A 72,089-nucleotide genomic window follows, 5' to 3' on the forward strand; every position below is an offset into this window, starting at 1 on the left:
ATTCTATGAATATTTTATTTAATAGGTATAAATTTATTTCACTTTGTGTGCATGTGTCAACTTGGGAAATTGTATTTTCTAATAAACTTGTTGATTGCATCTACACTTTTAAATCAATGTCAAAAATTGTCCATGATATTGTCTTATTAAACATGTCATTTGAATTTGAGTAACTTACTAATCATTGCTTATGATGTAGTTTTTACTTGCTTCTTTCATCTTGTTCAGTCTTGCTAGCATTTGCCAATTTTTTGGCTTTATCAAATAACCAAATTTTTATTTTTTTATTTTATTTATAATGTTTATTCTCTATCTTATTGATTTTGTTCTTATTTTTATCATGTTCTTTCAATTTTCTTTGGATGTAGCTTGCTATTCCTTTTGTAAACTTTGACAGATGAAAACTTAGCTCACTGAATTTCAGCCTTTCTTCTTTTTTAATGTATGCTGTTAGGGCTCTCCATTCTTTTCTAAGTACTATTTTAGCTACATCCCACAAGATTTCATATGTTTTCACTTAATGTCATTCACTTTGAAATGTCTGAGAAGGAAAACCCCTGTTTGATGAAACTCTTTTCCGTCTCACAGGTTTTGTCTTGTACGCATCCCAAGATTATAGAAGATTTATTCTGGCTTTTTGAAGCCTTTGGATTAGTTATTTCCTTTCCTCTCCATCTCATCTTGGTACAACTCAGTGAGTCTTACGAGGGAAATTAGTTGCCTTTAGAGATTCCCAACTTTCCCACCTGCCATGTTGGTCTCAGTTGATAAGGGCTCATTGGTTTCTCCTTCACCTTAAGAATCATCTGTATGGACCACACCCAGTCCCCAGTACACACCCAGCTGCAGTAAATGCCTCCAGGGAAGGAAACAGCTGTTTGCAAGTCTCAGCTCACCTCTGAATTATAATGTGTCTTCTCCAATGCCATCTTGCCTTGTTGATCCAGTACCTGGATTTTTTCAGTTTTCCTCCCACAACTTTGGAAGAGAGTGCTCTTTTTCACGATCTTTTGCCATTTTCACATTCAAGACTTCAAAAACATCAGAATTTCTCAGGGATTTTTCCTAAACTATCTTTCTTTTATTCTATACTTTCTGATTACAATTCCAGTAATTTATCTGACTTAACTGCCATCTGCCTATTATATATAATATAAATATGTTATTTTTTGTAATTATATAATATAAATTATATAACTACAAACTATATAAATTGTGTATATTATATATTATATAATATCATATATAATTATCTAATATATAATATATATTGTATTATATATTATATATTATATTATATAATTATATCTATTATAATTATATAATACATTATACATTATATATTTAATATATTATATATCATATATCATTATATATTATATATTATATATAAATAAATATTGTATATGTTATATTATATTATATATAAATAAATATTATATATTATATAATATTATATATATTTATTATATAATATATATTTAATATATATTATATTTAATTAATATATATAATATATTTAATATATATTATATATAATTAATATATATTATATAATAAATATATATTCTATATATTAATATATCATATATAATAAATATATATTATATACTTAATATATAATATATAATAAATATATATTATATATAATAAATATATAATATATAACAAATATATATTATATATAATATATAACAAACATATTATATATAATATATATTATATATAATAAAAATATATTATATAATAAATATATATTATATATAATAAAAATATATTATATAATAAATATATATTATATATAATAAACATATATACTATATATAATAAATATATACTATATATAATATATAGTATACAGTATATATAATATATAATATATATTATATTATATATGTATATATGTATTATATTATATACATATATACAATATATAATATATATTATATATACTGTATACTATATATTATATATAATATAATATAATCTATAATATAATATATAGAATATATAGAATATATGTGATATTATATAATATATTATATAATATATTATGTTATATATTATATCATTATATAAATTATGTAATTATATAATGTGTATATTATATCATTACATAAATTATGTAATTATATTATAATTACATAATTTATATAATGATATAATATTATATCATTATATAAATTATGTTATTATATAATATGTATATTATATAATTATATGTAAATAATATAATTATATAATATGTATATTATATAATTATATGTAAATAATATAATTATATAATATGTATATTATATGTATATATAGATATATGTATATAATATATTAATTATATAATATATTATACAATATTAATTATTATATAATATATAATATATTATATATCATATAATATATTATATAATTATATAAATTATATAATTATATAATATGTATATTATATAATATGTATATATGTATATACATATATCATATATACATATATACATGTATATATAATATATGTAATATATTATATAATATGTAATATGTACAATATTACATATTATATTATGTAATATGTATATTATATAATGTATTACATATAATATGTAATACATTATATAATTATATAAATTATATAATTATATCATATGTATATCATATATACATATGTATAATATGTATATCATATATACATATGTATAATATGTATATCATATATACATATGTATAATATGTATATCATATATACATATGTATAATATGTATATCATATATACATATGTATAATATGTATATCATATATACATATGTATATATGTATATCATATATACATATGTATAATATGTATGTATAATATATTAGATTTATATTATATAAATATATTATATTTTCATTTCATGGATGTGTTCTTGTCCTCTTTTTGTATTAAGTATATGCTGGCTACATAAAATAATTTGAAAAATAGTATTTATTTTACTATCCTCTGATAAAGTTTACATATATAAATATATATAAATATATTTGGTGCTGATATGTAAATATGTTATATGTAATAATATATAACAAATAGAATATATACATATAAAAATGGGGCATAAAATCTATGGTATATAAAATACATATCAGACACATGTACATAACATACATGTATATATTCAATTTGTTAAATAAATAAATATATGTTTGTTTCACTTCTCTCATTTATTCCTGGACAATATTTATATATAGAGAGAGAGATTTTATTTGAATCTAAAACTTTAATTTTCAAAGTTTTACTCATTTTTTTCTCAAACCTTTTCCTGTGTCATTTCCTACACCAGTGAACAGCACTAACATCCCCAGAGTTGCCCAAACTAAATCCTGAACATCGTTAACTTCTCCATCTTTCCCTGTAATGCCTGAAACATCTATTTCTCAACCGTTTCTAAACTCCATTCTGTTAATTTCATGCCCTCTCCATCACTCTAGTCACTCAGCATTTCCTTCTTAAACTTCGGGAATAGCCTTCTACGTGATTTCACTCTGTCTGCATAAATCTAGCCAAGAATAACATTTCAGATAAAATATGATCATGTTCCATCCATGTTTTAATCCTTCCATAGATCTCTATCTACTTTAGATTAAATGACAGCATTTTAATATGTTGTAGATTTATGATACCCATTTTTCTGCATTACTATGTGGCCCTGTTTTCTCCTTCTGCCATTCTGTTTTGTTTCTGTTTTCCCTCATGCACTGTTGCTTCTCCTCCTGTGCATGTTATATTTTCATTTCTTGAAATGCTTTCTGTCACCCCTCCCTCACTAATTCCCCTCGTTATGACTAACCCATACCTATCCTTTAAATCTCAGCTTGGATATCTGTATACAAAACTATGTGAAAATTTGGTTGCTCCAGGGACAGAAAAAAAGAACTGACTCCATCAGTATATATCTGATAAGAAGAGCTGGCTCCATCAGTAGATATCTGAGAGGATCATGGACTTCTATGATTAGTACTAAATAGTCCAGGATTCCAGCAATGGCACCCGATATCATGACCCTATTCTATTTAGCAGGCCAACCAAAACAAGAGAACAATCATGAACTTCTTCCACTTCAGAATTCCATGAGAAACACCCTAAGTTTAGCTGTGTTCTCACAAAGCTACTCAGACTTGACACCCAAGGATACTCCTGCTCACATATCCACTTTCCTTTCAGTTTCAGAGAAAAACTGTCAGGAATTCGAGACCAGCCTGATAAACATGGAGAAACCCCTGTCTCTACTAAAAATACAAAAAAAAAAAAAAATTATCCGGGCATGGTGGCACCATTGCACTCCAGCCTGGGCGACAGCGCAAGACTCTATCTCGATTAAAAAACAACAACAAAAAAAGAACAACAGAAGAATGCTCTCATTCTTTTTTTTCCTTTTTTTCAGAAGGAGCCTAGCTCTGTCATCCAGGCTGGAGTGCAGTGACGTGATCTCAGCTTATTACAATCTCTCCGCCTCCTGAGTTCAAGCAATTATCCTGCCTCAGCCTCCCCAGTAGTAGGGATTGCAGGCACTAGCCACCACACTTGGCTAATTTGGCTAATATCTGTATTTTTATTAGAGACGGGGTTTCATCATGTTGGCCAGGCTAGTACTGAACTCCTGACCTCAGGTGATTCGCCCACCTCAGCCTCCCAAAGTGCTGGGATTACAGGCGTGAGCCACTGTGCCTGGCCAAAGTGCTCTTATTCATAATCACAGTTGCAGTACTTAAAAACTGTTAGAAGAATTAAAAATTTCATTACATTAGATTCTGACTAAATTATTAAAAATTAAAATAAATACAGAGAGAGCTATTTTTCCATCCTACCTTCTGCATAGTACAATGGACTAAAAGAGATTTGTGAAATGAGAAGACCAAATTGCAAGACACCAAATACCCTTTATTATTGGCCGTTAAAACTTGGGAAAATCACCTCAAATAAACCTGCATTTCTTCATCTGTGAAATGAAATAAGATACAAAAGCCAGAATGAAAATACATGCAGAATATTTCATAAACTCAGTGTAGTATTGTAATTATGCTTGGTCAATCCATAATGTTCATTCTAGAGCAAAAAAATTCACTTTAGTATCACTTAATATTTATACTTTATTAATATTTTATGCATTTGAGGTGAAACAGTTATTACAAAAATGAATTCATTCAAGCATTATATACTATAGGGTAACATTGAAATCTTGGGCTCATTTCCTTTTCTTTGCAGTGCTATACATTCAGATGCAAGCCAATATTTATAAAGGTACCTACATTTTAAAACTGTATTTTAGTTATATTCAACATTTTGTTTTAAAATATCTTGCATGTTACTAATATTCATTCTAGTCATGTATGCACATGCTATGATTTAATATGTCCCCTCCAAAATTCAAGTGTTATCAACGTGACAGTATTAAGAGGTGGGGCTGCTAAGAGGTGATTAGGCCATGAAGGTTATTTTCTTATGAATGGAATTAAGGTTCTTCTAAAAGAGGCTTCATGCCGCATTCAGCTTGCCTTTTCACCTTCCACCATGTGAGGACACAGCATCCCTCCGCTCTGGAGGGTGCAGCAACAAGGTGCCATCTTAGAAGCAGAAATCGGTCCTGGGAGACAACTGAACCTGCCAGAGCCTTGATCTCGGACTTCTCAGTCTCTAGAACTGTGAGAAATAAATTTCTGTGTTTTTTTTTAATTATCAATTATGCAGTTTCAATTATTGTGTTATAGCAGCAAAACTGCACTGAGACTGCATATGTCTGATGTTTCTATTCCAGGTTAATACATAATTTGTTCTTCAACATAGCTCTCATTCTCTCTGTGGAAATTCCAGTTCACTCACTTATCTATATTTTTCTTTTTCTCATCAGTATGCGTGATAGTCTCAGGAGGGTGTTTCTACCATTTTTATTAAGCTGGTGTTCTTGACAGCCCATAGCATCTGTCATTTTCCCAGGAATATGGCAAATCTCATTGAAGGTGCCATCAACATTAGTGCTCAACTTAAGTGCCACTATTGTTGTAAACAGGAATATTAGTGCCTATGCTTCTGATGCCCAGTATGAGGGTTCTTGGGTCTGGCTAAGGGTGTTGTTACCTAGTTGTTCCAGAAACTGATGGGATGCTCTTTCAATTTTCTAGATATTTTAACTTTTACTTACTCTTTTATTACAACCCTTCTTTGACTTTAAGTGCAGGTCCCCCAAAGGACTCAGAGACAGAAAAAATTAAGACACAGACAAGGTAGTGTCTCAGAATTATATATACTCTCTAAAACTCAATGTACTGTCCCTGAAATAAACTTGTATTCTGGAGCGCTCTCTTCCTTAGTCCCAGCAGGCTTTTCAAGCTTCCTCAAGATAGAACCTAGGTTAGCATAACCAATCATACTTGCAAACATTCCTCACCATGCCTGAATATAGGGGAATACCAGGTTAGATATCATTTTGGATCTATGGCTTTTGAAAATACTATGCTTTTCTCTTTTGTATTTGCCAAATGAGTAGTTGTTGCTTGAAGTCACAGCCCTGGTTGCTGTCCTTTATCATTTCACATATAAGATATAACTCATAGCCCCTTTGTCAACATTGCAATAGGATGATGGCGTAGTTCCACAAATCCAGAAACTCTCAAGCAGGAGCCTACGGTTTACCACACAGTAGTGTTGGTCCACAGTTGGTTATACAAGTAGATCATTAAGAACTTCATCTTATTTAATGAAGCCTGATATAGATGATACTGTCTGTATAATTATTATAGTAGAGCTTATTAAGGAACAGAACATGTAAGGATATTTTTAATGGCCCCTGAAAGACAACTGGAGACCTTCATTTTAAAGATCATATTTAGCCAACAAAAATATTTGGCTTCGGGAGGTGCTAAACATTTTTAAACCATTTGAAGCACCAAAAGAAAGGTCCTATTCTGGTCAAGAGGAAAGACAAGGCTTAAAGTATGAAAAATAACAGGGACTCAAAGTTGGATACTTCTAAAGCTTCAAGTTGAATCTACAATAGAAAAGTGTCCTTAAGTAATACTGTCACCTTCAATGAACCACAGTTTTGTCATTTGTAAAATAAAAATTATTTGAAGGATTGTTCTAAATAAAGCAGGTGATAAAAATAAAATATCTAGCATAATATCTGTACCATGGAAGATAACCAAAAACTACTAGTTGTTGTTAAAACGATTGGCTTTGTTATTCTTTAGCCATTACACACTAGCTGTTAAAATATCCATAAAATTGCCATACCTTTCATATTATATAATATTGAAAAGATATTGAAAAAAATGGTACTACTAATCACTTAGTTGAGAGGAGTTTCACATCTGTCATCGATGGAATATGCTTGAATGTCAATTTTACATTAATATAGTTTTTAATTAAAATTGTATGGAAAAAATGCATCAACACATTCTCCCTAGGTAACATCTATAATTAGTTATTTTATTTCCGAAGAAAGTAAATTTTAATTATAATAAATTCTATGGAATATATATTTCAAAAAAAGCCAAAGGTGCCAAATTAAGCACTGTAAGATGTTTCCAAGTTTTCCTTTTAAATATTCGTTTGCTCTAAATCATGACTTTTGTTGCCTAAAAACCAGTATCAGCAGTACATGACTAGTGACTTTGTTTATGTAAATGAGCAAGAATTACCAATGTACCAGCAGAACTAAAATCACTTTTTGGGGTTCTTTCAAAGAATACTATTAATTGAGCAGTTATTATGTACACTGTGCCAGGAGAAGATAACTGAAGGAAGGAAAAGGATTCTTTAGTGAAGTGGGCTTTGACCCACAACTCCTAATGCCTAATTCAATGTCTACCTTCTTTTCATCACAGACTCTCCTTCTTATGAATGCCAGGACACAGCCCTTCTCTCCTTACCCAGGAAATATGTCTCAGGACATTGCTGCTCAGCTAGATCTTGATTTTCTCCTCCAGGAGCATAAAAGGAAATTTACAGAATACAAAGTACAATGGCAAGAAGACAGATATAAGTAAACAACATGTTACCCAGGGCAACTCCTCTAACGTGCAATGTTTATAGATCTTAGGTAGGGGGACTTGCTAACAGTTAGGATGAGAAATCAGAAGCTAAAGTTTGGAGCTTACTCCTGTGATCCCCATAACCTAGGGGGTTGAGGTGGAAGGATTGCTTCAGGTCCAGGCCAGCCTTGCCAACATAGCAAGACCTCCACCTCTAAAATAATTTTTAAAAAAATAGCTGGGTGTGGTGGTGTGCACCTGCAGTTCCAGCTACTCAGGAGGCTGGGATGGGAAGACTGCTTGAGGCCAGAAGTTTGAGGCTACAGTGAACAATGATCCTGCCACTGCACTCCAGCCTGGGTGAGAGAGCGAGACCCCAACTCTGAAACAAACAAACAAACAAAAAAACAAAAACAAAAACAAAGCTGAAGTCTATTTATTTGAATGACTTATCGTTAATACAGGTTAAATCCAACTGTCTTCTTTTCTTTTGACAATTATCTGTCTTTGTATGTCACAGCTACTTTATCTTCATGTTAGCTTGCATTTAGTTAGGGTTTGATGGTTCTTTCTTTCTTTCCTTTCTTCCTTCTTTTCTTTTCCTTTCATTTCTCTTTCTTTCTTTCCTTCTTTCTTTCTTTCCTTCCTTCCTTCTTTTCTTTTCCTTTCATTTCTCTTTCTTTCTTTCCTTCCTCTTTCTCTTTCTTTCTCTTTCCTTTTCTTTTTTCCCTCCCTCTCTCCCTTCCTTCCTCCCTCCCTCCCTCCCTCCCTCCCTCCCTTTCCTTTCTCCTTTCCTCCCTTCCTTCCTTCCTCCCTCCACAGCATTCTTTCTGCTGCAGTCTGTTGGTCCAAGTAAGTCACAGGGGTGGGCCTGGTGGCTCACGCCTGTAATCCCAGCACTTTGGGAGGCCAAGGCAGGTGGATCACCTGAGGTCAGGAGTTCGAGACAAGCCTGGTAAACATGGTGAAACCTCGTCTCTACTAAAAAAAATACAAAAATTAGCTGGACATGGTGGTGCATGCCTGTAATCCCAGCTACTCAGGAGGCAGGAGGATCACTTGAACCCAGGAGGCAGCAGTTTCAGTGAGCCGAGTTTGCACACTGCACTCCAACCTGGGCAACAGAGCAAGACTCCATCTCAAAAAAAAAAAAAAAAAAAAAAAGTCACAGGGCCAGATCAGATTCAAGGGGGAGGGAATGATTCCATCTCTTGGTGGGAAGAGAGATAAGGCCATACTGTCCAAGAATATGCAATTCTGTGCACTTCTAACAGAGACAAGAGAGGTGAAATCATTCATACTATTCACCTTTGTTTTTACTGACTGAAACTTCATTGCCTCCTTTTATTGAGGAAGAGAGAAATCACTTTGTCTTCTTGTGTTTGGCAAAAGACCAATACAGACACAATGCCACAGAGGATGCTGCCTGTCTTTGAGATAAAAGAAAAAAAAATGTAGGCAGACCTCTAATATTAATTCCTGCCCTGCCTTTTTTTCAAAATATTTGCTCACTCAAATATCTTTATTCCAGATGAATATAGAAAGGGAAAGTTTTAAGGAGAGAAAAATTATGGTTTACACACATTGGGTTGAAATGACTGTGAGATATCCAGTTGGATAACCTGATATTGATGTTATCTCTGGTGTTCCGTGTCTTTGTTTCAAACCCTTCTGCCATCCTCAACTATGGGCATAGAACAAAACCATTACTCTGTGTTACAATCTGCCAGCTGAGATTGCTCTGTCCAAAAAGAAATGTCTGATCACACATGTAGTCTTTTGACTATGTTTTTGTTTTCTTCTAATGGAAAGACGCTGTATTTTGTCAATGGAGAATAGTAAGTATCCTAACATTGGATCCATAAATTATAAAGTGGACTGAAACACCCTAGCAAGTTCATTTTGGAATAGAGATTTAGCATGTAACTACTGCTTATAATTATGTTTGTATATATATTTGGTCTTGTCAAGAGTGAGGAATTTTACTAATAACAATCATAACGGAAAGCTATGCCCTAACATGATGTGCTCTATTGACTGCTTTTACATTGTGTAGACAACCTATATGGGTTTTGGCGAATTAGGTACTTTGGCAATCATTTTCTGAGAATAAAAAGTATATTCTCCAGGGTTTTAAAAGCCCAACTCCATATCAGACTGGATTGTTGGTTTACTAGTTCAGGGGTCACCAAATTATGACCCACAGTTGCAATCTGAAATATTGGCTGTATTTGTGAATAAAGTTTTATAGGAACAAAGCCATACCCATTTGTTTACATATTATCTATGAATGCTTTTGCACTACAATAGCATCCATAGATAATATGTAGCCTGTATGTCCTGCAAAGCTGGAAATCTTTCCTTTCTGTTTCTTTACAGAAAAAGCTTGCTGATCTCACACCTATTTCAGCACTAAGTAACTTTCCATTCTCATTCTCCAGAATTCTAAGATTCTATGAATTTATCCCGTAGGCTTGGGAGTTTTGCAGGTGTTTTGGGAGAAGGGAGGCATGGTGATACACATGTCCTAGAAATGTCAACCTGATGGTGTTTAAAGGTTCAGCAGAAGCATGGAGAGGACAGTGGCAAGATAACAACTGTTATTACAGATCCTGAGTGAGTATTAATTTCTACCTAGAAACTGAAAATTAAAATAATTATTATATATATAAACTGGACATGTGAGGCATCAGTGTATAGTATCTTATTTAACAATTTTGTCTTAAATCAACACTACTTACAGACTTAATTCAATGAGCATGCCTGCCATCGCTGCCGTAATATTTTTTTCCCCAGTAAACAAGCAGAGATATCATGGAGTGGCTGTCTAACTCCAGGAAAAATACATACAAAATTTAAAGGTTAAAGACAGATAAATCCTCAAAAGTGCAGCTTATAGGAGATGCTGTTTATATTTTTCTATTAAGATATTGCTATTTTCCTGTTATTTGCATTTCCCTATAATGTCAGCAATCAGTAAAAATTACTAGCAATAGCTTATCAGTTAATGACAAGAACAGCTGGGTCCTATCTCCCTTGATACATTTTAATCAGGTCATTGAAAGGAAACTCAGCAGCTGAAAGCTATCTATTTTCTTTGCAATGATTGCATAATATAATTAAAAGTATTTTATCAGTATCTCATGGCAGAAGAGAGAAGCTCTATGCGTGTGGCCTCATAGATGTGAATTGCCAGCATTTTTAACACTTGAGGAACTTGTCACATAAATCATTACATCATACTCTAAGACTCCATTAGCTTTTTGATGCTTGTGCTTGCTGGCTAGTCAGTGAAGAGACTTAACTACTAGTGTCTGTAGAAAGAATTCACGCCCTTCACTCATCAACTCTCAAAGTCACACAAAGATACATATATATCCAGAAAATATCACATGGTGCACATCCCACGGTGGGGGGGAGGTTAGCCTCTTGAGATTGAAGCTGAAAGAATACAATTCTCTTTCTAGCTATACTACTTAGTAGATGCATAAAGTGAGGAAGTTAGTTGCATTTCTGAGCCCAGTATCTTCATATAGCAAACAGGCCTTTAAATTGAATTCCTAACTTACACCATTATGTCCTTTGCAATGAGATGCCTTTGAAGCAATTACACATGTACTACATAAAGGGGTACCTGTTAGCAAATTTAATATATTAATTATCCCAATATGTAGTGTGTTAACTCTTTTTCACTGCTTTAAATTGAGGTATAATTTCTATATACCAAACTGTACCTATTTTAAACGTTCAGACGAATGTGTTTTGAAATTTTATACTTTCATGTAACTCCAAAAGAATAGATAAAAGATACAGAGTTTTCCACCAGACGACAATTCACTTGGACCACTCACTAGGCAATTCTATCTGCCTGTCTCACAAGAGAGGCAACCACCTTCTGATTTCTGCGTTGCCTATTTTGGATCTTCAGATAAACAGAATTGTGATATGTGTTTTTATGTCTAGTTTCTTGCTCTCTACATAATGTTTTTGAAACCCATCCATGTAGTTGTGTATATCTTCACTCCTTTTATTCATTTTCAATTCTATGAATACACCACCATTTGTTTATTTATTGTACTGTTGATGGATATTTGTGTTATTTCCAGTTTTGGGCTATAATGAATCAAATTGCTATGAACATTCTTAAATAAGTCTTTCTGGGACACTTATTTTAATATCTCTTAGAAAAATATCTAGGAGGGACAACGCTGAGGAGTAAGGGAGGTGAATGTATGGACTTGATAAGAAACCATTGACATTTCTTCCATAGTGCTTATCCCATGATACACACCCAGCAGGAATATGCGGGTGTCCAGCTGCTGTAGATATTTGACAACATTTAGTATTGTTTGTGTTGTAGCCAAATCAGAGATGTGAGATGTGGGAGATGGATCCCCCACCCCCTCAACAGGGTAGCACAGCAGGCTCCAAACCTGATCAGCAAATGACTTGAGAAAACAAGGAGGGGTGACTAGTTTGGGGGTCGATGCTTTTTGAGGAGTAGAGCTGGCGTGAGTAGAGCTGTAAGTCAGAGTTTGCATGGTTCAAACTTTCAATTAGTTTTGCCTTTGTAATGTAAAGCTTTCTAGTAAGTGTAAAATGGTATCTTCTTTTAGTTTTAATTTAATTTTATCCAATGACTAATGATGTTGAACAAATTTAAATAACCTGCTGACCACTCATACCTTCCTTTATTATCAGTTGAAAGCTATTGCCTATTTAATTGTTCATTTTCTTTATATTGGTGATGTGTTGGAAGCTTCATGTTTTGAATATGAGTCTTTCACAAGATATGTGTGTGTATAAATATATATATAAAACATATACATATATACATGCACATATACATGTAACACATGCACAGATAGAAAATACTTTTCATGCAGAACAATTTTGCTGGTCATGGTTTATTACAGTAGACCCATAAACTAAACATAAACAAGTTGGTTAGGGGGAACCAACTTCCTCCATAGTCACAAATTGATGTATAACTTTTGACTTCCCCAAAACTTAACTATTAATAGACTACTGCTGACAAGAAGCCGTACCAAAAACATAAACAGTTTATTACCATGTATTTTGTATGTTAGATGCATTATGTACTATAGTCTTACAATAAAGTTAGCTAGAGAAAAGAAAATGTTATTAAGAAAATTATAAGGAAGAGAAAATATATTTACTATTTATTAAGTGAAAGTAGATCATCATAAAAGTCTACATTCTCGTCTTCACGTTGACTAGGCTGAGAAAGAGGAAGAGAGGTTTTGGTCTTGCTGTCTTAGAACTGGTAGAGGCTGAAGAGTAGAAGGAAGAGACAGGAGAGACAGGCACGTGGTGTAACTTTATGGAAATACATCATAATTTCTGTCGACATTTTTGCTTTTTAATTTATCTACATTTATTTCTATATGGTACCAATTCTTCCTCCACCATTTGTTGTAGTCTCAGTGCCCATATCCTACAAGGGTCTATCTATGCTGTAAAAGCATTTCAAAGTAGTCTTGAATAATCAGAATGATTCTGCCAGATTGTCTAATAACAATTTGTTTTCTGCACTGCTTTTTTCCATCTCCCTCCTCATCATCTGATACTGGTTCAGAAGCACTCAACTCCATCCAAGTTGTCTTCTGTTAATTCCTCCAGTGTGATATCTTTTCGCTTTTGAACTTCTCTCAAGACTTGTACCTTGAAACCCTTCACACCCATCTTTTTTTTTTTTTTGCCATATCCATAATCTCTTTCATTATCTCTTTGATTGGCTCTGTTGTAAACCCGGTGAAGTCATTCACAACACCTGGACACAGTTTTCTCCCATAGAAATGTATTGTTTTGGGCTTGATGGCTTTCATGAAATTTTCCATAGCAATCATGGCATCTTCAATGGTGTGACCCTTCCAGACATTCATAATATTTTCTCTATCAGCGTTCCCTTCCACAGCATTGACAATCCTTTCCATAGAGTACCATGTGTAATGAGCCTTGATGGTCCTTCTGACCCCCTGATCTATAGACTGAATTAGAAACACTGTGTTTAGGGACAAGTAGACCACTTCAGTGATTTCACTGTTGACCTCTAGGGCTTCTGGATAGCAAGAAGCATGATCTATTATCAAAAGCTTTAAAAGGCAATCCCTTACTAGGAAGGTACTTCCTGACTTTAGGGACAAAGCATCAATGGAACCAGTTAAGAAGGAGTTTTGATTGTCCAGGCCGTCTTGTTGTACAGCCAAAAGACTGGCAGCTGGTGTTTATCTTTGTCCTTCAAGACTCAGGGGTTAGGGACTTTACACATAAGGGCAGTCCTCATCAGAAACCCAGCGGCATTTGCACAACGTATTAGAGGTAAGATATCCCTTCCTGCTTTAAATCTTAGTGCCCATTTCTCTTCCTTAGTAATAAATGTCCTTTGTGACAATTTTTTTCCAGGTTGAGCAATTGCATCCTCATAAAAAAAAAACCTGTTCAACCAATATCCTTCCTCCTCAATGGTTTTCTTAATAACATCTGGGAACTTGTCTGCTGTCTCTTGGTCAGCATAAACTATTTTGTTTGTTATCTTGACTTTTTTTTTAACAGAAATCTGTTTCGAAATTATCAAACCATCCCTTTCTGGCATTAAATTATTTAGCTTTAGATGTTTTACCTTTTTTTTTTTTTTTTTTTTTTGCTTTAAGTTACCATATAATGACTTTGCTTTTCCTAGAATCATATTAGAATCTATAGGTATGCTTTGCTTATGGCAATCCTGCACCACATAAAAGCTGCATTTTCAATATGATATAAAAGGATATTTCACAAAAAGTACAAGATTTTTGCACCTGTTGACATAGTTGCAGCGACAGCTTCAGTCCTTATGCTGGATTCATTTATCTTTAAATGGTAGGAAACCACAACAGCAGACAACAATCTATGGTACATATCAAGCAATTCAACTTTTTCTTGTAATATCATGACTTTTCTCGGCTTCTTGGGAGCACTTTGTATGGGGCCCCATGGTGTAATTGAAGGTTATAGGATTACACTAAACATGATGAAAAATACATAAGAACTGTGAGAACTCACCGTTTACTGTTGTACACAATTTACTGGAGCGATGAACTGCTCAGGTGGAGGTTTCTAGTATAGTATGGCATTCTAAGCAGATGTAACATGAGCTCACCACAATAACAACAGGAGGTGGCTATGAAATGATTACTTTAGTACAGTATTACTGCACTTAATTTTATGCAGTTAGAATTTGATATTTCATCTTTACACTTCTTTACATTTCTCTTGACTACAAATGGTGCCATGTATGGTTTACAAGCATTTGTGTGTTTAATTTTTGATAAATTTTAAGTTTTATGATAGATTTATGTACTATTTGACGGTAGCAAATGATAAAGTAGACTAGTATCTGCATGTATTTTACGTATTAATGACATACCTAACATTTTCTTAATTTATTTTTATACTTCTAGGCTAAGTGGTTAGTCTGCAAGTTTTTGCAAATTGTCACAAATCTCCAAAATTTTTCAAATTATTTATTGAAAAAAATCCATATATAAGTGGACCCACAGAGTTCAAACCAATGTTGTTGAAGGGTCAACTGTAGTGTGTTTCTGTTTTAAACTTATATTTCTTTACATATTTATGGAAGATATTCTCACTATATAAGTTCTAGGCTGAAAGTTCATTTTTTTCTCAGCATTTTAAACATACAATTCAATTGTCTTCTATTCATCGTGATTTCTTATGATAATTTAGCTACCACTCTTATTATTTGTCCTTTTATGTAAGCTGTCTTTTTTCTTGTTTTTATTTTTCCTTTCTAGCTGCTTTTAAGACTATTTCTGTATCTTGCATTTTCCCCCCAGTTTTGACTAAGCTTTTCCTGGGTATTTTTTTTTATATTTATTGTGCTTGGGTCAACTGTGCTTGGATTTGGGGGTTGTTATCTTTCAATTTAGAAATTTCTTAGGCACTACCTTCTCAGATGTTACCATGACTGGTCTTCAAATTCACTAGTATGTTCTCCTTTCATGTCCTGTCTGCTCTTTAGCCCACCCAATGACCTTTTTATTTCTGATATTGGGTTCTCCATTCCTAGTGTTTTAATTTTATGAATAATATTTTCACGGATATGCTGAAATTACCTATTTGTTCACTCTTGTCTTTCTTCCCCACTGTATTTGTTAACGTAATTATCTTGATGATTTCAACATCATTGTTTGATCATTCTTTCCTCTAGTCCAACTCTGGTCCTGCTCGTATTGACCTGACTATATTTTATCTTAATTATGAGTTGCAATTGTCATCTCTTTAGCTTTTCTCACTGTTTATATCTGTGTGCTAAGGATTATATGTAAGAGAACAGTACAGACCTGAAGAAAATAATATTTATCTTCCAAAGAAGTACATGACCATCTGTCATGTTGTCAAGGCACTGGCTAGGTGAATCTAATCTGCCGTGAAACTAGGTCTGAGCTTTGCTGCAGCACTGACTAGTTCTCAAATCATTTCAAATATTTTAAAGGCAGAATAAAAACTCCTTTTTATTTGGCATGACATTGCAATTAGCCCAACAAGATTCTAGAGATTTCTTTGTTTTTTCACCTTAGCTATCAGCCTTGAAGGCTGATAGAAAATACTTACTCACCTCTATCTTCTGCTTGCCAGCTGTTTGCTTACCATGCCATTTTCTTTGCTTTATATTTTCTCCACTAGTTTTCTGTGTATCAAGAGACTTCTCTCGATCTCACTGCTCTGCTTTCAGTTCTCAGAGAGCCATTGTAGTGGAGACCTGCTGCGTCTCAGAGTGATTTACTTTGGCTCTCATGTTCTAATCCCATTTTTCAGAGGGTCATCCATTGTCTTGCATTTAGAAAGGTTCTGAGCACTAGGGAATCTCTCCCCACAATATTATCCAACCACAAGCCTCTGTCACACTACCCTGGAACCCAATGCTAAAAGCCATAAACTGTGACATCAAGACAGCCTAACAAATACTTAAACTGTTTCTTGACTGGGAAATTGCATTACCCCTTAATGGATGTATCCATTTCTAAATTTGTTAGAGAGGGAAATAATGCCTTTCCTTTGTAGATTAAATAAAACAAAGAAAAGGGCTTTAAAAGAAGTGTAAAGTAATATACAAAAGTAAGGTCTTGTTAGCATTATATGTAATGTATTCAGATGCCAACAGCTGTTTTTCAATGAACACTTCCTAACACCAGGGAAAACACTTTATGCGTGTTTGTTCAAGGACCAGAACGCTCTGACAGCAGCTGGCAATTTCAAAGACCATATCAAACCAATTTTTCACTGTTAGGAAATTTGCTTCGGAGCCTTCTTATTGTATGTTCAGATTAATATATAAATGTGATTTTTTTAAAATTGATTTGAGATCCTATCTCAGGAAATTTACTTGTGGTCTCCTATTCAAATCTGAAAAAAAAATGAAAAGATAATTAATTGTTATCGGTACAAATGAGGGCACTAAGACTCAAGTATCATGTCCCAGTTAACAGATAAGAGCAGGCTTTAACTTACTGTCTCAGTAACTCCAAATCCTTTGTCCTTTCTATCACAGTATATTGATATTTTGAGTTTACACTACAGAATGATTTCAATCTCTTTTCACTGTACTTTCAGATTCCTTTAAGACTTTAATTCACCTTTAAAAATAGAAGTTTTTAATGTCAGTTTTAACATTAATTTTTCAATTTTGCTTCTCTCTTCAAACCGTAGCTCTGTAAATAAAAAAAAAATCAATTTTCTCCAAGTTCAGAGCATTTTCTCTTCTTTCTATCCAGGTATGTCTAAGTTCCATTATTTTAAAGTATCAGCACTATCTCCGACTGTCTATTAAAGGGATCTGTTTTGCCAGGATATTCAATAGAGTCAATGTTTATCCCTGTAATCTATAATTATTAGTGAATTTCCTCTCTCATCTCCAGGATGCCATCTGGAATTGCTCTTTGTTCTTTGCCCTGAGGCAAGATATCTACTGCTGACCTGTTTTCTCCTTTCTGAAACTCCTATTTCTCCAAGACAACTCTGGTTCATATGAAATGAACCACACATGCACACAGAGGAAATATGTGTACGTGCACACGTGTGTGCACACACACACACATATTCCACAAGTGATTTTATCAGAAATAAAAGCAGTATTTTGAATAAAGTGCGATTTATTTAAAGAGGCACACTCATTCTTATTCTAATCTACTGCTTTCCTTTTCTTAAATCAGCAATTCATCTAAACTCTGAGAAAAGTATATAACTTTTGTGCTTCGTCAAGGATCATAGAAATTCATACAGAAACAGACATAATTCTTTTGTGAACTGTTTGTGTGACTCAAAATGGAATATTTTCATCAAACCTTCAGGAATTGGAATACTTGTGGATATTCCTAGCTAATTTATGCTTGGTTTCTGTTGTTTAGTTATGAAATTCTAGGCAATAGACATGGCTTCAATGATTGCGGCTGAACTGAATTAGTCTGTTTAAGTAGTTGGAAGATACCAAACATTTTATATTACTTTGTTTTTGTCTTTTCTTGGTTTTTTGCTTACTGATCAAGGATCTGGCCAGACATTCACTCAACTAATACTTTTCATTGCATAATATTCTTATTTGTCATCAGGAATATGCATTAAAATTATCAATGAAGCTTTCAAAATTGTAAATTCCCTGCCTCAAGCCCTAAAGTTTATGATATACTATGTGGAGTGAAAACACAGGTTAAATGGGTTGTGCTCCCATGAATAAGGGTAGATACAGACCATCAATCACACTTTGAAGCACTTAAATACTGTAGGGGATGTGCCCTAATGATATGAAGAACAGGGAATGCTTTTGAGGGAAAGCAATGTCTTAGCACTGTTCTAAAGAGAAGGGCATTCACCCAGGAAAAGAGAAGAGAAAGAACATTCCAGACAGAGGGAGCATAAGAAAAGATCCAGAAAGGAGAAGTAGCTTCCAATATTTGAGAATTTTAAGTAAAATTTATTGGTGGGAGCAGATGACAAGAGATAAGATCATGTAGGATCTTATAAACCATGTCAAGTATTTAGATTTTATTCTTATCACACAGGTCAGATAAAATATATACATATGTAAAATGAATCTCATAACGAAATAAAACTCGTATTCGTCACAAGCTATGATGCTTTTGGCAAGTCATGTAAACTCTCTAATCCTCAATTTTCTAATCTCCTGAATAGGACTAATAAAACCAACCTCTTGTGTAGTTAGAAGAGAAAATGCTATTACAAATAAAAAGTATCTATTTCAGTACATTTTAATAGCAGAAAAACATTCTCAGTCAGTTTTCAGGTCTTCTCACTTGAGCCAGCAGCATTCAGGCTGTAGCCACCACACTGGTTAAAGCCCTAGCTCAGGGAGGGGCAAAGTGAGGACCCAGCAGCAGTCGGTGCACGGAGGGCTGCGGGGAAGAGATGAAAGGAGGAGCACCCCTGCCCAACAATGGCATCCATGCTTACTTAGATATTTAGAGACAGATGATCCAGGCTTGTTAACTCACTTTAGGATCTAGGGTGGGTGTCTTTGTGACTCTTGATCTTTCTTCCACAGTTATAAATTGGTGGTGATACAACACCAAGCAAAGTACAGCACTGAGCAAAAGCTCTTCATGGAAGCTTCACAACGGGAAGAAAGAAGCAACATAGAGAGAAAAATAGGCCTCCACAGATGTACCTTCATGTACCATTATTTAGTGAGCTTAGCTTATACTTTCATTAGATAATTGTGATGACATGAATGGTTTACACTAAGCATGAATATTAGGACTGGGTGAAGCACCTTCCTTCCTCTTATATCCTCCTACTCATCTGATAGCTGAACAAAATTGGGCTTCTGTGAACAAGGAAGAAAATGAACAATGGGTGCTAGTCAACAAATAACACTATTTGACATGGATTAGAACATCTTAGAACATCACGAAAGAAGAGGAAAGTTAGATATGGGAGATGGTCAGCCAGAAGCAGTGAGCCAGGGGGTTCAATGATCAGAAACTAATATCCAGAATAGACAAGGAACACGAACAACTCAACAGCAAATAAAAATAATAATAATCCCATTCAAAAGTGGGCAAAGATTCTAAATAGACATTTCTCAAAAGAGGACATACAAATGGCCAACATGTTTATTTAAAAAATATTTAACATCAGTAATCATTAGAGAAATGCAAATCAAATCTATATTGGGATATTATTTTATCCCAGTTATAATGGCTATTAGAAAAATTACAAAAAAGTAAAAGATACTGGCAAGGATGGGGAGAAAGGGGATCACTCCTACACTACTGGTGGGAGTGTAAAGTAGTGCAGCCATTATGGAGAATAGTATGGAAGTTTCTGTTTTCCTTTTTCTTTTTTTCTGACACAGTCTCGCTCTGTTGCCCAGGCTGGAGTGCAGTGGCACGATCTTAGTTCACTGCAGCCTCTGCACCCCCACCCCCAACCGGGGTTCAAGCTATTCTCATGTCTCAGCCTCCCAAGTAACTGGGACTACAGGCATGTGCCACCAAACTCAGCTAATTTTTTGTATTTTTAGTAGAGATGGAGTTTCACCATGTGGGCCAAGCTGGTTTCAAACTCCTGGCCTCAAGTGATCTGCCCGCCTTGGCCTACCAAAGTGCTGGGATTACAGGCAGTGTGAGCCACTGCACCCAGCAGGAAGTTTCTTTAAAAAAACTAAAATTAGAATTACCCTATGATCCAGCAATCCCACTACTGAGTGTTTATGGAAGCTAAATAAAATCAATATATCAAAGGGATATTGCACCCCCATGTTTATTGTGGCACTATTCACAATAGTCTAGATATGGAACCAATCTAAGTGCCCATCAAAGGATGAATGGATAAGGAAAATGTGATACATATGTGCATTGGGATACTATTTAGCCATAAAAATGAATAAAATCCTATCATTTACAGCAACATGGATGGAAATGGAGGTCATTATGTTAAGTGAAATAAGATAGGCACAGAAAGACAACACATTCTCACTTATATGTGGAAGCTTAAAAGGTGGATCTCATGGAGGTACAGGAGACAGAGAGTAGAAAAGTGGTTAGCAGAGGCTGGGAAGTGTGTGTCGCAGGGAGTGGGGATGAACAGAGGTGAGGTAATGGGTGCAAACATACTATTCGATAAAAGAAAGAAATTAGAACTTAAACATCAGAATGTTTAATAGCACTGTAGGATGAGTACAGTTAACATCAATCTGTTGTATATTTCAAAATAGCTAGAAGAGAGAATCTAAAATGTACAAACACATAGAAATGATAAATGCTAGAAATGATGGATATCCTAAATAACCTGACTTAATCATTACACATTGTATGCATTTAACAACCTATCACATGTACATTACAAATATGTACAAACATTGCGTATCTTTTTTATTTTTTTAAGAAACCAAGTCTAAGCAGGTGCAGGGCAAGAAGGATCCTATTCCAGGCAGATGGGAAAGAGACTGCAAACCTCCGGGGAAATCCAGAGCAAAGAGACCACGAAGGTCACACAGACCTGGGCTTTATAGAAAATATCTCTAACCAGGTAGAAGAAAAATGAAATAGGGCTGTACAACCAACATTCAAACAGGCCCCAAATACCAGTGAGGATTGTAGGTTGGCCACTACCTTTTGGCTTGATGACCGCTTGACAGACAATAGGGGTCTTTGCTACAAGCTTTCCCCTCTGCAACTTAAGGCTAGCATCTGAAAAGTGCTATGCACCTTGCCAACGTCCAATGAACATCCAACCACACTGCGAGTGTCTTTAAATAGAAACAACTTTTATCCAGAAAGGGAGACTTAAAAAAAAAAACAAAAAACCCTACAACCTCATCACAGAGAACAAGCAATAAAAGTGTTAAGATCTCTGCTGATAAAAGATAGCAGTAAGGTAGATGACTTAAAAATGCCCTCTGGTTTAGCAATTGTTCACATACCTTTTTTCTCCCAGATGAGTCACCCTTCTTGATTTCCTTAGTTATAAGAAATAAGAAAATAGGTGCACAATTCTTGAGGAAACATTGGTGTTCTGATCTACTGAATAAAGTTATAGCAGCAACAATAACAATGGGAATGGGGGAAGAGAGCCTCAGTCTGTTGTCTTTCTGGAGGTGTGTGTGTATGTGTGTTGTGTGCACGCACTTGTGTGTGTGTGATTGAAACATCACATTGAGTGCCTACCTTGGATCAGGCCCCTGCCAGACGTATTACAGATATTATTTCAAATCCTCTTCAAAATCCTGCGAGATCATCATCATTATCCCTTTTTTATAGATCAGAAAATACATTCAAAGGGGTTAAGAACTTTTCATCAATTCCCATTCAAATCTGATATGCAGTTGCACAATGAACACCAGATCCACCTGGGGCTACAGTGTGGGCTCCTTCCACCACATCACAGCAGGGCTGGGCAACAGCTTGGGGTCTACAGCGTTGAATGCCGTGGTTGTCTGAGAAACGAAGTCAGGGCAGGCCGAGGTTCCAGCAGGCAGTGGAACCAGTGAGAATGCTCTTGTGCTGAAGAGCCACCTTTTCAGTTCCACGTTCCCCTCTGTCCTCCAAAAAAAAGCCAAAAATCCATCATGGATCAGGGTAACACTGCATTATTTACTTGACAAAGTATTTCTGCAAAGAATTTGACGTTGAGCTCCTGCCCTTTCCCTGCTTTCATTCTATGTGGACTCCAATGACTATCCTTTAAGGAAATTACAGTGAATCAAAGCCAGATTGACATCAACATAACTAAGGACATGAGCAATCTAAGAAAAGATTCTCTATGAGATCCATTTGGCAAAATTAAGATTTATTGAGTAATGGTACAAAAATATTTTGATTCACAATACCAGTTACATAAACATATTGGTACATAGTAATCATATATATATATACAGTAATCATATATATATATAGTAATCATATATATATATATATACACACACACACATATGTATATTTTTAATTGAAACACTATCTGACCAACCGGTTAGGTTAGTTTGGACACTTAGGTTGTTAAATGATATCAGAAAATGAATATATATATATATATATATATATATGCACACACACGTACACATGAATATATATATATAATATACCTATTTCTATCCCTTTGGTGTATTGATGTGATTGCTTCAGAACTGAACGAGTGTCCTCTGTAGGATTGCTTTTCAAATAATTCCTTTCTTAAAAATTAATCCATTAACTTCACTTGCCTAATCACTTGTCACCTGGTCAGAATTCAGCTCCTCCAACTCTGAGCATGTTCTGTCCAGAACTATAGCAGGAGAGAAGAATTTCAGTCTATCACATACAAATTAATTCATTTTAAACACTTTGCATTTGATCCTTCAGGATATGCAAGACTACATTAGTCAACCCAAGTAATATAAAGTAGAGACATGCTAGTCTTTTCTTAGCCTTGAGAATACATATTCTATGTTGCTATAGAATGGAAAACACATTCCTATTCTAATTTATTTCTATTCTCATCTTTGAAAGATATGTTAATTCCTTGTAGTTCTCAGGGGCGCTATAATCCAAACCAGAATTAACTGAATATCCTATTTGAAAAAGTGCTATTGTTAAATGGCAACCATGCAGTTTTATTGTGTGAGTCATAAGAAATCAGGTTGCATGGGCATGCCGGCTTGGGAGCATCAGCCTGCTTCATCAGTGCTCTGATATGAGAGGTGGAAGTGCTGGTGCCTTCTTCCTGTAGCTCTTTGAAGATCAGCTGTGGGAGTCGTGAGCAAGGTCTAGGGGCTGGAGGTTTTCCATCATAATCCACTAGCTAACCAGACAAACCAATGCGCATCCCTGGGCCTCCAAATGTTGGAAGACCTGGCCTTGCCTGTGAGAGGACAGCCAGTGGCCCACCTCTTGAACTTCCCTACCTCCTGCTGGTCCAGTATTGATGCTGACTTTTGAGCTGTGGAAGAAACGAACTGTGTATAGAGAGATGTTTACAGATGCCCGATTGTCAAATCATCTTTATTTGCAGGGCAGTCATGTACATTGGGCAGAGTTTGGGCTTTGGAATCACCTAGATAGACAGACACTAGAATCCCAATGGTTAGTACCTTGTTCAGGGACCTCAGGCCACTCAGCCTCTCTGAACCATCATTTATTCATCCGTGGGGATGACGGTCAGCTGTTTGATGAGGATTTTAAGAAGGCAATTCCAGTGTGCTTTCCCAAATTTCTGGATGATAAAATTCACCTGGAAAGTCTGCCCTCATTCAAGAGATTTAGAATGTTCCCCAGAAAATTTTATTTTTTGAAAGCAAGTTTGGGAACATAGAAAACTTGTTAATATGAAACATTAAATACATTTAAAACATGTGTATCCTTTTTCACAGAACATTTAAAAATTATTAACGTTCAAAAAGATTAACAAAATCTAAAATGACAAAGATTTTTTGATCCAGTCATCCATGAAGGCTTTTTAAAATCCCTGAATGGAACCAGTGTTCTTAATTCTCATGTGTCCATTCTAATATCTGAGCAAATCTCATTCTGCTGAAAATCTTCCTTGCCTGTTTTTAAGGTGATGAATAGACTTCCTACAATCCTACTCAGTACGAGCACTGCATTTTTATTTACCTAAGTAATTTCTTTGATTCTTCTAAAACTAAACTCACATGAGTTATTTTTTAAAATCACAAATCTGAAAAATGTCACACTTTAATTTGACTTACTCCTAACTAAGCATATATATATATATATATATATATATATGGACATCTTTTGATGTCCAAATATCTCCCAAGGAGGACTGATGACATTTGAAGCATATTTGCCCACCAAAATAAATAAATAAACAAATAAGGTGAAAGTATTAGTGTGAGTGTGATCAATATTCTTCCCAACTAGAGATTCCCAGAGTTTAACTAGAGTTAAATCTAAAGATCACAGATTTTTTTTTTTTTTGTAAAAATCTTAGCTTTTCCTTCCAATGAATTCACATGGTTTTTGCCTCATGAATTTCCAATACTTCATCCTCCGCCCAAGTCCAACCTTTTCATTCAGGGTTAAGGTTGCCCTGATCCCTCCTGAACTTTCTAGCCCTGGTTCTTGTATCCTGCACATCCAGCCTGATGTGTGGGGGGCACCCTGAGCTAACTGACCTCCACGCTTTTTCACGCCAATTCCCTCCACCGTAAATGACCTTCTTCACTTTCCATCATCAAAATGTGAAGACTTACAAAAAGTCACTGCCAAGGCATTTCTGATTTTTCGACTATGCCCAGTGCTGCTTGGTCCACAGTCAGTTACTTTCACAGGCACGTTTCTGTAACATTCCCGCTGTACTTCCCACATGAGAAATGCTGTCCTCCGGTTTGTGTTCAGCTTACTGGGTGTAAAGCCCGTCTGCATACAAGCTCCTTGCGACTGTGTGACTCCCTGTCTCCACGGCCAGAGCCTAACACTGCTTCAACCCTGAAGTGTTGTACAACTTTTTTTTGGTGTGAACTAAAATCACCAATAAAAATGATATTGAAATGATTGAGCTTGTTCAACTAGTCAGAGAACAGCTCGGTCAATTTGGTTTTACATTGGCCAGAATTAGTCTCAGCTGCTGTATGAATGATTATTTTTAAATGTAAATATATGGGATTCTGGAGCTTCATTCTGTCCTGGTTTTTATGACAGAATAGTCTCTTTATTCTGCTCCCATTCCCTGAACTACAGCTTTAATGCATTGATAAATCCTTTGCAGGGTGTTTTGTCTGTCTCTGGTAGCCTTGGAGTTACAGGAAAAATTCTAGGAATAATCACCAGGTGGCGCCAGAGTCACATTACAAAGCGCCTCTGAGGCCTCCTCCTAAGAACGGGGGTGTGTTTGTCCTCCAGCACTAGGTGGGTTTGCTTCCTCCCTAGATCTTCCATCCGGGATAGTCCTGGAAATGATCTTGATGCTATCTGTTCCTCATTACAACAGACCTGCTCAACTTCAGCAGCTAGAAGGAGGATTGTCTTTCACCAGCTGCAGGAGCCTGTTCCCACTACAGTGAGATAATAATTTCGGTTTTTCAAGCCAAGAAGTATTTATTGAAAGCCAGCTATGTGTTTCGTTTTATTATCTCTTGATTTAAAATCTAGCATTTTGCTGCTGTGAGGGAACTTAGAGTTCTTCTATCTATCACTATCTCCAGCTCTATTTAATAGGGAGAGATACTGAGGCTTAGAGAGGAAAGGTTACCTGGCTAATACCATTCACAGAGTTTGTAGCAGCAACTGTATTTAAGACCAGCCTTTCCAGCTACAAACCACCTCCTTCACGTTCAATGGTGCTCCAAGGCAGCTGGACTATAAGCATCTCGAGCATACAGATGTGGTCCCATTCTTCAAGTCTTGACATAGCAAAATGCCTTTTTTGTTTCTCTAAGAGATGTGCAATTGATTGATGAGTAAACTGACTTTATTTTTTAAATTCTGATTTAAAAGGGTAATTATTTGACTCAGAAATGCAAAGATTTTCTTTTCTTTAGGAATATTATGAATTTTTAATTCAGCCCAGTATTTTCGATAAAATTTAAGAAAATGAAACTTCCAGGAATTGAATAACAATCTCTTGGAAGTCATATTTAAGTGCTCATTTGTGTCTTTAGCAAGTCATGGGTATGCTGCATATCAGAAATGTTCGTAGGAGGTTTAATTCTTACAACACTGAAATTGTTTTTAATGACATGCTAAAGCATAGTTACTGTGAAGACTCACTCATGTTTTCACAAGCTATGTAGGAAGTGCCTTTTACATGGCAGGCACTGTTCCAGCTCTGGGGGTTCAGCAGAGAACAGAAAAGATAGAGGCCCCAAATAAAATGCCATAGTATGTGGGAAAGTGATTGGGGCTGTGGAGGAGGAACAGAGGCAGGAAAGAGGACAGGAAGCACTTAAAGGAAAAGGCTGCACATAAAGGATATGTGCAGGAAGGGCATTCCAGGCAGAAGGGACGGCCAGTGCAAAGAACTGGAGACAGGAATATGCCTGATGTATTGGAGAAGGGCAAGGAAGCCAGTGTTTCTGGAAGGGCGTGAGCAAGAAAGGAAATGCCAGCAGTAAAGAGAAGGCCCGAGACTATTATAGCAGTTTTTTGTTTTGGTTTGGTTTTTGTGTTGTTGGGTTTTTTCTTGTTTGTTTTGTTTTGTTTTGGTTGTGTGGTGGTTGTTACTGTTTGTTTGGTTTGGTTTGGTTTTGCATAGCCAAAGAAGAGAAACACTGACTTTAGTCTCTGCAACAGGTTCAACTCTTACGAAATAATACATGGCTTTCCTTTTGCCAATGCAGAAAGTACATAAAATGTCCAAGCTGGTAATTGAGCTTCAGGACTTGGTAACAGGGGAAAACTGTCATCTCAGAACAAGTAAGGATTGATTAATATCAAAATAATTTCCATCTCAGACTGGAAATTCTACCTATCTATTGGAGCTGACAAGCAAGATTGATCACCTAAACTGAGTTAATCATAACAAATGAAAATGTTGAGGTACCTATAATTAATTACTACCCAAATGAGATTCCCATCTTTGCTAGAGATAACCCCTGAATATATCAGGTCATCCATCTTTCAGTTTCTTCTATTAGAGTCATAATTTCATTTTCCTGCTGGTTCCTCTCAGAACCCACCACGTGACTATGCAGGCAATGTTGTGTTTTTCCCTTCAGTTTTTAATATAATTATATGCAAGAAATATGCAACTAACGAAAATGTTGAGTTCTAGGAAAATGAAGGTCATTCTCTACTTAAAAACTGGTGAAATGGACATTCTCTTCTTAAAAACTGGTGAAATGACTTTGAAATTCATGATTTCTTTTGCACATTCTATCTTTCTGATCTTTCTCCCAAACACTGTGAATTGGGTGTTTTTGTTATCATTATTATTATTCATACCTTACATGTGAGATATGGTGGTCAAAGTGTTTAAAAACTTCTCAGTCCTCTTCACCCCCATCAAACTGCAATTTGTTTTTAACTTGCTTAATGTCTGTGTCCAGCTTGGTCTCATTCACTATTTTAAACCCAGAAATAAGTTCTGTGCTAGTCATATAATGGCAAAATAAATGTTTGTTGGATTGAACTGACTTGACCTCCACGGAAATCAATTATGAGGAGATCTGCACTAGCACCCCAGCTTTACCACCAACTTTGTGTCCCTAAGCAACTTCTCTGGTTCTGTTTCCACATGTGTATGACAGAAATTTCAACCTTGTTGTACATAACTTCATTTTCTTAAGTGCTGGCCTTCATAACAATACAGCAGAATAAGAATCATTGCTGCCATTTTTACAGACAAAATATAGAGTTGTCTGGGGGCATATATTATACAAACTACAGGTTCTGCAGTTTAAACTCATCCACATGCCTTTGTATTTATTCACACAAATAGAATCAAATTGAGATTTCCAATATTCTTGAAAAAATTGTTGTATCTTGCTTAGAAAAAAATCTGTACTTGAATGCTACCTCCCTGAACCCAACCCTTTCTGGACATTTTATTGATTCATTAAGGACTTGGATTACATAGACACTCAACATTTAATTGCATTGCTATCAAACATGTAACTAACAAAATAATATATAAGGTTGTTTAGGTTTCTAACTGTGTAATTATACTGTTCTATGTATGTAGTGTTTATAAAACCGTTCACATGTTACAGTAGCTGAGTTCATCAAAGCTCTGGAATTGACAGCACCTTTCCGTATATGGGAACTTGATCAAGTTCTTTTGCTGCCTTCCTCATACATTTCTTAAGAGCTTTAAATTATCAGTGTTTGCAGTTTATAGCACAATAGCAATAAGAAGTAAGTGCTTATCAAATGTCAGTGTAATTTTCAATATCATCATGTTTGTCATCATTGTATTTTTTTCTTCCTAAGGGCCTGGTGGAGTCTTCAGAGCAGATCTGATTGTCCTACTTGTGTAGAGAAGAGAAAATGAGGCTCAGAAGAGACGCCTGGCTGAGTTTAACGGGACTGCAACAAGAATTTTGCCTTTCTACTTTCTGGTACAGTGGTCTTTCCTTTGCCATCATGCCTTAGCATATCCATGTTAGTAAATTCTCCCAGTTGGGAAAAAGCTTGGCAGCAATGAAAGTTAGTGTGATGAATCATTTAGATGGACAGATTGGAAAAATGTTGTTCCTTTTGCATGTGATGTTCTTGCCAGAAATCAAGTAGGTGGAGTTTTTGAAGCGTAATCAGTTAGATAAGCATGGTGGTTTTAAATAATCAAGTGTGGAGCCGTACCAGTTATGTTTAATTTATAACAAAATCAGACAATTCAGGCATGATGTTGAACTCATTGAGCTTGGCTCACTACTACATTTCTCTCACCAAAAGCAATGACTATAAAGAGTTACAAATACCATGACCTTATATCGTAAAGCATAAATTATTCCAGGAAGTTTTCCATTTAAGTCACCTTCTCAAAATCTTAGGAGAAAACTACCAATATTCAGTTCAAACCCCAGAGGCTTAAGGAAAAAAATTAAATGTTGAAATAGCAAGTAAGTGGTAGCATCCTCACTATATGCACAATTGCATCTGCTCTGGGGTTAGTCCTTCTTTAGCTCCTGTCTACAACTCACACCAGTCTCCATAAAAGAAATGAGGTCTCACTGATATCTTCTAGCTTAATGAGATAAAAATCCTGGTGATCTCTGCAAGAAAATCAAACTAAGATAAACTAGTATCTGCTACTGATAAATATTTAACAGATGTGGTCCAAATCCCTCTGCCAGCTGGAGGAAGGAAAAAAGTTCTATTTTACAGCTTGGATATAATTATTGGCCACATTTCTCCAAGCAAAGACAGTGACATTGGCTCACTCCCCAGGAGAATTTTCTTCTGATCTTGGCACCAGGATTTGCTTTTCTTTAACAGATTGCAGCGATATACCCTTCACTTGACCCAGTTTATTCATTCAAAAGATACCTGGAGCCAAAACCATGTATGAGAAATAGAAAAGGAAGAGGCAGGCACAAGCTGTGTTTGTATACCCACCAAAGGACTACAGAGAAACACATATATTCTAGACAGCACTGAGTGCACCTGTCTGTGGGTCAACAGTAGACCAGCTTGGTCTGGTAGATGACCATATGACCCAGCTGATTCACTCCGGAGTTAGAGGAACTTTTCCCAGACCCTGAAAGTCACCTTTTTAGACAACTTCGCAAACAGCCATCCTTGTTCACAGTATCATGCCCCTTGTCACTGCTAAACAGACCCGTTGCAAAGAATTTTCCTAAACATCACCACTGAGGCTCCTTCCAGCAATGACTCTGGTCCATCATTGGGATTGCTGAGCAGTTGTTTCATAACATGAGCAAGGATGTTTTAACCATGTTTCTTGACCTGGCCATTTGGATCCCAAGGATGTTTTGGTCCGAGAATAAATTCCAGAGCTTAGGTAGGTTACATACCACAACTATATTCATTTCCTACTTCTATTCTTTCCCTGTGCAATCCTTTTCCTAGCACTGTAACTGAAAGAATTTTTCTAAAACATTAATGTGATCATACTATGTCTCTGCTGAAAAGCCATCAATCACTATCTACCTATTACTGACAAAAACATGACATTCTGATCCCACTTGATCTGCTCTTTCTCATCAACAACTCTTCTCCTTATGTAATTTCCCACCTGGTAACCAGCCACACCCTGCATGTACTATGCATTCATTTATGCTTTTTCACTTGCTCAAGGCCCCCAGAATTATTGTCAAGTATTATTTTTCCCAACGCAAAGCGTCAGTCAATACCTGTATTAAGTCTGAAGCATCTCAGAAGCATTTATTGACAACCCAGTCCTCTACTCTCCTCTGCCTCCAAACACACAGCACATACATTTTGTCCCAAACATTTGTAGGCCATCATTGTCTTTTGCCTGGCATTTCTTTACTAATTATTATATATTCTTATTCATGTGTATATATTTATCTCACCAATATTTGGGAGCAGAGCCTATGTTTTATTTTAGTTATACAGGTTGTTGGGTGATATGGCTGTGAACCTGATATGCTATAGATTATAAGGGGAGGTGGAACCTGTCACACTTCCTCTTCCTCCATCACTGGGTGTCTGTCTCAAAGCTCACCGAAGAAGACAGGAAAACTTGTCAGATGGGGAAGGATGTGTCAAGAGCATGCACACAGATTTACTCTTCAGCTAGAAGCTCCAATTCCTAGATGATCTGAATCCAACTCAGAGTGCTTGCACCTGTTTCCTGCCACACAGCTAGAGCTGGCGAGTCTGATTTAAATAATTCTACAGGAAGACAAGACTTAGATAAGAATAAGTAGTCGAGTAGACAGATATTTCCCCCATGGAATCTGCCTTGTTCAGGAACAAGTTTAATCAGTTACTGACTTATAGTAAGAATGTGAATATGATAATTTTATTAAAAGTTTTTATAAATAATTTCATTGTAATTTAAGCATCAATGAAAATGTGTTGTATATGGTCATGTACTTGCTTTGTTTTCTTTTTGTTTATTCTATCGACTTTTACGAAGCACTTACACTGTGCATGAAGACACATGGGATAGAACACTATCCCTGCTGTTGAGGAATCCCCTGTAACCATTTCAGTGACAGAACAGCTGAAGCTCAGTATGGTCAAGTGACTGGCCACTGGCCAGACCTGATTGTCATGGACATCAGTTAAGGTCCTCTGATTCCCATCACAGTCTCTTTCCACTCCTTGTGCTATTTCATGGCCCGTGTTCAGGGAATGACTCTGCTCTGCCTGGATTTCTGAAATCTTGTATGGATGGCTGGTGAGCTTAGAATAAAGATGCAACATGAGGAGGTACGCCCTGTTTCCCATATGACTTCCAGGAGACCAGGAGAGCAGTCTTCCCGAGTCAGGCAGGAGCACTGTGCCTAAAGCAGCTTCCCAGGGAGAGCAGTGACATTCCTGGTCTCAGAGAGTATCTGAACCCCATCACCCCCACCAGTTTACATTTCAAAATGCTTCTTTCCACTGGCACGCAGTGCTCAGTAAGACCTCACAGTTTCCCTGGGCTGTGGTCCAATTTGATTACCTCCTTTTTCCATGCTTGGAAGCTGCTATGCAATAATCTTTTTAACCTCTGCAAAGCCAGGACAAATGTGACAGCAAAAGCAATGTTAGTACTTGAGGACATTTTCTCCTTTTAGATTTTGAGGATTTATTTCATGTTTATAAAAAGAGCAGAAAACTCTGTCACTCTCTGTTGGTGTTAACCTGGTCATCTCAGAGCTCTCATTAACTCTTTTCCTATCCCCAGCAGAAACTAGAGAATTCTGAGGAAAACACACTTTCACTTCATGGAAACATCTCAGCCACTCTTTCCAGCGTTGCTTTTTCTTCCATCCTAACCATCTTGTTTTGATCTTAAATATCTTCAGAATCTGACTTTTGAAATTTATTTTTATATCCCTTTCCAGCCACTTTTGATTAACCCCTTGGTAAGGGAAGCAACACGATTTTCTTTTCTTTTTTTTTTTTAAAAAAAAGCTCCAGCTCTGTCTGGAGTGCAGTGGTGAGATCTCCACTTCCCAGGTTCAAGCGATTCTCTCACCTCAGCCTCCTGAGTAGCTGCGATTACAGGCACCTGCCGCTGTGCCTGGCTAATTTTTTTTTTTTTTTTTTTTTTTTAAGTAAAGACAGGGTTTTACTATGTTGGGGCCGGGCTGGCCTCCAACTCCTGACCTCGTGATCTGCCCGCCTCGGCCTCCCAAAGTGCTGCGATTACAGGTGTGAGCCACTTCACCCAGCCGATTTTAATTTTTAAAAATTCTTGTAATAGTTCTAAAACACCCTGAGTCCTGCAGTCTTCAGCCTTTGCATGAATTTCCTCACCACCATGACAGGCAAGGCCCCAAAGCTTCCCAGCTGAATTTCATCCAGTATGTTCCTTGCTAAGAGGAGAGGTTAGACAGGCACAGAGGAGAATAATGAGCTGTGTCAGACTAAAAGACTTACTGAAAAGTTCTAATTATTTTTCTTCAATAGACTAAGCATTTTAGTTTGCTTTTTGACAAATGTGGTAGAGGTCACCTAGGTGTTCCACAAACACGTTTCCTCTTGTTCCTAAAGCTACTACTAGATATTTCCCAGCCTCCCTTGAAATTACATATGACCACATGTAACTTATCTAACCAATGAAAATGTAGATAAAAGTAATGTGGACAACCTGTAGGTCTGGGTTATAAAAGCTTTCTACAAACAGACCCCCAGTCTCTCTCCTTTGCCCACAGGCTGATTCACAGGACTTTATTATACTGGGGAATGGTAGAAAACACAAATAATAGATACCTAGGTCGGTCTTTAGTTTACTATTAGAAAGCCATCACTTATTGGACTTCAGGTGGCTGAGAAATAAACTGATCATGTTAAGCTACTGAGGTTTGGGGGTTTATTTGTTTCAGCAGCGTATGTTACCCTCAACTATTATACAGATATACACCTTGGCCTTGGCTTAGTGATTGGTTTGTGGGTGGCAAGTGTATGTGTGTGTGTGTATATATATACACACACACACACACACACATATATATATCTCTGCAGTCTTCTGACCAAACATATATATACACTTATATATTTATTTATATGTTTAAAGGCTGCCTCAGATATATATATGTGTATGTATGTGTATATATGTATGTATGTGTATATATACACACACATATATATTAGGCAAAAAATATTATAATATAAATATTAAATATTTATATTAAATATATATTATTTATAAATAACATATAAATATAAATATATATGTTATATATGTTATAAATAACATACATTTATAAATAATATATAAATAAATATATATACTATTTATAAATAACATATTTATAAATAATATATAAATATATTTAATAAATATATTATATTATATTTAATTTAAATATTTAAATTTAATATATTTAATTAAATTTAAAATATTTAAATATTTAATATAAATATTAAAAATATATATTAAAATATAAATATATATATATATATTAGGCAAGAAGACTGGAAATATTTGTTTTACTATGACAAACATTGGTAAGTAATTGCTTTAATTTAGACTACTTGATTTCTGTAACTCCCAGGGAAAGTAGTTGGAAAAAGTCACAGTGACTGACTGTCAAATTCTCTTGACTTTATTTGGTGCAGTATTACAAAAAAAGAGGAGTTCAGGCAAGTATTGCCTGACTTTTAAGTAGATATCGAAGACAACTGGAAAAAATCCAAAGGTCCAGAGTCCTACAGCGTTGAAAATGCAGGCTGCTACCAGACTCCAAATAGCAACACAGAGGATTGAAAGAGATTTTTAGTGACTGGAGTCCAGGAAGTCTTTGCAGTTGAACTAAATAACTCCAATCAGAGGCAGCCTTTAATGCACACAATGGCCTTCCCAACTCTCATTTCAGGTAGCATCAAGGTGGCCACCATTAAGTTTGGAAGAAGAATAGGAAGAGGTCGAAAAGCAAAGAAATGAGAATTATGTCTAAGAAAGGACATTGTGTTTATAAGGACATAGAATTGCCTTGAAGAAAATCTGGAACAGAGGTTGATATAGTTTGAATATTTGTCCCCACCCAAATCTTAAGTTGAATTATAATCCCCAGTGCTGGAGGTGGGGCCTGGTGGGAGGTATTTGGATCATGGGGGTGGATATATAACATATATATCATATATAGTATATTGAATATTTGTTCAATGGTCATTTTTATTTGTTTTTGTTTCATTTTGACAGAGCATGGGGGACTGGTGACACTAATATTTCCAAAGAAACCAGTCTCAGCTAAATTTGGGGGAATCATGTACAAAAGAAAATTGAGAATCAACATTATGTGGGAAATAAATTTGCCATCAGTAAAAGAGAAAAATAATTATAATCAGAAATAAGCTGTTATTGGAATAACACATGTAGACCAACTTCTTATCACTGTTTTCAAGAAGTAAAGGAAGCTGCTGTTTCCTTGGTTATACAAAGTCAACGAAACACACACACATGCACACACACACACATATTCTGGTGACCAATATGTCCTTCTTGTTGGAAGTCTTCAGAATTTAGATCATGAATGGTGCCTACTTGTAAAAACTCAAGAGTATCATATGGCAGTGGCTTAGTAATTGGAATTTTCCATTAGAGTTAGTTACTATCTCAGCATTATCAGAGTTGTGTGAAATACTTTGTCTACAATTAACTCTTTAGTCATTCCTGAAATGTACACTGGTATAATATTCATGTCATTGAAATTAGAAAGACCACTACAATGATGACAATGACTATTACAATGAATATAATGACAACTGTGATCACTTCAACTATAACTACAACTATTATTATTACAATTACTAATGCTAGTATAATATTGATAATAATGATAAGATTTATGTTATTAATAGTGATAACAACAGTCAAGTATTGTGCTATTCCCTGCATATCCATTAACTTATGTATTCCTCACAAAGCCTTTGTAACAATATTATGACTTTTGTTGTAAGGAAGAATATAAACTCCATAAAAGCAGAGACCTTCCTATTGGTGTATCTCTAGTGTCTAGATACTAATTGATTTAAAATATTTCCACAATGAATTTTTTTCTTTTCATTTCTTGCTGGAAAGTTATTATTATTATTATTATTATTTTTTTTTTTTTTTTTTGAGATAGAGTCTTGCTCTGTCTCCAGGCTGGAGTGCAGTGGCGTGATCTCAGCTCACTGCAACCTCCACCTCCTAGGTTCAAGTGACTCTCCTGCCTCAGCCTCCCCAGTAGCTGGGACTACAGGCGTGTGCCACCAACCCCAGCTAATTTTCATATTTTTAGTAGAGACAGGGAGTTTCACCATGTTGGCCAGGATGGTCTCGATCTCTTGACTTCATGATCTGTCTGCCTTAGCCTCCCAAGGAAAACTAAATTTTATTAATAATAAAAAAAGTTGGGAAGAGGAAAAAGAAGATGGGCTAAAAAGAGGCAGAGGAGGAGTAGCAGGAGGAAGTAGAGAAGGATAAAGAGTAGAAGGAGGAAGAAATAGGCTAATATTTGGGCTTTTGGCATTTCCCATGTAATGCGCCAAGACTCACACATTCTCTCATTTTATCCTCACAACTACCAGATGTGGTACGGATGTTTTATTAACTCCATTTTCATACTTAAAAAATTGGTTCTTAAAGACTTTGACTAAATTGCTGAAGATCACACAGCTTTGAATGTTCTTTTTCTGATTTAGCTTCCTGAGCACAAAGATTAAAAGCGTTCTTTGATTGTAGTAACAACTTCTGAACTTCTAGAGAAGTTATTTTGGCTAAATTTCCTCTGAATTTCCCTTTCTAAAACTTGCTTATTTTCAATTTTCATATGCCTTAATAATTTGTTTTAAGAAATGGGAAAAGGATTCCCTATTTAATAAATGGTGCTGGGAAAACTGGCTAGCCATATGTAGAAAGCTGAAACTGGATCCCTTCCTTACACCTTATGCAAAAATTAATTCAAGATGGATTAAAGACTTAAATGTTAGACTTAAAACCATAAAAACCCTAGAAGAAAACCTAGGCAATACCATTCAGGACATAGGCATGGGCAAGGACTTCATGTCTAAAACACTAAAAGCAATGGCAACAAAAGCCGCAATTGACAAATGGGATCTAATTAAACTAAAGAGCTTCTGCACAGCAAAAGAAACTACCATCAGAGTGAATAGGCAACCTACAGAATGGGAGAAAAATTTTGCAATCTACTCATCTGACAAAGGGCTAATATCCAGAATCTACAAAGAACCCAAACAAATTTACGAGAAAAAAACAAACAACCCAATCAAAAAGTGGGTGAAGGATATGAATAGACACTTCTCAAAAGAAGACATTTATGCAGCCAAAAGACACATGAAAAAATGCTCATCATCACTGGCCATCAGAGAAATGCAAATCAAAACCATAGTGACATACCATCTCACACCAGTTAGAATGGCGATCATTAAAAAGTTAGGAAACAACAGGTGCTGGAGAGGATGTGGAGAAATAGGAACACTTTTACACTGTTGGTAGGACTGTAAACTAGTTCAACCATTGTGGAAGACAGTGTGGCGATTCCTCAAGGATCTAGAACTAGAAATACCATTTGACCCAGCCATCCCATTATTGGGTATATACCCAAACGATTATAAATCATGCTGCTATAAAGACACATGCACACGTATGTTTATTGCAGCACTATCCATAATAGCAAAGACTTGGAACCAACCCAAATGTCCATCAATGATAAACTGGATTAAGAAAATGTGGCACAAATATACCATGGGATACTATGCAGCCATAAAAAAGGATGAGTTCATGTCCTTTCTAGGGACATGGATGAAGCTGGAAACCATCATTCTGAGCAAAGTATTGCAAGGACAGAAAATCAAACACCGCATGTTCTCACTCAAAGGTGGGAATTGAACAATGAGAACACTTGGACACACGAAGGAAGGGGAACATCACACACCGGGGCCTGTCATGGGGTGGGGGAAGCGGGGAGGGATAGCATTAGGAGATATATCTAATGTAAATGATGAGTTAATGGGTGCAGCACACCAACATGGCACATGTATACATATGTAAAAAACCTGCACGTTGAACACATGTACCCTAGAACTTAAAGTATAATTTAAAAAATAAAAAATAAATAAAAATCAATAAAGTAAATGTATTCACGTCCTAACAATTTCATTCCTAGTTATATACCCAAAAGAAAGGCTTCACTTGTCTATTAAAAAGAAATGTTTGAGAATATTCATATTGGTTGCATTCATAACAGCCAAAAATGGAAATAATCCAATGTCCATCGTAAAATAGAGAAATATATAAATTGTGATATGTTCATATAATGAAATACTACATAGAAAAAAGAGTAAACCACTCAATGCAAGAACATGGATGAATCTCACAGACATAATGATATGCAAAAGATGTCAGACACTAGAGTTCGTACATATTATTTCAATGTCTATGAAACTCAAGAAGAGGTAAAACTAATCTATGATGATAGACATTGGAATAATGGTTATCTGTGGTTTAAGGTCATTGACTAGAAAGAAGCATGGAGGAGTCTTTTTGGGTGTTGGAAAAGTTGTATGCCTTGATCAGAGTGATGGCTACATAGGCATATGTATATGTGAACAATCACATGCACACATAAGATTAATACACCTTATTGTATGTATATTGTAACTCAAAACTTTTAAAAATAAAAAATAATAATTTAAGTTGTTTTATATATGTCTTGAAAAAATTAAGACTATTATGAATAAATAAATTCATAAAAATAAATCGATTGATAATCTAAAACCAAATATTATAAACAAATAAAATCATAATAAAATAATCCAATAATAATCTGCAGATTCTACATTAAAAATAAATCAAATGTAGAAGGTGAGTTTTACTTCTTTGATTTTTTTCTGAATATTGTAACTTCAGGGACTTAGTTCTCAGTAAGTTTAAGTATAAAACCCAGAATATCCAGCTCCATTACAAAGAAAATGCTGATAATTTCCAGGGAAGCCTAGCCATCCTCTGAATCCACCTGACTGCCCAGCCACCATCCAGCCTTCTGCTGAAGCACTTCTTTCAAACTTTTGTGTAAACCATCAACATTTTTGTTAAATGCAATGTTTACCTCACATGTGTTTATGAACCTGTATTTCTCTCAGCTCTGAGGTACATCCTGAGACTCACATGTGTTATACTTAATTCTACTACATGGCAAGAAGTCAACATTATTTTTGGTTCTTTCCTCTCTAAGTCTTAAAACAACCACACTTCAATCTAGGCTAGAGTTTTGGGCTGCATTCTATTTTGAGACACACACTGTCAATAAAAGCTTTTAAGAGTAACTGGTAATTATGTATCACATATAGTTGTGAAATTTAATTTGTTTGAACAAAATACCTAATTGTCTCTTTTTTATATTTCTCTTTATGTAATATAATTGTTATAATTACATTTCTACTATACACATACAATGATTTTAATTATACAAAAAAGTCATATCTTTTCATAATAAATATAATTAAACATTCAATATAGAAGTATATGATGAAATATGTTTTATAAATCAGACACCATAAGATCTTTATGTGTTAATGTTTTATGATTCCTGAAAGCCTAAAACACTTGAGCTAACATAGATCTACAATAAGTGATTCGCAATGCGTTTGTATAGAACAAAACCTTTTTGCTCTTTAAAGTCATTTCACTTTTAAGTCTTTGGACACCACAACAGTTTGCCTGATGAAGAATAATAAGCAGTCATATAAACTAAAAAGGTCAATTCTGCACCTACAATTTCCTTAGCATGTTTAGGACAATTAAGATACATGGTATCTTTGCTGTGTATGCATGTATGTGACTTTGTCATTGTTTTGCTGTTGTACTCATCAATTTCTCTCATCAAATATTTACATGGCCCAAATCTGATATGGCTTGTAGGCTCACATTATCATGCTGGTATTAGGAACTGGGTCTCCCTCTACATTTTGTTATGACATCTGTATCCCAGTCATACTGTTCTGTCTACCATTTCACCAATAAGCCTGAACTACCTCAGTGTCTTTGTTAAAAGTTTATTCCTTTTTATTCCCAAGGATCAATTTAAATATTGTGCCTCCTAGTGAGCTTTCTTGGATATTTCTAATCATAAACAACCAGTCCACTTCCAATAACTCTATGACAATATGTTTATGTGTATCTACTTACGACATTCTCTTCACTAACCTGTTAGTGTAATAAATTCTAACTAAGATAGTGGAAAAAAGTGTGTATACCTTTTTTTCCAAATCTGTGCTAGTCACCAGAAGAGGTGACTAGCACAGATTTGGGAGGCCAAAGAAAGTATAAAGAATAATTTATGTTCAAACTAACAAAGGAAGAATGAGAAGAAATTAGTCGGGTATCAAAGGCATGGGCAAGACAGCACCCAAGCAAATGGGATAGCCTTAGGAAGACACGGAGGCATGAAAATGTTACATAGCTGACTATGTGACTCCTCCATCAATATCCCCTAAGTCCTTATAATTTCCATGGCCTGAAACACTTTTTCAAGCATCTAAGCCTGTATCTTTCTCCCTGGAGACTATCTCTGGTTGTTGGAATCTGTTCCGCCTGTGTGCAAATGGCTGGAAATAGCAAGAAACTAATCCCCCTCCCGGGATTTAGTGTATGGATATCCTGGCTCTCTTTCCTCTGAGACTGGACAACTCAAATGCATGTGTTCTACACTGAACCCCAGAGCTCCACAGTTAGGTTAAGCTTTCAAAACCAACAGCGGTAACATGTTCACTAATCCATCCATTACTGACTGCTTTCCTTCTTTGTCTCATTTTCCTATTACCTTACTGGTGATTCCCGACATCAGCTCCCTATTAAAATGTATGTGTGATGGTCTGAATGTTTTTGTCCCCCAAAATTTATATACTGAAACCTCAATCCCCAAGGTCATGGTATTAGAAGGTGAAGATTTGGGCAAATAACCAGTCCCCTTAAGTGAGATTAATGCCCTTATAAAAGAGGCTTCCGATAGCTCCCTTGTCCATTCTATCTAACATGTGAGGACACAGTGAGAAGTCGCTGTTTTTGTTTTTGTTTTTTTTACCATAAAATGGGCCATCACCAGACAACAAATCTGCTGGTGTATTGATGTTGGACTTCCCAGCTCCCAGAACTGTGACAAGTAAAGTTCTGGTGGTGATAAGCTAAACAGTTCACGGTAATTTGTTTTAAGAAACCAGATGAACCAAGACAACATGCAAGTAAATCTTTGTCTCAAGGTCTGCTTTTGGATAAGCTCAAACTAAGACACCATGCCATAAATGATGAACTGAAAGAAGTTCAGATTGGTTGAAACATGGAAAAAATGGAATAAAAATGAGGAGCATGCATATAGAAAGGTAACAACCAGTGTGTGCAAGAGCTCTGAATAGAGTACATGTTATATAATTGATCTGAAAGGCATTTGGATACCAATGGTGTACTAAAAAAGAGGAGTACAGTTAAACAGTACATTTGTGTTTAGAAAAAGCATTATTCTGGCCACAAGAAAAAAATCGGTTTGTGTGGGGACAGCAGGGGCAAAACTGAAGGAATGGTGATAACCTTGGAGGTTTTAAAAGTGACCAAGGTTCGAATTAATAATAATAGCCTGAGCTTTAATAGTGGAAAAGTGAACGGGGGAAATGAGGTGTTTTGATGGCGATTTAGTTAAGGTACATTCAAATGACACTGATAAAACTGAGTGACTTGATCAAATGTAAAGAGCAAGAAATGGACATCCACTGTGCTTACAGCATGGCGACTATAGCTAACAATATCATATTGTACACTTGAAGTTTCCTACGTGAGTAGATCCTAAGTGTTCTCATCACCAAAATGTAATTGTGTGAGGTTCTGGATATGCTGATTAGCTTGATTGTGGTGATTATTTCACAATGTATACATATATCAAAACACCACATTGTACACCTTAAATAGGTACCCTTTTTATTTGTCAATTATACCTCAACAAAGTTCAGGAAAATTAAAACGAGAAAGAGGGTTAAATCAAATAAAATTTCTTGGGAGCTGGTTTGGGGAACTGGATGGAAGGTGATGGCATGTTTTGAAGTATGAAACAAAAGAGGAGAAGCAGGTTACTCAAAACTTTAACCAAACTGAAGAAAATGCTTTGCTTGAGACATAGTGCGTATGAGGTCCTAATTGGATTTATAAATAGATAGATTAGAAATAAATGGATATATATAGGCATACCTCAAAATTGTGGATTTGGGCCCAGACTACTATGTAAAGTGATGATTGCAATCAAGCAAGTCACAGAAATTTCTGTTTTGGTTTCCTCGTATATATAGAATTTAAGTTTATGCTATACTGTACTCTTCTGTGCGTAATAGCATTATGTCTGAAAATAATTCACATATCTTAATTTAAAAATACTTTATTGCTAAAAATGCCTGCAATCATCTGAGCTTTCAGACAGTGGTAGTCTTGTTGCTGGTGGAGGGTCTTGCCTTGATATTAATGGTTGCTGACTTTAGGATGATGGTTGTTGAAGGTCAGGGTGGCTGTGGCAAATGCTTAAAATAAAACAGCAAAGTTTGCTGCATCAACTGACTCTTCTTTTCATGAAAGATTACTATGTAATATGCAGTTTTGTCTAATGGCATTGTATCCATGGTAAATTTTCTTTCAAAAGTCGAATAAAGCCTCTCTAAACCTGCCATTGCTGGACCCACTAAGTTTATGTAATATTATAAATCCTTTTTTGTCATTTCATAATTTTCACAGCATCTTCACCAGGAGTAGATTTTACCTCAAGAAACCACTTTCTTTGCTCATCTATAAAAAGAAACTCCTTCATCTATTTATGTTTCCTCAGGAAATTGCAGCAATTCAGTGAAATCTTCAGGCTCCACTTCAAATTCTAGTTTTCTTGCTATTTATACATCTGCAGTGACTTCCTCCAGTGAAAACTTGAACACCTCAAAGTTGTCCATGAGGTTTGAAATAAACTTCTTCCAAACTCCTGTTAATATTGATATTTTGACCCCCGTTATCCCCATTAATCACAAATGTTCCTAATGGCTTCTAGAATGGTTAACCCTTTCCAGAAGGCTTTCAATTTACTTTTCCCATTTTCATCACAGAAAACACTATCTATTGGAGCTAAAGATCTATGAATGTATTTCCTAAATAATAAGACTTGAAAGTTGAAATGTCTTGTTAATCTATGGGCTACAGAATTGATGTTGTGTTAACAGGCATGAAAACAATATTCATCTCCTTATCCATCTCCATCAGAGTTCTTGGGTGACTAGGTGCTTTGTAAATGAGCAGGAATATTTTTGAAATTTTTTTTTAGTAGTAGGTCTCAACAGAGGTCTTAAAATATTGAGCAAATCATGTTGTAAACAAACGTGCTGTCATCCAGACTTTGTTGTTCTATTTATAGAGCACAGGCAGAAGAGAGTTAGCATAATTCTTAAGGGCGGTAGAAATTTTTGTATGGTAAATGAGCACTGCCTTCAACTTAAAGTAATCAGCTACATTAGCTCCTAACAAGAGAGTCAGCCTGTCCTTTGGGACTCTGAAGTCAGGCATTGACATTTCCTCTCTAGCTATGAAAGTCCTAGATGGCATATTTATTCAACAGAAGGCTGTTTCATCTACACCGACAATCTGTTGTTTAGTGTAGCCACCTTCATCAATGATCTTAGCTAGATCGTCTGGATAACTTGCTGCAGCTTCTACATTAGCACTTGCTACTTCACCTTGCACTCCTACGTTATGAAGATGATTTCTTTCCTTAAACATCGTGAACCAACTTCCGCTAGCTTCCAACTTTTCTTCTGCAGCTGCCTCACCTCTCTCAGCCTTCATGGAATTGAAAATAATTAAGGTCTTGCTGTGGATTAGGCTTTGACTTAAGGGAATGTTGTGGCCTGCTTTGATATTCCATCCAGACAACTAAAACGTTTGTCCTATCAGCAATAAGGCTGTTTGGCTTTCTTTTGGTTTGTGTAGATAACACTTTTATTTTCTTTCAAAAACTTTTCCTATGCATTCACAACTTGGCGAATGGTTTGGCACAAGAGGCCTAGCTTTTGACTTATTTCAGCATTTAACATGCCTACCTCACCAAGCTTAATCATTTCTAGCTTTTGATTTAAAGTTAGAGATTTTTGGCTCTTCCTTTCACTTAAACATTTAAAGGCCATTGCAGGGTTATTAATTGGCATAATATCAATATTGTTGTGTCTCAGGGAATAGGGAGGCCAGAAGAGTGGGAGAGAGATGGTAAACAGCTGGTCAATGGAGCAGTCAGAACACATACAATGTTTATTAATTGTATTTGATATCTTATATGGACATGCTTCATGGTGCCCAAAAACAATTACAATAGTAATATCAAAGATCACTTATTACAGATCACAAAAGATATTAATAATAATACTGTCTGAAATATTGAGGGAATTATCAAAATGTACAAAGAGGACATACAGTGAGCACATGATCTTTGAAAAATGATTCCAATAGACTTACTCAACACAGGGTTGCCACAAACCTTAAATCTGTAAAACATACAATATCTGTGAATTGCAATAAGATGGAGTGAAATGAAATAACGCATACCTGTAGTTAATAAGATTTATGAGTCACAAGTCCAGCAATATAATGTGAGCTGGAGCTCTAGATTTAAGAATTACTTATTTACATGTTAATAGAAGCCATGAGAATTATGATTTCATTCGATGTGATTCTGCTGAGCAGCAGTTCTCCTTTGAATATTTCTGCCCCCTAGAGGATTAAAAAAAATAATAAATGGAGTGTTTTCTGAATTTTGTTTTTAATTCCCCTTGTCACAATGATGAGGAGAAGACATTTGTATCCTCTGACCAATAACAAGTTTGACATTGCAACAAAGGGAAGAGAAACAAAAAACCAGGCTCATGAGTATTATAAAGTTCCAGTTAGGAGGAAAAAGTTCAACATGGTAACTATAGTTAATTTATGGTATACTTGAGAACTGCTGAGAGTAGATTTTAAGTGTTCTCAACACACAAAAATGATGAGTATGGGAGATAATGCAAGTATACCAAGTTAATCAGGTTGAATTAGACATTCTACAATGTATACATATTTCAAAACATCATGTTATGTACCATAAATATATTCAATAATTTTTATTTGTCAATTAAAAAAAATCATGGCCACGTACAGTGGTTTGTGCCTATAATCCTGCACTTTCGGAGGCCAAGGCAAGAGGATCACTTGAGGCCAGGAGTTTGAGAGCAGCCTGGGCAACATAGTGAGACCTCATCTCTACAAAATTAAACACATTAGCAGAACATGGTGACATGTGCTTATATTCCTAGCTACTGACAAGGCTGAGGAAGTAGACTGTCTTGAGCCCAAGTCTAAGGCTGCAGTGAGCAATGAACACAGCCCTGCACTCCAGCGTGGATAACAGAGAGAGACCTTGTCTCTAAATAATAATAATAATAATAATAATTTTTTAACTAAAATAATGTTAGTTTATAAACTGTATCTATTTCTGTAATAAATCATCGGTGTGGTTATTAGCTTTATTCCTAAAGTTTACTTAAAAAAAAAGCAAAATTCTGGCTGGGCATGGTGGCTCATGCCTGTAATCCCAACACTTTGAGAGGCCAAAGTGGGCAGATCACGAGGTCAGGAGATCGAGACCATCCTGGCTAACACGAGGAAACCCCGTCTCTACTAAGAATTCAAAAAAAATTAGCAGGGCGTGGTGGCGGGCGCCTGTAGTCCCAGCTACTCAGGAGGCTGAGGCAGGAGAATGGCGTGAACCTGGGAGGCGGAGCTTGCAGTGAGCCGAGATCGCGCCACTGCACCTGGGTGACAGAGCCAGACTCCGTCTTAAAAAAAAAAAGCAAAATTCTGTATTATTTTAGGGAGTTAGGAATAGCAACCTTACTTATTTTTATGTATGCAGTACTAAAGATTATTATTGAAAAGGTAATTATTAAAATTCTGATTCTGATTATTTTCTTGAAATAACAAATTTTCCTGAAATAATGCGAAAAGGAGAGCTTTTGGATTTCACTTAGTAAACAAAGGTCAAATATCAAAGATATCCTGCTAGGCAGTAATGTAAGTGAAATATGTATTTATAAGTATATAGCCTAGGACCTAATTCATTTTTTAGATATAAATACAAAATGTGTTTTGTAAAATTATAATACACATTCTATTTTTCAGAAACTAAACTATGTGTATTAGAAAAAAATTTTATTTAGTTGTCACTGGATACTCATGAAGTTATTGACTATTTTGGAGTATCATATCACTCATGGAGATGCTGCTTATGACATTTAAGTTACCAACGTAATATACCTTCATCAATTTGAATTTTTAGCTCTTACAGCACAAATATGAGAGAGATTTGAAATTTCTTTTGATAGACTTAGAAGGCACAATGATAAGGAATATACATAAGAAAGTACTATAAAGATTTTCTTCTCTATCTGAATTTCCAGTTGCGTTCAACTTGATTATGATACTCCCCATGAGGGTTTTATTCATGACTTCTCTGCAGCCTCCTGTATTATATTTTCTTTTTTCCAAGCCATTATTATCATCCTCTGCCTATTAAAGGATATTGTCTCCAAGTCTTTTCAAGTACTGGAAACTGAATTTGGGGATAAAAAATGTGTTGTCTGTGATAATTTATTGCTTTATTCCATGCCATATAATAGGGAATTACTCCAGCACTAAGTATCAGATTTCTTCCTTTTATCTTATTAGACTATCTGTAATTTATATTGGTATGTTATTTCTACTGAAATTAAAGATAATTCCTTTTTTTAATATCATAGACAAATTAGTCAGGTTTGTATTTATTTAACATTGTTTTAAACCTAGTATCCAGCTATAGACTTAATTTCTTATTTCCTACACTACTTGATCACAATGTCTTCTCCTCATCTTAATTTTCTTAAATTTAAATATTTGCATTTTTGCCACATAAACTCTTTAAACTCCTTAATCCATTTTTCATGTGTCACCATTTTTATTTCAAAATCTTAACTGGTAAAACTATATCTCTCTTGACTTTCAATGGCTATTTCATAAAAAGAAAGTCACTTTCAAACAGTCTATTTTTAAACAGGCATTAACAGATGTAATTCGTCCTTAGTGGTGTAGATAGCTTGTAAAATTTTATTTTCTTGGTAATTTTCAGAAGGCCATACCTACTCGTTTGAATCTTTAGTTTTTAGGAGACTTGTTTTTGTCTGAGAAAGTGATTAAGGACAACCCTAAAACAGAGCAAATAAAAACATTATCACAATGGAATTGATTTTTATTGGTCACTGTTCAAAGAGATAATTGTATTCTGTTGGATTAAATCTCATATTCCAAATGTCATTTCCTATAAAAGCTAATTTCTCTGCTCTCTTTAGGGCACTGTGGATACTGGGCATTTCCGCTGTAAATAAAGGAACAGCATGATTTCAGGGAGTCTTTCTGGTATAAAGCCTTTTCCTTTTTTTCAAGAGTCAGAGAAATAAAAGGTAACCCTTATCCCATGAAGAAGAGCAGCCACACTTAAGATGACACAAATGACAAAGTATCATCTGAAGTTAAATTATCTATTTGCTTATGAATTTTTCTGTTTCTGTTAATGATAGGGTTAGACTTTGTGTCCCCACCCAAATCTCATTTTGAATTACAATCTTCATAGTCCCCATAATTCCCACATGTCAAGGAAGAGACCAGGCGGAGTAATTGAATCATGGGGGTGGTTTCCCCCTTGCTGTTCTTGTGATATTTCTTCTCATGATATCTGATGGTTCTATAAGGGGCTCTTTCCTCTTCGCTCAGCACTTCTTCCTGCCGCCTTGTGAAGAAGGTGCCTTTCTTCCCCTTCACCTTCCACCATGATTGTAAGTTTCCTTAGGCCTCCTCAGTCATGCTGAAATGTGAGTCAACTAAACCTCTTTCCTTTATAAATTACCCAGTCTTGGGAAGTTCTTTATAGCAGTGTGAAAATGAACTAATACAGTTGCCCTCACTGTAATTTAAGCTATACATGGACAGGAAATGAGTTTTATTTCCTGTTGTATTCTCAGCACCTAGAATTGTGTCTGGTTCATAACAGGAATCCAATAAACATGTGGTTGAATGAAAAATTATTTACCAGATTAATTAGATAATATTAATATTAGATATTGTGTGTGCCTTCTAACCTTTACAAGTTGAGAGAGTATAGTAAAAAACATGCAAACCAAAACCCAAGGAAATGGCAGGAGCAGTAACTAATTTGAAGACTTACATTTCCTTATATCTGATACTAACTAGCTGTATAGTATGATATAAATTATTTCTCCTTAAGAATTGGTTTTTCCATATAAAATAAAAGGATTAGAATAAATCAATATTTTAAAATGTTATGTGAATACATAATTCCTTGAGTATTTAGTGAAATGTATGAACTATTTGTTCAGAGGGAAAGCACATCATATGCACAAAAATATGCAATGATTTTCAGGGGTCCTATGACCCCAGGTTATAAAAACAATATTTCCTTGAGCTTTAATATTTTAATAAATCTAGGATGCAAGAATTATCATCATGTTCCCCCACAATTCTTAGAGCTGTGAAAGACAGAATAGGCATAGGAACTCATGTGGAAATTTGCCAAAAGTCAAACAGACTCATTCTAAAAAAAATCAATTCTTTCCACTATGCCAGGCTTCTATTACATGCACTTCCACAAACACTGGATCTATATGGTATGATTAGCATGTCAGAGCAAAAACAGAATCTATCACGGCAATAGTATTTGCCTGTATATTCTTTTTCCTATTTGTATTTTTTAATTATGCACAAAATATAGAAACACTGTATTAGTTACCTAGTGGAGAAATTACTCCCAAGTTCAGTGGCTTAAAAAAATAAATATGTATTATCGCATAGACTCTGCAAGTCAGAAATCTGGAAATGGTTTAGCTGGGTCCTCTGCTTTGGGTTCCTTTACAAGGCTGCAATCAAGGACTCAGCCAGGCCCACAGTCATCTCAAGGTTCACTCGGGGTAGGACCTGCTTCCAAGCTCACCCCGTGGCTGTTAGCAGGATTTGGTTCCTTCAGGACTATAAGCCTGAGGGCCTCTGTTCCCTGCTGGCTGTTGGACAGAAGCTTCCCTCAGTTCCTTGCCATGTCATCCTCCCTATCACAACCAGCATGTGGGAAAAGCCAAGGAGGACACCAGAAAACCACGATCTTTTATAACCTAACCATAAAAGTGACACTTCATCACTTTGCCATTAAAAGCAAGTTATTCTCCTCATCATGTTCAGTGCACACTCAAGAGTGTGAATGGTAGAAAGTTGAGATTATTGAAAACTATCTCTGAAGCTTCCCACCACAAATATACTTGCATTACATTGATTTTTTTAATTCAAATTTTGTAATTACTCTCAAGAAAACCTTGATTGATGAATGCATGTAGTATTTCAGAGAATGTGTTCATTTATTCCTTCAAAACCATTTAGTATTTACCACACCTTGTGCCAGATACTCAGAAGAAAGTGGGTATCTCACTCTGCCCTCACGCAGCTCAGTTTCTGTATCAGGAGACAAATGTTTAACAAGCCCATGAACAACGCTGTAATGAGGGACATCTGTGTGAGCAGAACCTTGCCATGTCAATGTATCCTCTTTGTGGTAACTTCGAAGTATGTGGCTTGCTATTAGCCCGGCATTAATTACATTTTTATGCTTAAAATTTGTTTTATTTGTTCAACCAAACTACAGTCGGTGAAATGTATGGACTATTTCTTCTGAGAAGAAAACACATTGTATGCACAAAAATATACAGTGATCTTCAGGGGTCCTATGACCCCAGGTTATAAAAACAATATGTCCTTGAGCCTTAATATTTTAATAAATTTAGGAATTTAATAAATACATTTAATATATCTACTCCATTATAGTAAAATGGAAAAAGGAACACGAGAACAAATTAGTAAAATTATAACAATGTGGTACAAGTCTGGCACACACACACACACACACACACACACAAGGAATGGTCACATCCTTTCTCGAGATCAATAAGGAAAGGTTTTCATAAGGAAGGTGGAGTCAGATTTGATTCTTGAAAGTTAATATCCCAGTTGTATGGCTGGATGTCTGTGTTTGGTGGTACCATTTAGCAAGGCAAGGAAGACATTAAAAGAAGCAGATTTAGATGTAGTATGAAATATTATCTTAATATTGTATTGGTCAGGGTTTAATTGAAGAAAAAAAAAAGGATCCACACTAGTTAAAACAAAACAGGATTTAATAAAGGTAATTAGGTTCTTGCAAAATTCCTAGAAGAAGCTGGCTCTAAGCTGAGGTACATGAGGACAACTTTAGAAGGGAGAAAGACAAATGTCCTTTCCTGTGTATCTCTAGAAATGCCATGCTACCAAATTTGCACCATTTTCACTTTAAAGAAGTCTGGGAAATACAGTCTTTGGTTCCTTTGATTCTGCTAAAAAGGAATTGAAATGTAGGAGCCATTCTCAGCATTAGTCTCTCTCTCTCTTTTTCATTTGTGTAAATTTGAAAAGTATAAGTACAGTTTTGTGGCATAGATATATTACATTGTCATGAAGTCTGGGCTTTAGTGTAACCATTATCCAAATAATGTGTACTGTACCCATTAGTTAATTCTTCACATTTTAATTTTGAATATGTTGTTTGCAGTGCCTGTGGGACTCCCTTGTGGAGATGCCCCACAAGCATTGGATATGCAGGTCTAAATTGCAGAGACAACAGAGGAGTAAGACATCTGTGGGTTGCTGAAACTCTGAAAATATATATCACCCACAAAGAGTGTGAGAAGAAAGAATAAAGGCTCCTAATACCTATTTGGCTACTATATGTTCATTTTAGAAAAAAGCCAAAAACATTAGAAACTCAAAGTTGCCAAGTACCAATCAGAAATCTGTTTCACCCTTTATGAGATATTTGAATTTGATTGTCAACTTCTGGGCTGAACTGATGAGTAATTACATTGTACTAAATAGATCCTCAATGTACCTAGCCCATTGCAGATAGCTCTGTGTGATACTTCTGTTAGGTGGAGTCGAAATCATCCTCTTCATAACTTTCACTCTCTTTTTTATTCCTGTACTTTGGAGTTTTTCAGAATATGTTTGCGTCAATTTCCTTCAAAGGTCTACCAGAAATTGAAGGGCGTTCATAAGCCTCTGATTCGGATCACAAGCCTTTAGTTCCTTTGAATGCTTGGCAAAAATGTTTGTGAAGAGACAGAGATCTTGGAGGAATCTGTTTCCGGTTGCTCTGTGGGTTTCCAGTGCTTTGAAGAGCAGTGTGAAGCCTGACCACTGCCACTCTGTCTTCCCCACCTCCACCTCCTTGTACCCACCCAGGGCATCTACCTCCCTCCAAGGTGGCAGCCCAGGTGTCACCTCTGCTCACCTCAGTGGGTCAGTAATGCCACAGACTGGTCTGTACATTTTCTTCCATGAACTTTCAGAAAAAAATCTTGCCATTTTCTTGCCTCATTTGTCTCTCTTGAGGTGTGTCCTTCCCTGGACAACATCAGAGGGCTTAGAGAAAATCAGATGCCTATAAGTGAGTGGCCTCAGGGCCAGAGATGAATGAAAATACAAAGAAATAGATCTCAGGACCCCATGTTAAGGATACGATTTTTGGTTTTTAAAATATGGCTAGGAAGTTTCAAGCAAACCTAAGTACCTGGTGCTAACAGTAGGCACAGCAAGAAAAGGCAGCTATAAAGGTCTAGAAAGCAGAGTGATATTAGGTCACATTTCATTAAAGGGAATTGTTTTGCAAAGGCAATTCTGTAGCATGGTAAAACCAACTATATTTTTAATCTACCATGCCCTGTAGATACTATGTTAGATCCTTCACTTACGGGTTTTATTTAATACTTAACAGGAGAATAGTCATTATTTTCCCTTTCATGTAAACAAGAAAACTAAAACTCACATAAGCTAAGTAACATGTTGTAATAGTCTGTTCTCACATTGCTATTAAGATACTACCTGAGACTGGGTAATTTAAAAAGAAAGTAGATGTAATTGACTCACAGTTTGACATGGCTGGGGAGGCCTCAGGAAACTTACAATCATAGTGGAAGGTGAAGGGGAAGCAGGCACCTTCTTCACAAGGTGGCAGAAGAGAAAGAAAGAGCAGGGGAAACTACCACTTTTAAAACCATCAGACCTCCTGAGAACTCCCTCATTATCACGAGAACAACATGGAGAAAACCGACCCCATAATCCAATCACCTCCCACCAGGTCTCACCCTCAACGTGTGGGGATTACAAATTGAGATGAGATTTAGGTGGGGACACAGAGCCAGACCATATCACAGTTACCTATATTAACTAATTACTTAATTCTGACAGTGTTCTGGATGACATAGCATGCTGAGAGGCAAGGTGAGGTGCCAGGCTCAGATCCTTTTTGGTCCGTCCTATTGCTCAGTGGATTCATATGACCAGGGTTAAGATCCAACATAAATTCTTAGGATGCTTTCATTTTGTATTTCTTTTGCTTTATTTTCTTCAGGTCAGAAAACAGCTTTAGCTTTTCCCTGTCTTTGCATCTATAAATCTCTACCCAAAATGTAGAGATTGTAATAAGTGCCAGGTGATTAACTTGTTAAGACCATTAGGGTATTGTTTAGGAAATGTGGGTTGCATTCTCAATTCTTTGGAGATTGGCTACCTGCTTACTGATTTAAAGACTATTATCATTTCAAGAGATCTAGAGTCCAGCGACCTTGACCCAGTTCCTGTTAGCGATTTTTAATTTGCAGATGAAAAACCTGAGATCCAGAATGATGAAATGATGAGGTGCTTTGTCAAAGTCATTGAACAAATTAGTGAAAGAAAATAGGCCAGAATTTGGAACTATGGAAGCTTATATCCAAACTTATCCCTCCACTTGAACTAGAGACTTTTGTTCCTTTCTGAGAAATGGGGTTATTCAAGGAGAAACATTACCCATAGGTAAACATTTGGTCACATGGCCAGCAGCTGGTTTACACTGACTATTAAGCAGTGATCTCTGCTCTCTCTTAGAAACTTGAATTCCTAAAAGGGGGTTGCAGGACTTACTCATTTTCCTGTATCACATTCTTCCATCATCTTTTTCCTGAATGGGATATTAGACCACTTGGAAAATTTTTACAAATGCATATTGTATCCATGTGTGCAATACAAGCCCTGCTTCAAATATGTATGTACATTGGCAACCTCTTCTGTTCCTTTCAGGAAGTTGAAAACAGATGTTTCAATTAAACTAGTAACTGTGCTTCTGTATTTGTGTCTGGAATTCAAAGAACTTCCATCCAGTGGATTAAAGTCACATTCGTATAATTTACCTGATGATGTGGGAGAATAACATATTTGATAAATTTAGAAATATTTTGTCATTGGAAGGTATTTTTCATTTACCTAAAAAGGTATATGAAAAGATATGTATGAACCAAGGACTGAAATTCCACTTTGCCCAATTATTATACTTTAACTAATATCTCCTGCTCTAAATCATTAGGACTGCTATGGACTGAATATTCGCGTCTTCTCTCCAGAAATTCATATGTTGAAACCCCCATCACAATGTGAGGATATTAGGAAGTGGGGTCTTTGGGAGATAATTAGTCCATGAAACTGGAATCATCATGAATGGGATTAGTGCTCTTATAAGAAGATGCTAGAAAGCTAGCTATCCCTCTCTCTGTCATATAAGCATACACAGGATGGGTGTCTATAAACCAGAAATGGGGTACTCACCAGGACCCTAACAATGCTGGTACCCTGTCCTTAACCTTCTAGCTTCCAGAACTATAAGAAATAAATTTGTGTTGTTTAAGACACCCAGTTTATGATATTTTTAGAGCAGCCTGTGCTAAGACAAGGACTTATTGATATGCCATGTCATATTGCTTGCTAATGCCTTCCAGGTAGCCTCCTTTGTCTACATAGGAAGATGCCAATCTTCTTATACATCAACAAACTATGCTTTGTTTCTTGTAATCTTCAGGAACTATCATAGTAAATAATTTATGTTTATACTGGGTGTTCACTGAATACCTCCTTTTTCATTTCAGTGAGCATTTATTATCTATTATATTCCAGGCTCTTAGAAAGTAAAATTAAGTAAAAATTGGTTCCCGCCTTCAAAGAGCTCCTATTTTTATGAAGGGTACATACATGGACTCGGCAGTATACAATATAATAAATGTACATTCTACAGACTATCATTGATCATCTCTACATATACCAGACTTTATGTTAGAGGTTAGAAATATAAATATTAATAGAACTCAGCCTCTTCCCGGGAGGAAAGAGGCACTCTCCAGGAGTGCCTAGTTTCCTGTTTTCTCCCTCTTTCAGTCCAGTGAGAGAGACATGATGGCCCAGCTTGAAAAAGAAATTAAGGATAGCAAGTGTAACATACCAAGCATTCCACAAGCAGGTAAGTTACAGCACATATTGGAATTCAGGCCTCCTGATTTCCTCTTTGTCGCTTGCCAACCCTCTTCGTCAGCATTTGACATGGGAACTGTGTGCTAAAAGATAATAGGTTCACACTAGGCCTGGAGGGGCTGGAGGCTTAATGAAGGGGAGGGCAGGATGTAGCTGTGGAAACCTGCTCTGTCTTTATATTCTAACGTCCTCTCTTTCACTCTTCTGTTAGTGAGAAAGAGAGATCTGTAAAAAAATATATGCTGTTACCCAGCTTCCACACCCTAATGAGGACAGCAATGCACTCCTCCCCTAGGGGCTCAACTCAGTCTTTCTGCTTATTAGGTTTGTTTTTACTTAAAAAAAAAAAAAAAAAAAAAAAAGTGTGCCTGCGGCTTGTTTTCATCTCATAAAGACTGGTTGAACACCATGAAAATTGGCATTCATTTTTCACCTGATGATTTTATTTGCCACTATGTTTTAATCTAACATTGACACTTTGCTTGCTTCTGTTCTCTTCTCTTGACCTTGCCTCTTATTTGATCTGAAATAACCCAATTAAATTAGCTTGGCACTTGCTGTTCTGCAGTAAAGCACACCGAGGCTTTGCTGGTGATACTGGGATCTGTTATTTGTTTCAATTGTTCACATTTAAGCCTAAGTCCTCTTTGTCTTCAAAATGTAAGAGAGGCCATTCCATCATTCATTCATTCATTCATTCTACAGACTTTCATTGATCATCTCTATTTATAACACACTTTATGTTGGAGGTTAGAGATACAGATTTTAATAGAATTCATTCCATGCCTGGAAGGAGCCAGAATGAATATGGTATAGAGTGATGAGTGCTTGAACAGAGGTGCACAGACTGTGCTATCAGGGAACAGAGAAGGTAGCAAGAAAAAGTACAAGAAAAACTAGGTTTTATGGAAGAAAAGGAATCTGAGGTAATGTATTGAAGAATAACAAATGAATCAGATGATGGTGAGAAGATGGCTTTTTCAGGTCGAGAATGGGATGTGCAAAGGCACAGATGCATGAACGTGTCAGTGTATTCAGAGACTGATGTGGTGTGTGGTCACCTAGAGGTGAAGGGGCATAGGGTGAGCAAAGTGAGAAGGGTCTGCTTGGGAAGGTAAGGAGCAAATAAAAGAATTTGAAAGCAGGCTGAGCAGGTAGATGGACATTTACCCTGAAGGCCAGTGGATCCGATGCTAGAGTCCATGTGCTAATGTTAAGAGTTCATAAGCTGCCCGAAATGTCATATATTTTGCCGACATATGCATATTGTGTTTGGGGAAGAGGGAGAAAGGAAGACAACCTACAAAACTGTGATGAACTATTCGAAGATTTTTTTTGCCCCAAATAATTTGAAGCCATTTCTGTAGGAAACAATGCACCATTGTAGAGTGTTAAGATGATGAGAAAATGATCAATTGAAGTGCTTGAGAAATTCTTAATATGCAATCAAATTATTTGCTTCCCATGTCTTTAATGTGAATAAGTGCAATTGTTGTTTTCATAGTGTGCAGAAAAATACTTATTGTGATCAGCCAGAAAAATTTAAAGATTTTTGACCAACTATACAGACTCCTTCTTAACTTTTGGCAACTTTGTTTGCTTCCAAAATTGGTCATCTGGGAAATTTGGAAATAGGTATTATTTGAAAACAAAGCACTCTATTTGAAAGTGCTTGCTGACTCTTGCCCATAGGCCGCATGGCATTTCAGGCAAGGGTGTGTCGCAAGGTCTCTGGGTCTGTGAGCCATGGCTCTGAATAAAACATTGAGTGGCTGACGCATCCACTGGCATTAGCCTCATCATTTCCATATTCATAGCTTCTACACAATTTTTAAACAAATGCCTGTATTTTCATCATGAGCAAAAACGTAGTCTGGAAGCCCCCTTGGGAGATTATGCAAGAGGTTTAAACAGGATTTGAACCTTGAACCTTTTCTACATCTACACTGCATGAATGATGTAAATTCTCCAGTTTGGGGAAAATGTGATGCACATTAGTAACAATTACCATTTTGGTCATGAAATAAATGATATATTTTTCTGATAAATGAGTGAAACAAAATATCCAACAGTCACTACTCTGTGAGACTTGATTCAGAGAGGAAGTGATGGCTATCTATATTTCAAATGACACATTTAATAGAAAGAACAAAAAAGGAGACCCTATGACCTGTCAATCCTGGGATTTGACAGACACATTTGAGAGCCTTAGTTACAACCTAGTGTAGTTAAATGAAATTGAGGTCTAGGTTTCATTATTGGATGTTAGAAGTTAAATTGCAGGTAAATAAACATACAAATTGGAATAAAAAGGGCAATGCCCCAGGCAACTTAAGTTAGGCTTACTAAGTGCAAGTGCTTTTTTTCTAAGTATGATCTTACTTAAATCCCACAATAGCCCCATAAGTTTTTTATTATGTTTTACTTCCTTTTAAAGATTGAAAAAAAAAAAAAAGAAGACCCAGTAAGTGGCTTTCTCAATTTAGTCAGTGATAAACATGGATACTGTGTGTTAGTTTGGTAATGATTATTGTTATAGCAAAATTCCCCAAATTGCAATGACTTATCAAAATACAAGTTAATTTCTCCCTCCTGGAGAGTCTAACGTAGAAGTACCTTGGTGGTCAGGGAGTCTTCACCTTCCTAATTCTGGGATTTGATTCTTTCTAACTTGTAACTCATCCATGCCCAAGTCTATGAAGTTCCCGACTTCTAGCCAGGGCACGGGGAGGTGGGGAAGGCTTACCCATTTTGCAATATTACAGTGCCGAAAACTGTCACATCAGCCTGCTTAGAAGCAGGAAGGGTTTGACAATATTGTTCCATTCTGGGCAAGCACTTCCCAGGAACAACTACATACTATAGAACAGTAGTTAACAGTTTTGGTAGACAATTTGATGTCTCTGTCAAAGTGTCTGTCCCTAGTTCAGTTTATTATATGAAGTTAGTGGTATTCAATGCAATCAGATCCAAATCTGTTTTATAATAAATAGTTGAGTACTTTCTTTGTTATCTGGAATTATAATGGATAAGTTATATTACCTACTTATATACAAGTTTTCAAAAAGTAAGTAGAATTTTTCATATAACATAAAAAAAAGTAACAGGCAGTTATGACAAATAATAGATGTTTTAAGACATGAATACTGAAAAATAACCACCCTAAAAGATATAATGTATTAGATATTTGTGCATAAGTATAGAATCACTGTATATGTGATAGTGACAAACACAAACTGACTTCTGTTTTGTATTAGACATTCAAATTTCATTCGCACTGATGCCTTTGTTTACATGATTTTTCCAATAGAGTGAACAGCAAGTCTTAGTAAAGTTTCGAGAAAAATAATTTACAAACTTCCGTCAGTACAGAAAAGAAGTATCTTCATGTATTGCATATTAAAACCATGAAAACATTACTTTGTACTTATACGTAAAATGAGGTTGGGTTTTTATTCCTAAATAATTATAAGTGGTTTTTTTGTTTGTTTGTTTTACCTACATGAATGGGTGAATGGTTGAGGGCAGGGGTGTGTTTAGTAGTTTCATAATTGGCAACCAAATCCTGTCTTTGGCCCATTAAATTCGAATAATGTCTTACCGATTATTGTGAACAACAGAGGGATCGTCCAAAATTTACAAAATGCTACCCAGAGAAGTCATATTGCTTTCTTGAGTTTACATATATATATATATATACACACACACACATATACATATATATATATACATATATATATGGAGAGAGAGACAATCGTTTTAGATTTACAGAAAAATCATGAAAATAGTACTAAAAGTTCCTATAGACCCACAACCAATTTCCTCCATTAGCGACATATCCTCATATGGTACCCGAGTCACAATTATGAGCTAAAAATGGATATATAATTATTCGTTAAGTCCAAGTTTGTTCAGATTTCCTGATTTTTGATAACCTAGAAACTTTTCAGTTCTCATCAGATATTTGGTAAAATGTCCTTCAATTAGGATTTACCTGATATTTTCCTCATTACCAGGATTGCGTTATGTGATTTGGGGAGGAAGACCATGAAGGTAAAGTGTCCTTCTCATCACATCGTATGAACGATGCCTTCTGTCACCATGACTGCTCACTCCTGATGTTGACCTTGCTCACTTACCTGAAATAGTGTTGGTCAGGATTCCTCACTAAAGTTACTCTATTTTCTTTTTTCCATACTGTACTGTTGGAAACAAAGTCCCTAAGTACAAGTCCAGGCTTAAGGAGCAGGGAGTTATGCTTTACCACCTTGAGGGAGAGGATCAACATAAGTTATTTGGGGCTTTTCTGTATGGAAAATCTCGCTCTTCTCTGTGTTTTTTAAGCTTATTCAATCATTTATTTATATGTACTTATATGAATATATATCCATAAGTACATACTGATGTACATGAAGATTTAAAAATGTTAAAATATAAAAGTTAAATATAAATAATAAATTAAAAAGAAATACATTTGGGAATCAGAGAGGAGAGACAATTTGGTTTATAATTCAAACTATTTAATTTTGTTTTTCAAATTGAGTTTTGGCCATTGTTGCTCTCTCAGTTAGTTTTTTGTTTGTTTTGTTTTGTTTCGTTTAGTTTTGTGAGACAGAGTATTGCCCTGTCACCCAGGCTGGAGTGCAGTGGTGCCATCTTGGCTCACTGCAACCTCTGCCTCCCGGGCTCAAGCAATTCTCCTGCCTCAGCCTCCCAAGTAGCTGGGATTGCAGGCATGCACCACCACAGCTGTTTTTTTTAATTATTTGTATTTTTAGTAGAGACAGGGTTTTGCTATATTGGCCAGGCTGTTCTCAAACTTCTGGCCTCAAGTGATCCACCAGCCTCGGCCTCCCACAGTGCTGGGATTACAGGCTTGAGCCATCGCAACTGGCCTCAGTTGACTTTTTTTTTATATATATATATACCCATAATATTGTGGGCTCTTCTTCTCCCCCCTCCTTTTTTTTTTTTTCTGGGAACTCTCTTATTTACTGATGCTACAAGATGCTCCAGGCTCATCCTGTATATTTTTTGATGAAGTCCTAGAATCAGCCATTTCTCCAAAGAGCCATAGTTTCTTTCATTGGAGAATCAAATCAAAAACCAAAATCTGTATGCTAGGTGTACTCATTGCTACTGAGAGTCATGGCTTCTAGGTACCCTTTCATGACAATACGAAACATAAATGTGTGTATATTCACCCCTTGTGTATACACATATCTTTATTTTTATATGTAACCATTTATATTTATCTAAACAGGAGTTCTTACTGATGTTGGCAACTCTACTCCATTACCACATAGATCAGTTTAACATTCTCCTCCTGCTTGTCTTAACCTCTCCCTGAAACAGTGAGAAACATGGCTTGCACTGTCTTCCATCCATTTACTTAATTATTCAATTCCAGCATAAATGTACAATGGTGTCAGAATTGTTAACCTACATTCCTGGGGGAAACCACTTTTCATCTAGAATACAAAGCTTTTATTCAGTTATTTTTGCCTTTAGTCTTACAGATTTCTCTCACCCTCTTCAGTGAGGTTATTTCATACATTTAAACTACAGTTAGGTTATTTTGTCAAAGTTTGCATTCCATCCTTAAATCCTTCATTTTCTATTTTTTTTAGTTGACAAGCACTAAAGTTTGCTCCCTATGCTATAATTTCAATAGGTTTCTACAAATGCATTGTGTTATTTATCTACTATTACCTTACTATAAACAATAGTTCACTACCTAAAAAAAAAAAAAAAAAAAAAAAAAAAAAAGTCCTTTGCTTCACCTATCAACCCTTGAAAATTACTGGTCTTTTTATTGTTCCTATAGTTTTCCTTTTCCATAATGTCATATGAATAGAATCATAAATTATGTAGTCTTTTTAGATTGGTGTCTTCACTTAGCAATGTGCATTTAAGATTCCCTTATGCTTTCATGTGGCTTGATAGTTTATTCCTTTTTGTAACTTAATAGTATTCTGTTGTATAGATGAAGCATTTGTTTATCTATTCTCCTACTGAAGGACCCCTTTGTTGTTTTCAGTTTTTGATGATTATCAAAGAACTGCTATAAACTGTCGTATGTAGGTTTTGTGTGTCAGTGTAAGTTTCTCAATCAGTTGAGTAAATTCCTGGAAGTGAAATTGCTTTATGTATGGTAAAACTGTGTTTAACTTCAGTGCGACAAAGACAAACTGTTTTCAAAGTGGCTGTGCCATTTAGCCTTCTCACTAGCAAGGGATTAGTTATAAAATCATAATAATAGTCCACATTCAGTATTCTCAATTGAGATATTAATGTACTTGGGTAGAGAAATTAGTTTTGAATTTAAAGACTGTCTTGCACATTGCAAGAAGTCTAGCATTCCTGAGCTCCTCTGCTAAATGCCAGTGGACCCTCAATCACTGTTACAGCCAAAAGCCCCCTCAATATTGTTTAATGTTCTCAAGCGGACGGGAGGTGTACCACCACATGATAAACTACATTGACCTCTATAAAGAGTTTATAATAAGCTTGAAAAACTTATGTCATAATAAGAAAAATTAAAGATACAAAATTAGCTCTTCAATGTAAAAAAAGGTGTCCAGATTATATTAAAAGCTGAAATAAAGTATATTAACACATCAAGGAAAATCAGCTCTATATGTTGGACTATGAGTAAATTGGTACCAGTAGAGTGAGGTATTACTGAAAAGATACCCAAAAATGTGGAAGCAACTTTGGAACTGGCTCACAGGCAGAGCTTGGGACAGTTTTGAGGGCTCAGAAGAAGATAGAAAAATGTGTGAAAGTTTTGAACCTCCCAGATACTTGTTGAATGGCTTTGACAAAAATGCTGATAGTGATATGAACAATAAGATCCAGGCTGAGGTGGTCTCAGATGGAGATGAGGAACCTGTTGAGAATTGGAACAAAGGTGACTCTTGTTATGTTTTAGCCAAAAGACTGTGGCATTTTGTCTCTGCCCTAGAGACTTGTGGAACTTTGAACTTGAGAGAAATGATTTAGGATATGTGGTGGAAGAAATTTCTAAGCAGTAAAGCATTCAAGAGGTGACTTGCGTGCTGTTAAAGGCATTCAATTTTAAAAGGGAAACAGCATAAAAGTGTAGAAACTTTGCAGCCTGATGATGCAGTAGAAAAGAAAATCCCATTATTTTTGAGAAGAAATTCAAGCCAGCTGCAGAAATTTGCATAAATAGCGAGGAGCCTAATGTTAATCCCAAGACCATGGGGGAAATGTCTCCAGGCCATGTCAGAGAACTTCACAGCAGCCCCTCCCATACAGGCTCAGAGGCCCTGGAGGAAAAAGTGATTTTGTGAGCTAGGCCCAGGGTCCCTGTGTTGTGTGCAGCCTAGGGACATGTACCCTGTGACCCAGATGCTCTAGCCATGGCTGAAGGGGACCAATGTAGAATTCGGGCTGTGGCTTCAGAGGGTGGACCCCCAAGGCTTGGCAGGTTCCACATGGTGTTGAGCCTGCAGATGCACAAAAGTCAAGAATTGAGGTTTGGGAACCTCCGATGCCTGGATGCCCAGGCAAAAGTTTTCTGCAGGGGTGGAGCCCTCATGGAGAACCTCTGCTAGGGCAGTGTGGAAGGAAAATACGGGATCAGAGCCCCCACACAGAGTCCCTACTGGGGCATTGTCTAATGGAGCTGTGAGAAGTTGGCCATCATCCTCCAGACCCCAGAATGGTAGATCCACTGACAGCTTGCACCATGTGCCTGGAAAAGCCACAGACACTCAAAGCAGCAGGGAGGGAGGCTGTACCCTGCAAAGCCACAGAGGCTGAGCTGCCTAAGACCATGGGAACCCAACTTTCACATCAGCATGACCTGGATGTGAGACCTGGAGTCAAAGGAGATCATTTTGGAGCTTTAAAACTTGACTGCCCCACTGGAATTCAGACATGCATGAGGCCTGTAACCCGTTTGTTTTGGCCAATTTCTCCCACTTGGAACAACTGTATTTACCCAATACCTGTACTCCCATTGTATCTAGGAAGTAATTAGCTTGTTTTTGATTTACAGGTTCATAGGCAGAAGGGATTTGCCTTATCTCAGATGAGACTTTGGACTGTGGACTTTTGAGTTAATGGTGAAGTGAGTTAAAACTTTGGGGAACTGTTGGAAAGGCATGATTGGTTTTGAAATGTGAGGACATGAGATTTGGAGGAGCCGGGGCAGAATGATATGGTTTGGCTGTGTCTCCATCAAAATCTTGACTTGAATTGTATCTTCCAGAATTCCAATGTGTTGTGGGACCTAGGGGAAGGTAATTGAATCATGGGGGCCAGCCTTTCCCGTGTTATTTTCATGCTAGTGAATAAGTCTCAGGAGATCTGATTGGTTTATCTGGGGTTTCTGCTTTGCTTCTTCTTCATTTTCTCTTGCCACCACTGTGTAAGAAGTGCCTTTCATGTCACACCATGATTCTGAGGACTCCCCAGCCATATGGAACTGTAAGTCTAATTAACCTTCTTTTTCTTCCTGGTTTCCAGTATGTCTTTATCAGCAGTGTGAAAACAAATTAATACAATAACTAATTTTTTCCTTATTTACTCTCTTTTAATTTTTATTTTGTAATTAGTGTATAGGAAGTACTCTTTTAAGAGAAAAACAAAGAATATTATTCAAAAATGATTCTATAGCAAAATAATTCAGTTTATTATATTGTGTGGATTGTGAACAGCTCTTTCTGAGAGAAGGATGTTCATATGTTTTAGACATTCTTCCATGCTTTTTCTGAATCAAGGCCAATGTTCTCATATACTCTGATTGAAAATGGTGACAGGACAAAAATGAGAGACAGGGAAAATGGCAGAAAACAACCAGAAGGATTTTTCTCCCCCATGTTCTGTGTGTGCTTCCAAATGGATTCTGCAAGGATAACAGATGATCTCAACTGACTGTACCTTTCCTTCTCCAATTGTTTTGAATCTCCAATTGCAATTTAAAACACCAGAGCTTTCTGTTTAAGATATAAATTTTCTTCACATTATATTTCAGAAAGGGAAAAAATGAGTAAAGTTAACAATACGAGGCATGTTGAGAGGAGAAGACTCTTTAAAACTGTTTTAACTTCTCATAAGACAGGTAATTTTAGCATAAGACATTTTGCCTGGCAACTGTTGCCAGTGGATTTGAATGTTAAGGGAGATGTTGTAGAATATCATATCCTGGCTATTTTCCACTCACTGATGAAAACTAGTTGAAGACATTTACAAGAGCAAAATGATGTCTGTAGGGACTGCTAAGAACATTTTCAGCTGAGTTTAGGGGGAAAAATGTACTTTTGTGCCAGACAGATCTAAGTTACTAACCTGTCTCAACTTCTTTCTAGCTCTATGCCCTCAGACAAGTGAGTCAATCTCTCTGTGTCACAATTTCCTTATCATACAGTGAAGATTCTGACTGGTTATTGAAAAAATTAAATACATATGATTTCTAACACCCTTGAAGACATATTTAACATATTAATATTTTCCAGGACCTGGAGTTAAGAGAAGGAATTAATTTAAGTCAGCATCAAACCAATGCTTGCTGCTCTTTTGCTCACTGGCTTTTAAGAAATTGAGTATTTTCTTACTTTAAAAGAGGAAAATAAATCATATTGTAATCACCTTATATGTTTATCTGATATCTATTGCTTTATAACTAGTCACCCTAAAAGTTAGTGGCTAATAACAAAAATTCTTTTATTGTTTCTCATGATTCTGTGGGTTGGCTGAAACATTCTGCTCAACTTGCCTGGGCTTAATCATGTGTCTGCATTGAGGTAGAATTTCAGTTGGAGCAGAAATGTTGAAAATGGTCTCATTTACAGGTCTGGCGATTGGCTCTGTCTATTGGCTGGGTCTCCTTGGTTCTCTCCAACATGGCCTCTCATCCTCCAGTAGACTAGACTGATCTTGTTTATATGATGGCAAAGGCGTTCCAAGACACAAGTGCAGAAGCCACAAGGAATTCACACAACATCACTTTTACCCCCATTCTGTTGCCAGAGTGAGTCACAAGATAGCCCGGCTTCCCGAGGCAAGGAAATTGATGCCATCTCTTTATGGAATGAGCTACAAATATTGCAGCCACATTTTTTTCACTCTACCACAACACATTTCAGGACTTTTAATAATTAATTATCACAAATGCTTTGTGAGATGAACATTGTTATTCACATTAATTAAACATTAGCTAGCAAATTTAGAATGAATTATAGTGTACAGTGGTTAAAGGTAAAGATTTTGGAATCAAATTGTCTTGATGAGAATTCAAGCTCCCTCTATTCCCACTCTTAAACGAATTGAGTAAACTCAGGTGAGTCACTTCATTTATTAGTTTCCTATTTTTGTTCTAACAAATTACTAAAAACATAGTAGCTTAAAATAGAACTTTTTTTTTTTTTAATAGTTCTGGAGGTCAGAAATCCAAACTCAGACTCAGTGTTCTAAAACTGAGGTGCCAGCAGGACTTAGTTCCTTCAGGAGGCTCTAGCGGAGATTATTTTTCCTTGCTTTTTCCAACTTCTAGAGACTGCCCACATTCCTTGGGTCATGTTCCCATGTCGCTCTGACCTCTCTTTCATCATTACACACAGTCCTGACTCTAACCTTCTTGCCTCTGTCTTTATAAGGACTCTTGTGATTATATTTGGCCCACCTGGATAATCGAAAACAGGCTACCCAACTCAATTTTCTTAACTTAATTGTATCTGCAAAGTCCCTTTTGCTATGTAAAGTAACGTATTCAGAGGTTCAAGGGATTAGAATGTGAACATCTTTGGGTGGGGCAGCCCCTTTTTCAGCCTAAAACACTTGGACAAGTCATTCTCCACGGCCTCAATGTTCTCATCTGGTCATGGGAGTAATAATAGCTATTTCATAGCTTTGTTATGAGGTTTCTGTGAGTTAAATATAGGTGGTATTTACAACAATGTCTGACACTGAGGAAGCTCTCTATAAGCAACAGCTATTGCTACTCTCATTATCATTACAGCTTCACCTGGCTTACTAAATGGGAAGTAACCGTCTAAACTCATATTTGGCTGAATGTGAATTCTGAATAAATCATTCATTTTTAAATAATTGATAATTTTTATATATTTTGTCACTATTCATGCATAGTGAACATATCAAATTGCCAAGAAACAAGTGTCTGGTTAGAAACCTGGTTGAATTTTGTTCAAATATAGAAAAGGGGCTAAAAATGAACTTTTAATAAATATAGTCCATGCACAGTGGCTCACGCCTGTAATCTCAGCACTTTGGGAGGCTGAGGCAGGGAGATCACCTGAGGTTGGGAGTTCGAGACCAGCCTGACCAACATGGAAAAAACCCGTCTCTACTCAAAATACAAAATTAGTCGGGTGTGGTGGTGCATGCCTGTAATCCCAGCTACTTGGGAGACTGAGACAGGAGAATCACGTGAACCCAGGGGTTGGAGTTTGTGGTGAGCCGAGATCGTGCCATTGCACTCCAGCCTGGGCAACAAGAGTGAAATTCCGCCTCAAAAAAAAAAAAAAAAAATTAAACTTAACAAAACACATCCTGAGTGCTTACCAGGTGACCCTGTACAGCTTACTTTCTCATACATTGTCTTATTTATTGCTCCCAAAGTCCTCTCTTATTGGTGACTTCTTCATCAAAGTACACGTTATTATTTTCATCTTACAAATGAGAAAAACAGAACTCTGAATGGTTGAGGATACTCAGGTCCCAAAGCAATTCAGGTCAGTCTCACGATGAAAAGCCTGCTCTCATCCCATCCAACTGGATTGTCATAAAAGGAATTTTTATCAAACAACTTCCAGCATATATTGCAGTTTACACTTTCACTTGCCTTGTTTGTGTGAAGAGAAGTCATAAGAATATTCTTCCCTCAATTTCTCCAAATAAATAGGAAGGGAAAAATCTAGTGCAGTCAGGATGGCAATCTTACAAGCACGGCCCTTGGTAGCCCAACCTGGAGACAGCCCGAAGAGGCAGTCCTCTAAAAGCTCTGAAAATAGGTAGGCAAGTCTTAGAGTCAAAAAGGCACTCAGTCCACGTCAACTAACTGCGTTTTAGAAAAATGAGTATAAATAAAGGATTTATTGGTGGGCACAAGGAAGGTGGGGTATATGGAAACCTGTTTTTTCCCAGAGTGGGCAGTTACCAGCCCGGGTGGTCCTCACAAACGCAGACATCGAGCCCACTAGGTCAGGGTTCAGATATCAGTGTTGTTGCTTACAGGATTCTTTAGGGTTTAGAGGAAAGAAAAGAAAGTGAAAAGTAAACCCAGGGGATACTTGGAGAGTGGCTGAGACTAGTAAAGAGTAGGAACATCTTTCATATTACTTTGTTGTTTGGAAAATGTTATCAGAAACCAAAGGACATGGGAATTCAGGAAAAAAGTGACAGATAGCTATATTAAGTTTTTATATAATTTAACTCATACAATGAAACTGAGAGTTTATTACTCCCATTTTACAGATGATAAAGCTGAGTCTCTGGGATATTAGATTGGTGCAAAAGTAATTGTGGTTTTTGCCATTTTTTTTTAAATGACAAAAAAAAACACAATTACTTTTGCACCAACCTAATAATTAACTTTGCTGAGATCACAAAGCTGGTAAGTGACAGAACTAGAAACAGAGTCTAGGTATTTCTTGCTCTGAATCCAACATAATTGCAGAAACATCAGGTGTGTGTTTGCCTCCAAAATGTTCACCAGTCTTTCTTACCATTGTGGTATCTGTAGATAGAGTTCAAAGGAATGAGAAAGGGTGTTTATGAATGGCTTGTTAATGGAGGTGTGAGCAGAGTGAAGGGAACCAATGAGGCATAGCTACACCCTAGCTCCAGAGCCTCGCAATAGCGGGGAGCAGCTACTGCCTGGAGGCCTGGAAGGGAGAGAGGAGGAAGCAAAATTACAGAACCCTGGAGTGCTGGAGCCCTGAGAGAAGGGTGCCGCATAGAATCTGAGTGTTGGCAGAGATGTAGCTACTTTCAAGCCATGGGCCTGAGGCAGACAGAGGTTGTGTGAATAAACCCTCAGACTTCTCTTTTCCCTCCCTCAGTGTCCCTCTAGGTTCTCTGATTGGCTGAAGCTACTCTAATGCAAGAGATCAAAGAAATTGATAATGTAGAATGTAAGTTTGTCTCCTGGGCCACAATGGAAAGGTGAGACTGTAGCTGGAGGAGTGAACAGTGGATATGCAGCTCTGGTAATTCTCAGGACAATTCCCAGTGGTCCACTCTGCAGAATGAACCAAGTTCCATTTTGCCCAAATTCTGGCAGTCCAAATTTGGACTGGGAGCTCACCTACAGATAAATCGTACATGGATTGAGGCAGTAACTGGATTTGCAGCTGCTAAATCTTATTTAAATGAGGATCTACCCAGTACATGTGAAGACCACCCATCCACTGAAAGTAATAAGTGAAGCTGAGTCAATACTAGACTGAATCAATACTGAGCTGAATCAATACTTTCCCAATTTTGAGGAAATCTTGGAAAATCTCTGAGAAATGTGGTAATAATTATTTTGAAGAATTGGAAAACTTTGTAGCTGATTATGCTGTGTGTGGAAGATACAACAGGATTATAAGAGAGAGAAGACAACATCCTTGCTGTGTCCAGAGGGCTTTAGCCGGGGTGTCCTACTGAGAGATGACAAACTTAAGGTTTTTCTCTTCCCAGACATTACTGGACAACTAGCTATGTAATTAGGTCTTATGCAGAAAAGACTGAAAGGAAAACATCTCAGATCTAGGAATGTGATCAAGAAAAAAGGCTGGTTAAAGAGTAACACGGGGAGAATGAATGCAGTGAAATAGTTCACGCACAAGTTCTAGGAATTCAGAGTGCAACAGCAGAAATGCGATTTTTGTTAGATATTTCAGAAAGCGATATGAGTCCCTGAGGTCATACTGCAGTGTTCAGGTTCTGTTTGGCCTCCTGCACAAAGCTTTCTTTGATTGGAAAAGCTGCATACTCTGAAGCATATCGCATGTGTCCTATCCGTAGTTCATTTCATTTCCCCAGATTTGTTCTCATCCACCGTCACTCATACAAGCCTACCTTCTTCATGCCAACCTTTGTAATCTTTCTACCTTGCTAACCTGGTCATGTCAAGGACCAGCTAATAAATAGCAAAGTTGTACCTTGAGCCGAGGTATCTTGACTCTTAGTCCAGTGCTCTTTATATACCTCTGGAGTCTTATTTGAGCTTGAAAATTATGAGTCTGTGCTCTCAAGATTTTTTTGAAAATGTACTTAATGTTGCCCCTAAGCTTTTATGAGAAATAATAAAGTTCTTTCCAGATTGAATATCTAATAACTCCATTTCATTTTATGCTTTCTCATGTATGGTGGTATATAACTGGAAGGCTATTTGGGCTACTGAGATATTTTCTTAATTCTCTGTTTTGTGTTAGTTCTTTTTGTTTGTTTATTTGACAACCGTATTTTTGCACCTGAGATAAATCTGGCATTCTATTCAACTTCAATTTCAAAGAGAATCTGAGAATGTACTGGTAGAATGATATTTGAATACTAATATCTTAGAAATACAGAAATAAGTATCATACATTTTGTTACATTCTGTTTGTGTACAAATAATATAAAAATCAATGAATGAGAATTTCGTATTTGAATTGTATATGGATTGATGAAATAACTTGATTTAGACAATACTTTTTATGAGTAAGGTAAAAACCATAAAAATATAGAATTGCTTATAGTTTTGTAATATATATGGTCTAGATACACCTTATATAACAACAATCCCAAGCTCTCCATGCAATTCAGGCAAAACATATTTGTCCAGATATTTGGCCCTACTGCAGTAGTAAATTTTCAATTTGATGAAATAGTCATTTACAGAAATGTAAATCAGTTATTTGAATTTGTTTATTAATTCAGGCAAGATTGTTAATCTGGCAGCACAACTAAATATCTAAAGTGGAGCAGACCATGTTCTAAGAAATTTACACTTTATGTAGGTCAGATCATGTGATATGATAATTGTCTGCAAATATCTGAAGATATATCACCCGGAAAAGGGCTAGAAATATTCTCCTTGGCTGTAAATTTCAGGGATAGAGCTAAAAAGCTGAAGTCAGAAGCCATCAGATTTTAGGTCCCTGCAAGCAAAAATTATCTAAAGAAATTGTTAAAAGCAGAATTAACTTCCTGTGGAAGTGGTGAGTTCTTTATCACAGGGGGTGTTAAAATAAAATGCAGATGTATCTCCTTCTATGATTTACATAATTTTAGTTTTGGAAGTAGAGATTGAGCTGCCGGAAAAAAAACCAGAATGTATTAATCACTGCTCATTTTCTTCCATGCTGTGTTCTAAATATATAATTAAACTCTTGTGTATTAACAAGCAAAGGGCTTTTCAGAAAAAAAAAATTATCTCTGAACACAGAGGAAACCAATTCAACTGTACTCAGAGTGGGAAGGAAACAGACATGATGATCTCATTGTTGTATTTCTAGGAAAGATGAGTCATGCAGTCTGCTCAAATTCAGGGTAGCTGGAGGGAAGATGGACATCAATGATGCTTTCTTCCTTTTTAATAGAGACCAGGGTCTCAAGTTTCTTTTAAAATAAAAAGGAGGAAAGCACTTAGAAATTAGCTTAATCAAGAAAATTTCAGAAGAATATTCTGGAAAATATAAATATAAATAAATCTGTTTCAACTTGAAATTAATTGAATTGGGTGTGGGGTGTGCGGGGTGGGGGCCGCGGTGGATGGGAAGGAGGGGTCATAGAAACTATCCAACCTCACAGGCTCTCCTGTTTCTAACTCTAGCCAGCCATCATCCCTGAGATCAATTTCAATTTCCCTTTGATTTGCTTGCAAGGACAAAGAACCAGTTCAGAGAAGTGAAGGGCTGGGAGGGAGAGGGAGCAGCCATAGGCAAAGGACACTAAAGCAGAGGCACATGCTTTTTTAGGAGTAGCATTTTTTTCAGTTGGGTAGTAGAGTATGGAAGCCATGGCTCTCCGGAAGTTTCTTTCTTTCTAAATGTCTCCAAACTACATGCCATGGTTTTATGATTCTATAAACTAGCATTCACTGAAAGTCCACTGTGGACCAGGCACTGTGAAACAGATTTATGGATGTGAAATTGCCAAGCTTCTTAAATGGTATTCAGTTTCTAAATTTTGAGAGAATGTTTTTGTGCTGATAGCCTTGGCCATACCCTTTCTACAAAGTTGGGGGCACTCCCTACTACTAAGAGAAAGAAAAGATAGGAATGTTGACCTTTTATAGATTGCGAGAAGATGTGAAAGTTACATTTTTTTCAATACTCCATTTGATCAAATAACAAGTTGAAAATATATTTTAGATTCTGCTTGCTGTATTTGCTTGCCAAATTATCAGTCTTATGATAAAGAGTTAAAATCGGGGGTAAAAATTTAACAATATTTAAAGACAGTATCCATATGACTTTCCACTGAAGTCTTAGTAAATATTAAGTAGATTAATAAATTCTTGGGGTTTTTAAAAGGATTGTAATGTGGGTCAACACTTTTTTCTTGAGTTAGTAAACTCAAACCTAGCAAGGACAATGACTTGTTCAAGGTTCCACCTAATTATTACTTGGACAATTGGGTAAAATGTAGAAGTCATAGGTACAGTAATATGTGCAAGGTATCTTGATTATAGTATCCTACTCACTGTTTTAAAATTAGTCTTATTTTTATTAAAATTATACTTGCATATAATTGAAATTGTAGAACAGTTCAATAAAGAATGTTGAGAACAATTATTTTTAGTTCTCGGAGATACTCAATTTTAACTCTTAATATATTATTTTTATAGCTTCTTTTATAGCTTCAAAATATGTTAATATTTCTACTCTTAAATTTTCAATTCTGGTATTTTGGTTTAGGGCCATACTCTGATAGCTTCCTGAGATGTGACAAGTAACATTGTTCAGAAATGAGATTTCTGATAGTGTCTTTACTCTATACTCATACTTAATTGATAATTTGCCTGAATATCAAATTCTAGGGTGAAAATCAACTTTTGAAAATGTCAAATACACTTTTCACTTTATTTTAACTTCCAATGTTATTGATGAGGAAGCAATGACATTTTGATTTTTGTACCAATTTTTGAAGCCCACTTTTTTCTGCATGGAAGCTTATCCTATCTTCTCTGCCATCAATCCTGAAATCTCAGATAATGTATATTGCGGAAAGCCTATGGCTGTATTTTCATCTGTTTTTCTGGGTGCATGGTGAGCCTTGTGAAAATTCTTATTATTCAGTTCTGAAAATACCTCTTGATTTGTTCTTCGGATGATTTCCTTGCCTCTGTTTTTCCCGTCTGTCTTTCTGAAGCTCCTGTTATTCAGATGTTGAGAAATCTCTATTCCTCCTGTACTTTTCTAATCCTCGCCTCCTACTTTCTACTTTGACATTTTGTTCTAATTACTTGGCTGCTTCTTCTTATTAATCTTTTTTTAAGTTTTTTATTTCTGCCATCTTGTTTTTAATTTCCAAAGCTTTATTTAATTCTCTAAAAGTTTCTTTTAAGAACAACCTACCATTATTTCATGAATACAGCATTTAAACAAATTTTCTCTGGTGATAATAACTTCATTTTTTAAATGTTTTCTTTGCCCTGAAAGGAGTCATAGTTTCAGTTTTCTCTAAGTTACTAATTTTTTACCAGTTGGTTTTGTCTTCATTTCATATTGGATGCATTTCTCAGGACTTGTGATTCCTGGTGATTGCTGTTTAAAATCAGGGCACCGAAAAACAGAACGGAAGTTGTGTGGTGTTTGGTCTGACCATGGTCTTGCTCTGCCTTCTCAAATGGATGTTGTACGAAAATTAATTCCTAATTCCCTCAGGAGTCTATCTACATAATGAATTGACTTCTCTTCTATGAAACTAGAATATACTGTATGAGCAATACACTAATAATATTATTACTGATAATACAATAAAGCGCCATGGGGAAATTTAGAAAATGGTCACTAAACTCGTTTTCTGGAGACCATGATTTAGATGAGGAAATCTGATTGAAATTGTAATCTGA

General features: G+C 36.1%; 1 long non-coding RNA gene across 1 annotated transcript; it reads left to right on the forward strand.

The window, feature by feature from the left end:
* Positions 1 to 25,964: 25,964 nt before the first annotated feature.
* On the forward strand, positions 25,965 to 34,895 carry LOC100936655 (uncharacterized). Its single transcript, XR_654267.3, has 3 exons — positions 25,965 to 26,029; positions 28,900 to 29,027; positions 34,428 to 34,895. It is a non-coding gene; the product is annotated as an uncharacterized LOC100936655 (long non-coding RNA).
* Positions 34,896 to 72,089: the final 37,194 nt, after the last annotated feature.

The sequence above is a fragment of the Pongo abelii genome, chromosome 12, assembly GCF_028885655.2.
Source record: "Pongo abelii isolate AG06213 chromosome 12, NHGRI_mPonAbe1-v2.0_pri, whole genome shotgun sequence".
Lineage (NCBI taxonomy): Eukaryota > Metazoa > Chordata > Mammalia > Primates > Hominidae > Pongo > Pongo abelii.